The following is a 72,089-nucleotide window of genomic DNA, read 5'->3' on the forward strand; positions in this document are numbered from 1 at the left end:
TAAAAAGATTGTGTTCAAACAGTTGTAGGTAGCCCATATATATTCCCCAGTTTTACTTAAAATTGAATGAATGATTCTTGCAGTAAAGAGAATATTTCCATGACAAACTAAAATAAAAGTGATACTCATATTACCATGTAGAAAATGTAATTTCATTTGTTCCTTTGCAAAATTTTGAAGCTGTGAATTAAATAACACAAATTAAAAGCCTGCCATTTGTAATTTATCCAGGTTCCATTCAGCTATGAAGTCCCTTATCTATGCAACAGTAACTTCCAACTTGAGAAAAATGTGGCAGTTTCAAATGATTATATTATAGCTAATTATGATAGCACTTTAAAAAATAGACTTTTCATTCATTTACCTTGGATTACTTTTGCTATTCAAATTTTATTAGTTTCTTGGGACGATATTATCACATGAAATTATATTATTTGAGTTGTCATTTACATAATTGTTATTAGTGATAATTGCTTATTATAGAATGAATTAATTTTGAAAACGAATGCATGAGCAATGTGTATTATGTTGTATTTTCTAACTTCTTGTATTGGTAAATATATATTAAGCATATTACCCAATTATAATTCCAATCATTAAAGAAACTATCCTTGTTTTTCTAGTGGGACAAGAGTCTTGTCATTTGTGTTGAGAATTCAGATGTTTAAAGAATGAATGTAAATGAATTTCTATTTGTTTTACAAATAAAGCAGTAGCACATTTTCTCATTGCGTTTCCTTAGCACATTGCTTCTTGATACAGAACACTCGAAATAAACTCTTATTTTCTATAATTATTTGAATTATTTATGATCCCCAAGCCCTCTAACTGATGTTGGATTAGAAATGTAGAGGAATTATCCAGAGAACGGGAACAGTCAATGGAGCAAAGATAATGTAGTTTATTAATATTTATAGTCTTGATACTCTTCTCTTCTATAAAAATATTTAACCTATAACTGGGTTATTTCTGGATTCCATGTTAAACAAAATATATTTGGTCAATATTGAATGACAATTTCCAAGGCATAAATAACTCAAAATCCAACCATGAGATAATTCTGCCAGAACATCAGACTCAGAGTGCAACCAGAGAGTCAGAATCGCATACAAATGAATGTCACCACAGCCAAGTCAAACTCAGATCTTACAGACTTAGGAAGACTGACGCATCTATGGTCTGAGTTCATGGTGATTTTAAGAATACTGGCCAAGACTCCTAAGGCTGCAGGTGATCAACTTGAGTGCATAGTCAATAAAAAATGCACAGTTTGGTTGGCAGGATCTTGGAGAAAAGGCTCTTCTGTGACGAAATCTGATAAAAACACAGGATGTGGGAAACGGTGTATGAAAAGTCAACTCTATTCAAACTGGGATCAACTTAGACCTAAAACAGCCACTGGGGCCAGTTGCCACCATATACCTCTTAGGGACTCTCAATATTTGGACCCATAGATAATTGGGTTTGCTTTAGAAAGAAGGCCAGCAGAGTTGGAAGGGAAGAGGATTGTGGATAAAGAGACAGATCAAAATGATTTCCAGGTGATCCACCGGTTATAGACTGAATTATGCCCTTTCACCAAATTCATCTACTGAAGCTCTATCCCCCTGCACCTTAGAATGGGACTGTATTTGGAGATAGGACCTTTAAAGAGGTAATTAAGTTAAAATGAGTCAATTAGGGTGGGCTCTAATCTAGAATAACCAGTATTCTTATAAGGAGAGGAAATTTGGATACATGGGGAGATGCCAGGGACGTGCAACAGAGGAAAGACCACGAAGAACACAGTGAGAAGGCACCATCTACAAGCCAGGGAGAGAGGCCCCAGGAGAAATCAAATCTGCTGACAGCTTGATCTTGGACTTCCAGCATCCAGAAATATGAGAAAATAAATTTCCACTGTTTAAGCCTTCCAGTGTATGGTATTGTGTTATGGCAGCCCTAACAGATTAATATACCATCTGAGTAGTTTTAAACTTTTATGTAACTTATTTGACTGATCTTGTTTTATAGAATATGGTGTAATGTTATAGCAGAGTTTTTTTCTCTTATTTCATAAAGCTAGGTTCAATATCTACTGTTCCAGAAATTAGAGATTTAAACCTCTGTTTTTTACTCTATTGGAGTGAATATTTTATTAGATCATTTCTTATGTTTCTGGAGTAATACATGTCTATAGGTAAGAGAGAGAACGTTTCCCATATTAAGTGTATTATGTGATGACGGTGGAACTATGGTGTTGGAAGCATTTAGTGGACCTCCTCAACATATGCCCTAGGCCTCAGTGGAAGTGCTCTCTGGGATGTCAAACAAATTACAGACATTTGTCCAAAGCCAAGATCAGGGGATTTGGCTATCGCTTTAATTATTTATATATCTGTGTATTTGGTTTTAGCCCTGTTGGCTATGAAAATCTTAGAAATGGAGTTGAGAGAGCCCAGTCTCCTGATCTGTGGGAGGATGGAGCCAAAAACAAGCAACCCCATAAAAGGAAAGAAAAAGAATATTCAGAGTAATATGAGAAAGTCTACCCACACGTCAACAGAAGAAAATTACTATTCACATAATGGGACCCGACTATCAAACTAAAGAAAACAATGATTAAGGATCAAATAGTGTCTATCTCAGCAATATAGAACCAGGTAGGAAATCCAATAAAAAATCAACCAGATTTTACACTGTCAGAAAAACTAATTAACACTGGAAGTGATACCAATATGACCTAATATAAAATTATACTAAACCTCACCTAGATCTAGATATAATTTCGAGTTCACGCCTCTGTTCTAACTCTAGTTTTTGTTTCCTTTTGTTTGTTTTTACTTTTTTGCTTTTTTAAAATTTTCTACAGTACTTCAAAGGAAACCAACTAATTCTGACACTTGTACCCAGCTGAAGGGTTCAGACATGCTTGAAAAATGAAACAATGGTCCACCAAAGTTTGTAAATGATATGAATTCTGCATTTTAAAACAAATTTTAATACAAGTTGGACTGCAGTCTGAGATCACATTGTGAATGCACTAAAGGGCAATGCTGGAATTGCTATTACATAGCCTTCGATAAAAAAGTGACAAAAGAAATAAATGAAATCTAACTACACTTCAGTAGTTGTTCCAACTTCATGTTGATCCATCCTTGATTTTCTAAATACTCACCTTGAGTCTGTGCTCTTATCACGATCTGTGCTGCTATGTAGAATGTTGGAACCTAATTATGTGGGTCCTTGCTGATGTCATCCTGAGGTCTTCAGATGTTTACCCATTGAAATGGGAGAGTTTTTCAGAGGGCAATGACGTAAATAGATACATATTTTGAAAAGACAGCTGGAAACTGTGGAGAATGCATTGAAGTAGAGAAATGTAAGCAAACCATTTCATTCTCTTTCAAAAAAAAAAACTTATAAAGAACCAATAGATTCATTATCCTAAACATTTGTTAAGTATTGAAATACATCACAAAAGTGGTCTTCCTTACAGAGAGCTTTGGTATTTAATGATAGTTCAGTGGCTTTTGTTAAGAAAGAATAAAGATAAACTTTTGCTAACAAACCGACACAATTTTCTATTGTGCTGTTGGCATGATGCCTTGTAACAAGGGACTAGAGTAAGCTAGTGATGCTGCACATAGACTATATGCAAAACTTCACTCATATTTTAAATAAATCAGAAGTAATTTTCCATCATAATTTGAATCTTAATGAGAAGACACAATTTTATTCATGAAATTTCCTTTAATGATGGTTATTACCTATGCAAACGATCAAGGATAGATGCATAGCATTTGCGATGTACTGCACTTTTACAGATTGGCCTCTCATTGGAATTTTGTTCTTTTCTCAAATCCAGAAAGATAGTTCGTGTGAAGAGAGCTATTGTTCCTTGATAATTACTCAGCTGTTCTCTGTATAGTATTGCCTCCGTGCCATGTGGTTTAGCAATTTTTAAAATTCCTTTAAATAGGAACAGCAAATGAACACAGGTGGGAAACTTCTAAATATAAAATCTGTTGATTTGTACCTCAGAAGTGCACAGCACATTAATATTTCCATTTATTAAGTAACACAGATGAAAATAAACACATTATTTTAAAGCTTTGTTCCAATAAGAAAATAATAAATTATTTTGTCCTTTTAGAGCCACGAGACAACTATCACCCTATAGCAACACTAAGTAATGCAAGAGTCAATGTGTTTCTCTCTCTTGCGTTGTCACCCAATAAATCCAATACCTGAGAGGGGAGGTGAGAAGTGAGGAGGCCATGTGGTGCAGACAGTGGGGCTGAAACCAGACTGGGAAAAGGAAAACTATCCCCTAATAATTTGCATGGAAAAGTTGTTGTCAGAAATAATAGCTTTTGGCTTTTCATCCCCGTTATGGACTGAATGTTTGTGTCCCTCCAAAATTCGTATATATTGAAATGCAATCCCCAGTGTGATGGTGTATAGAGGGGAGGCCTCTGGGAGGTGATTAGGTCCTGAGGGTGGAGCCCTCACGAATGGGATTAGTGCCTTTACGAAAAGAGGCCGGGGAGCTAGTTCTCCCTCTTTCTGCCATGTAAGGATAAAACAAGAAGTCGACAGTCTACGCCCCGGAAGAGGGCCCGCACCAGAACCCAATCACACTGGCCCCCTGATCTCAGACCCCGAGCCTCCAGAAATGTGAGAAATAAGATTCTGTTGTTTATAAGCCACCTAGTTTATGGTAGGCAGCCTAAACTAAGACACCACCTATAAAACTAGTTTGTGGTTTTTTATGATGCTGTCAAAGGAAAAGCAGAGCTAGGCAGTCGTTAAAGCAGGAAAAACAGATTTTATTCAGGACTATTGCAACAAGGGAAAAGAGAACTCAGGGTAGAATTAGGCAAACAGGGACTGTTAGCCAGCAGCAAGGTGGGGTCAGGATGGAAAATCACTACGAGGAAACATCAGGGTAAGGGGGATTCTGGCTAAACCAACGTAACAAGAGTCTTGCTGAAGACAGGCCAGGCTGATGGATCAGACAGCACCTGGGGGATGGTGGAGGATGAGGACCCCAGTTAGATATCGAGGGTAGGGGTTCTTGCTAAACTGACTTAGCTTGGTTCTCTCTAAAACTGGATTCTACAAGGATGTGCACAGATGGCCCTAGGAGAAGGGTCAGGCGTCTGACTAAAGTTTGGTTAAGCAAAGAATCTTCCCTTTGAACAATATAAGTCCATTTAAACCCCACCCTCAATATCTGATCACCCTGGATATCTGATCCAGATCCTCTTCCTTCACCACACCTCAGGGGCGGTCTGATCACCCGGCCTGTCTCAGCGAGAATCCTCTTAGGCCGGTTTCAGAATCACCCTCACTCCTGATGTTGCCTTTTAGTGTTTTTCCACCCACTGAGCCCCACCCTGCTGCTTGGCCATAAATTCCCACTTGCCCATGCTGTGTTCGGAGTTAAGCCCAATCTCTTCACCATTGCACAACACCACTGCCATGGACCCTGTACCTATTATGAGAGTCCTGAAAAAAGTCTTCTTTACTGTGCATTAACAAGCATGATTGAATAATTTTTTCTTTAACAATAGTAAGATAATTTGTCCAAGAAACTTGTTTCAGATGGGAAGAAGGGCCTTCTTTTTCAACTCGCTTACAAATTTGTGGAACAATTAAGACACAACAACCTCCACATGGGGCAGAGTAAGGATGTGGAGGTTATAAGCACTTTCAATTTTGGTTCATAACCATTTAAAAACTAAATAAATATGAATGTGATTTACAAAGAGGAAACTATAGTCTATTAAGTACTTTCTGTATGTTAGAGTAACTAGATACACAATGACTGTTCTCATGCTAATTTGCAGTTTTTAATGGTTTCTTCTCCTCATAGTTTTAAAAGAGTTTGGAATGATCAGCTCTGGGTCTTTGAGCCCAAACTCTTTGTGAAGGAGATGTTCATCAGCAGCCTTCTTGTGACTGCTGAGGCTGAGCATGTGGAAATTTATATACTAAGGATCCAAGAAAAAAGCTTAGCAGCTGAACAAAACTTATGCCTAAGGAAACTCACCCAAGCACTAAGAAAATAAATGGCAGCAGACTGTATCATATACCACAGAAGAGAGAACTGTATTATATTTAGATTTTCAAATTTTACTCCACTAGAATAAAAAAAAAAGGATGGTTCCTAGGTCGCCAGCAGGTACCAGTTGGTCCTCATGATCATTAGCCATGGGAAGGGAGGTTGACCTCCAGTACTAAAACAGAGGTGACCCTGTGTGAAATGCAAATGCCAGCTGGATGGCTTCTGAACCCAGACGTCACTGGGAATGGACGGAAGCCATCATCTCGCACTGACCACGGACCACTGCAGCTTTATCCCCTATCTGGAGAGGTAGAGGTCTTCCTAAGGAGACACCTCATCATGTAGGAAAAGATCAAACAAATCTCCATGGGGTACAGGTTTGATTTGAAGAGTTGGCAGAGTCTTGTCTTTACTCTGATTTCTGTTGGATAGCAGGTCCTCAACCCTAGAAAGTTCCACAGCTTTTTATGGACCCTACCCCTAACCCATCAGGCCAGTCCAACCTACCCGTTCTCCATGCACCCATCAGTTTAGGAAGGCAAACCACACACGCACTCACTCACACAGAGGCACCGGTGATCATGGCAGCTTCCCTGCAACTTTCCTCATTGGCCCCTGACTTCTCCTTATTTTCACCTAGGGTAATGGAAATAGCATAGGCTTTGGTGTCAAGTAGAGCTTGGCTCAAATCCAGCTACAGTATTTCTTAGCCATGCAACCTACGATAAGTTGCCCTCGGAGTTCATTTCTTTCATCTGTAACATTGGTGATAATCTAGGACCGTGTTAGCTCCATATGCAAAGGACCTAGCATTGCACCTAGTACATAGACACTGGTACCACAGTGCTTGGCTTCTACCTTCCAGCTCTGTGATTCCTGCCTTAATTATCTGTCACTGGCCCCAGGATTTGGTTGTTCGGATATACTCTTTCCTATATTTAAAATTCAGCATCCTTGGGTGAATTTTGATTACATACAAGTCTCTTCTGTACCTAAAATTTTAGTTTTTCCCAATGAACCCTAGGTCACCATGGTTTCTCTGTTTACATTTGTTTGGTCAGTACTCTTTGCTATAACCCCGAGGAACCAAACTCCTACCCCAGCCACCTAGCTAGTAAAAAGTGTCCTTGACAAAAACAATAAAGTTCAAAAGTAAACTTAAGTAATGCAAAAATCACCCACAATAGTAATCTTTAATTAAAATGTTAAATCTCTGAATGCATTTAACAGTACTTCTCTCAGCTCCATGCAACTTCTGGGAACTACAAACAAAACCAACCAAATTTCATTTGTTTTGAAGATACCTTTTACCTAAGACTGTTGTATTCACTATCTTTCTCCCTGTAGTTTTACTCTCACTATATGGGATTAACTTTACACTTTATAACACTCACTGTGTTATCCCTCTTGGATACTTTGCCAAAAGTTCAGGTAGTCTGCTAGCATTGGGAGAGTAGTGTTTTAGTTAGGATTTCTGTGGAACAGTTATCTGAGATTCAAATAAAAACTCAGAGAAATTTTGCATTTATTAACACAATTAAGTATAATATACCAAAAACTATACTGTTGAACATGATCTTAAAACTGTAACACCCACTTATAATTTGATACCCTTTTCACTAATACTTAATTGTTCTGATTTTTCACTCCAACTCTGTATTTCTGTAAAGAAGTTACTAGACATTTTTTAAATACGTAGCTCCTCCTGAGAGAGAAAAGACAAATAAAAGCATACATTAATGAAAAGAAGCATACTATCTTTAGTCAAGCTAAATTGTTTGCCGTCCCCTGGCGTACCAGTCTAGCACGGGAATGGCCAAAATGCAAGATAAGAAAGCCCATCTCTCCACAGGTAAGCACCCACACCTGATGTCCCAGGACTCTAACCCCGGGCAGGTGCCTTTGGGCCTCTGACTCTTTGCTGCCTCCCCTGCACTACCTACCCCCCATTCCAGCTGTACTTTGGGCAAGAAACTGCTGTATGGGGTGCTAATGGGATGGAGCTTCCTCGTGCTCCACTCTCCTCCCCATCTCCCCCAACACAGATTCACTCCACTCATCCTTCACAAGATGTCCCTTCTATTGGGGGACCCAGTGACATGTGCAACTTGCAACGTGCAAAGTGCAGTTCTGTTGCTTTCTCCCTGCCCAAGTTTAATCCAAGACCAACATTTTCTTTCTGGTGCTAAATATACTGTTTACATGACAGATTTTTATTTAGTACCTGGGCTTGGGGACCACTAGAGCCTTCCTTGGGGAATAAAATGGATAAGTGAAAGCAGAAAATGCATGTTTCACCAGTTTGTGCTTTCACAGCTCATGATGCCAAACATGGAAATGAAACTGCCTATGTTAAAATATGTAAGGCCATTAAACAGGAGCTGTCATAAAAGCCTGATTTCTACAGAAGTGTAGACATAGCTAAAAGTGAACCCGCCATTGTTCCCTATCTTGCCTACTGCTGTAACTGCTTAAGTGTCACAGAGCCTTGACAGGGGCAAGATTTGTGACTTCCCCAATAGCTTCTACAGATAACATCACTATTGTAAAACCTAGGACTGGCCTTTGAAATGTCTTCCAGGCTCTGCACTGGAGGGACTGACAGACATCTACCAGGCCAGTGGCCACACATGGGAACTGATCCAACAAGTCCTGCCATCCCCTTCCCAGGAACGCAAAAAGACAATTTCTACCATTAAGACAATTTCTGCTTCCCAACCCTGTGAGTTCATCCCCAGCCAATCAGCTGACCCAAATTCCCTAGCCGTTTATTAGCCAAACCAACTTGAAAAATCTTAAGCCCAACATTCTCCCATCTCCTCCCTTGGAGCCTTGTGATATTAACTCTTTCTCTGCTGCAGCTCCTGCCGACTCAGTATATTGCCTCTGGGCAGAGGGCAAGGAATCCAGTGGGGCAGTAACAGAAACTATGTTGAACTACAAAGTCCTTAGAAGCTAGGACCTCGCCACAGAGGAAAAGAAAGAAAGTAGACCACCTACCGGGTATCTCCGAGTGAAAAGTAGGCTGGCAGGGGTAAGAAGGGAAGGGGTTTTCTCTTTTTTAGTCTTTGCTGAGAGAGTTCATTGAGGGGCCGGGTGGGGGGTGGAGGGAAATACTCACATCCTAACTCCCAAAGGGCTGTGGGAACTGAGTGTGATAACATCGCACGAGATTCTACTCCCACAAACCAGCAGGCACTTGTCCGCTAACCCAGAATCTCCAACCCTGTGGCTGCTGAAAGTGATCCCCTAACAAAAACCAAGGAACGGAGTCAGGGCAGGTCTGGCACCGCGTGTCCATTGCGCCCCAGGCCCCTGGGGAGGCGGGGGCGGGGTCCTCCCATACCAGAAAACGGTTTCCGGCCACTCTGCCTTCTCGCTTCCTCCCCGGCGCCTCCGCGAAGACCCGCCTGCCGGCCCCGCCTCATATCTGCTGCCGCCGTCCCCGTGCTCAGGGTTTCCGGTTTGTTTGGTAAAGAAACGCAGGAGTCCGGCTGCACTTTCTGCCATTAAGACGCAGGAGAGTGCCAAGGGCTCCCTGCGGCCCTGAGCTCGGGCACCATCTACCGCCCATCAGACGCCGCGGCCGCCTCCTCTCATCCCGCACCTGTCCCCCGTCGTCCTAAACCCTGCTGCAACACAGGGTGCTTTCCGTGAAGCTGCAAAATTATCCTGTGCTTTCATCACGGGGGAACATTTTAACAACAAACACCCATTAAATTACATCTTCCTTCGAGTTATTTGAAGATTTAGGGGCTTCATGTTGAAGAATGCTGTATTGTTATCCACACATTTTTCTTGCTGTTAAAATCACAATTAAGGTAAAATACTCAGTCATAAGATATTCCAGGCTATATTTTCATCTTCCACAAGAGTCATGCTGTTGCTGTGAAATCCTCACCTATGCTTTTATGTGTATTGATTTTGAAATGTTCCTGTTGACCATTAGCATTCACAGAAATGTGGAAGACTTCCATTTTTCACCAAGTGAGTGCCTCGTCCATGCACTGAAAGATTCGATTAGCCTCGTATGATTCGTTCCTTTCACAGGCCTGCTGAGTATCACCCAGTTTCTAGGGGAGGTTGTAAATTGATATTTTGATTACATGCTCTTGTACTTTTCCAGCCCTGTGCAGTTTGGGCTGCAGCTTGGCTTGGTAATGCTGTCGTTCTTTCCATAAAATCAGCATTTGCTCTTTGCTGGCCTAAAAAGTAGCAGCAACCTTTTGCACTTAGTATTCAATACATATTAGCTAATGGTGCTAAGGCCTATAACTGGGCAGGCTGTCTGGGTTTCTTTTTATAAATGACGATGTTTCACTTTTATATTTAGACATTACAGAAGAGCACATGGAATGATGTTAAATATTTGAGTAAACCATTACCCTACTTTTTAAAGTCTAAGGAAGTTTTCTCAGATTCTAGTAATATGAGTCCATATACTTTTGCGTTTAGTCGTTAAAAAAAAGAAAAGACAAAAAAGAATGGAGTGGCAGAGAACACTGTTACTAGGTAATGGAGATAAAAGGGGATAATTGAGGAAGTACTCGGAAGAGCTTTGTCTAATAAGGTTAGAATAATTTAGGAGTCATACATATTAAAAATGAATTTCCTTTAAAAGAAAAAATAACAGGAACGGCAACAACAAAATAATTGGAGTTGAAATTTCCCATCTACCTACACAGCCTTTCCCCTTGTGGCCATATGTCTGCTTCCTGCCTGTCAGGACATGCTGAGTTCACACCGCCCCAGCCCAGGCCCCCCGGGAGCAGCTGAAGAAATACCTCCCCTCACAGCCAGGCCTTCCAGTGCAGTCCTCTGTGGACCTCCATTCCTTCCTGCCCCTCCTGGCAGCTTACAAACTAGGCTTTTTAAAAGCCTAACACCAATACAATGAAATTGATATCAATCACATTTATAGGTGAGAAAACAAATTCAGAAAGGTTGTAAATTGCCCAAGAATATGCAGCTTTTCACACCCTGCCTTATAGGACTGGAATATTCTCCCATGATACCCGATGCTGTGGGCAGTGGGTAAGACCGAGGCTGGACTCAGACCTGGGTTAGAATCCTGAATCCACGGATTGCAGAGATATGCCTTTAGGCAAGTTACGAATCTCCTTAAAGAAAAGTTCCCTTCACTGTAAAATGGAGATAGTATCCTCTTTGCACTACTCCTTCCCTCTAGGTACAACTAAATACTTTGGGAATTATTCCACATACAACAATAAAAGGACTCTGAAAGTTAGAAAGACAAAAGGCAGCCTGACTAGGAAGGTCAACAACTTGGTGAGTTCCCTAGGTTTTCTTTTGCTCCATCATATACCCTCCAAACTGGGTTTGAGATAGTCCTGCAGCCCAGAACCACCAACAGTCATAGAAGAATGAAGGAAGGAATGAAGGAGGGAGGAGGGGAGGAAGGGAAAGGAAGGAGGGAAGGAAAAAGAGAAGAAAGAGCTGCTTTCTCTGACCAAATGGCTGGGAAAGGAGAAGCCCAGCTAGGAATAGCTCATGCAGAGCCCCAACCTCCACCTCACAACTGGGGCCCCTGTGCGCTGTCTGGTCCACCAGCAATGCAACGGTAAAGCCCAGGACGATCCCAGTCCCCATCTATAAGCAGACAGGACAAGGTAGGTGGTCCCATCCACCCACAGCAGCAGCCAAAGAAACCCAGTGGCCCCCTGCTCTCCACCCAGTGGCACAGAGAGATGCAGACCTAGCAACTTCAGCCCCAATCCCAGAAGGTCACCTGATGCCAGCAGGCAGCCCAGGGAAGTGCCTTGTTCTCCTGCAACAGAGGTCGAGCAGGAGCCCTGGCAGCACCTGCTGCACAAGGAAGACGGAACAGCACTGTAAGGACTCTGAAGACTAAACTGCCACTGGGATACAAAAGTAGGCCAGACTTACTTGCTAAATCCCGAAAACGGGAAATTACTGCCAAAACAAGTTATAACTAGAGTACTTGCCTAACATAATAACCAAAACATTCAAGATAAAATTAAAAATCACTCACCATATGGAGAACCAGGAAAACCACAGTTTGAATGAGAAAAGGCAACCAAGGCAAGCCAGTCCCAGCATGAGTCAGACACTTGATTCTAAAACAGCCGTCATAAACTCTCAATAATTAACTTCAAATTCTCTTAAAAGAAATTTAAAAATATAAATTTTTAACAATAAAATGGAAGTTATAAAAAAGAACCAAATGGAAATTATAGAGCTGAAAAATAACAATAGCCAAAAACTTTAAAAGCTCATTGAAAGTCCTACTGATAGAATGGAGATCACAGGAAACTGGAAGACAAATCAGTAGAATTTATTCAGTCTGGACAGAAGATGGATTGTACACTGAAATTTTAAAAAGTGAATAGAGTTTCAGGGATCTGTGGGGCAAACACAAACTATCTAGCTTTTTTATCATCAGAGTTCCAAAAGAAAAGAAGACAAGATGTGGTAATCAAAAAGGGTTTCAAGAAATAATGGCTGAAAACTTCCCAAATTTGGTGAAAGATACAAACCTACAAATTCAAGAAGCTGATCAAATCCAAAGTAAGATATGCCCAAAGAAACTCACCCCAACGCCCATCATTATCAAATTTCTGAAAACTAAAGATAGAAAAAAAATCTTCAGAACAGTGAGAGAGAAATGACACATCACTAATAAAAGGACATCAATTAGAATGCTAACACGTTTTTTTCCTTGGAGGAAACCAAAAGGAGGTGGTATAACATTTTTCAAGTGCTGAAAGGAAAGAATTCTGCCTGCAGTGAAACAGTCCTTCAGAAAAGAAAGAACAACAGAATGGATAAAAATAGAAGTAATAGACTATGTAATAGTCTATGTAATAGACTATCCTTCAGTTCATGAGTTTCCTTGATAGTATTTTAAGTAGAAGCAATAATTATAATAGAATATGATGTGCTGTTCAATGTAAATAAAGAAATCTGAAGACAATATTTGAAAAGCTGCATGGTCAAGGGACATAAATGGAAATACAGTTTCTATACAATACTAGAAATAGTTAAATTCAACACCAGTAGGCTTGATAAGTTACACATGTCTATGGTAATATCTACAATAATGACTAAGATAACTGTACAATGAAATGTAATAAAAACCTTATAAATAAATCAAAATTGAACTCTAAAAATTGTTCAAGTAACCCACAGGAAGATGAAAAAAAAGAAACAGAAAAAACAGAGAACCCACACAGAAAACATATAAATGCAGGAGAAAAATGCAGATTCGACCCCTAGTAACTATTAAAATAATTATGGTCTATTTACACCAATTAAAAGACAGAGCATGGCAGAGTGACTTTTAAAATATGACCCAATTATGCTGTCTCCAAAAAACTCACTTCAAACATAACATAGGTAGGTTAAAAGTAAAAGGATGTAAAAACATATAAACATTAATTTTTTTTAAAAAAAGCAGAAGTGGCTATATCACTATCAGTGAAAGTAGATTTCAGAGCAAAGACATTTACTAGGACAAAGATGATCATTACATAATGATGAAAGGATCAGTCCACCAGGAAGGCACAGCAATTTTAAATGTGTATACACAAAACAACAGACATTCAAATTATATGAAACAAAAGTGATACAGCTGAAAAGAGAAATAGACAAATCCATAGTTAGCAAATTTGGGGACTACAGCACTCTACTCTAGGCAACCAATAGAACTACATGATACAAGACAAAAAGTCAGGAAGGATACAGAAGGATTTAATAACACCATTAACTAAGGACATCTAATTGACATTTATTGAACATGCTACTCAACAACTATAGAATATGCATTCTTTTCAAAAGCCCATGAAACATTCACCAAGAAAGACAATATCCTGGGACATGAAACAAAAACGAACCAATTTTTTAAAATGGAAACCATACAGAGTATGTTCTCTGGCCATATTATAGAATCAAACTAGAAATCAATAAGAGAAGGGCAAATGAAAAATATCCAAACACTTGGAAAATAACACCCTTTAAACACTCCATGAGTCAACGAGAAAATCTCAAAGGAGATAAAAAATTACATAGAACTGAATGGAAATGAAATCACAACATATCAAAATTTGTGGGATGAAGTAAAACAGTGATGAGATGGGAATTTATGCCATTAAATATTTACATTACATGAGATGAAAGATCTCAAATCAATAGTCAAAGTTCTTACTTTAAAAAATAGAAAAAGAAGAGTAAAATATACCCAAACCAAGCAAAGAAAAGGAAACAATAAAAAGCAGAAATCAATGAAATTTAAAATGGGAAAACAATATGAAAATTAATAAATCAAAAAGCTGGTTCTTCTAAAAACACAATAACATTGATATACCTCTTGCAAGATTGACAAAAACAAAAAGAGAAAACTTAAATCACTAATAACAGAACAAAACTAGAGCTATAAAAGCATATCCTGCAGCTATTAAGAAGATAATAAAGAAGTGCTGTGAGTAACTTTGCACTTTTCAACTTGACAACTAGAAGAAATGGAGCAATTCTTCAAAAACCACAAACAACCAAAATTCAGTCAAAATGAAGGAGATAACCTGGTGTACCACTCAGGCATAAAAATAAATGAAATAATGTCTTTTGCAGTAATTCAGGTGGAATTGGATACCATTATCCTAAGTGAAGTATCTTAAGAATGGAAAAACAAATACCACATGTACCCTCTAGTAATTTGGAACGAATCAATGGGCATACATGGGCACAGAGAGAGGTAAAAGTCACTGGAAATCAAGAATTGGTGAGGTGGGAGAGGGGAAGGGCTAAAAACCTACCTAACAGGTACAGTGAGCACTATTCACACTAATAGCCCTGACTTGAGCATTATAAAAGCTATCCATGTAACAAAAACATTTGTACCCCTTTAATATTTTGAAATTAAAAAAATATATAACCTGAAGGGCCTTATAACTATTAAAGAAATTAAATTTGTAAATGATAACTTCAGAAAAAGAAATCTTAAAGCTCAGGTAATTACAATGGAGATTTTTAGTAATTATTCAAAGAAGAATTAACACTAATTTCACACAATATTTTCCAGAAATAGAAGAGAATGGAACACTTACCTAATTTTTATAAAGCCAGTATTGATGATTCCCAAATCAGGCAAAGACAGCAGAAAGAAAGAAGGGGATGGGGGTATCTTATAAACTTAGAAGCAATAATTGTCAAAAAATTTTAGCAAGTTGAATCCAAAAGTGTATAAAAAGAATAATATACTACAACCAGGAAGGATTTATTTCAAGTATGTAATATTCAATAATCAATCAATGTCATTCAATAATCAATCAATGTCATATCAACATGCTAAGGAAGAAAAATAATATGATTATATCAATTGACACACTGAAAATATTAGGTGAAACTCAACACTTGTTCATGATAAAAACTCTCAGAAAAATAGGAACTAGGAATAGAAAATAGAGGGTAAATTCCTCAACCTCATAAAAAACATCTACAAAAACCTATAGATAATATGTTAACAGTGAAAAATTGAATGCTTTTTCTCTGAAACTTGTAAAAGGCAAGGATGTCTTCTCTTACACTCTTGTTGAAGCAGTATTGGAAGTTTTAGCCACTGCACTAAGGCAAGGAAAAAAAAGACATATAAATTGGGAAAAAAAGAAATAAAACTGTCTTTGTAAATGACATAACTGCCTACACAGAAAAATCCCAAATAATCTAAACATGACTCCTAAAATTAATAAATAATCTCAGTAATATGGAATACATGATCAACACACAAAAATTAATTCCATTTCTATAAAATGACAATGAACAAGTGGAAAAAAAATCAAAAATACAATGACATTTACAATTGCTTTAAAAGAAATGAAATGCTTAAGTATAAATTTAACAAGACATATACAGGATCTGTATGCTGAGAATTATAAAATGCTGATGGAAGAAATCAAAGAAGAGCTAAACATTTGGAAAGACATGCCATATTCTTGGATTGGAAGACTCAACATTGTAAAGATGTCGAATCTCTGCAATTCCTATCAAAATATCAATAAGCTGTTTTGTAGACATAGAAAGACTTTTTTTAAAATCTATATAAAAAGGGAAAGGACCTAGGACAGATGGAGCAATTTTTAAAAAGCAGAATAAAGTGGGAGGAATCACTCTTCCCACTGTTAAGACTCACTGTACAGCAATTAAGACAGTGTGGTATTGGTGAGTGGTTAGATACATAGGTCAATGGAAAGACCACAGAACCCAGGAACAGACCAACACAAATATGCCCAATTAACAATGGAAGTATAGTCTTTACAATACATGTGGTAGAGCAGTAGGACATCCATAATCATAACAAAACAAAATTGACAAAAATCTCACACTTTATACAAAAAAAAACTTAAAATAGATCATGGACTTAAATGTAAAATAAAACTATAAAACTTCTAGAAAAGAACATAGGAGAAAGTCTTTAGGTACTAAGACTAGGGAAAGAATTCTTTAGCTTGACACCAAAAGCATAATCCATTAAAGGAAAATGTGGTGAATTGGATCTCGCCAAAATTAAAAACTTTTGCTCCCTGAAAGACCCTTTTAAGAGGATGAAAAGACAAATTACAGATGGGGAGAAAATACTTGCAATCGAGTATCAAAGGACTAGTATCTAAAAGATATAAAGAATTCTCAAAGCCCAAAGTTAGAAAAACGAACAATCCAATAAGAAAATGGGCATTCCTCATTAATCTCAATGTTTAGAGAAAGAAAGAAAGAAAGAAAGAAAGCAGGGAGGAAGGAAAGGGAGGGAGGGAGGAAAGAGAGAGAGGGAAAGAAAGAGAGGGAAAGATGGAGGAAGGAAGGAAGAGAAGAAAAGAGAGAGAGGAGGGAGGGAGGGAGGGAGGGAGGGAAAAAAAGAAAATGGGCAAAAGACATGCATAGACATTTCACCAAAGAGAATATACAGAAGGTAAATAAAGACATGAAAACATGTTCAACGTCATTAGCCATTAGTAAAGTGTGAATTAAAACCACATTGAGATATCACTACTTACTTATCAGAACTGCTAAGACAAACAAAAAAACTTTAATACCAAAGGCTGACAAAGATGTGGAGAAACTGGATCACTTCAGCACTTTTTACCCAGTCTCTCCCAGTGGCGGCATCTTGCATAACTATAGTAGGCTATCGAAACCAAGAAATAGACATGGGTACAATCCATAGAGTTTTTCAATTATTTAAATTTTATTTTATTTATTTTGGTTAGGACACAAGATATACCTTCTTAACAAATTTTTAAGTGTACAAGATAGTATTGTCTCTAGATATAATGTTGGACAGAAGACCTCTAGAGCTTATTCATCTTTTATTCCATTTGTTTTTTATTTGTATATATTAAATATTTATGGGGTACAAGTATACTTTTGCTAAGTTGATACATTGCATTATTGTGAAGTCAGGGCCTTCAGTGCATCCATCCCTGGCACAAAACACACTGTACCCACCAAGCAACTTCCCATCATTCACCCCCCACCCTTCCCCCTTTCAAGTTTCCATTGTCCATCATTCCACACCATAGAGTTTTTTCAAACTTCACCAGTTACACATGTGCACATTTGTGTTTGTGTGTGTGTGTGTGTGTGTGTGTGTGTTTGTAGCTCTATGCAATTTGATCACGTGTGTAGCTTCAGGTAACCCCCACCACAAACAAGATGCACAACTGTGCCATCACTACAAGACCCTATCACTCTACCCCTTATGGCCAGACCTGTCCCCTTCACGCCATTCTTAACCACTGGCAACCACTAATGTGTTCTCTATCTCTATCGTTGTGTTATTTTATGAATGTTTTATAAATGGAATCATGCAGTATGTATCCAATTCTGATTATTTCTTTTTCTCCAGTATAATTTTGTGAGGTTCATCCAAGTTGTTGCATCAGTCGATAGTTTGCTCCTTTTTATGGCTAAATAGTATTCTGTAGTATAAATATACCTCAGTTTATTCATTGGAGGGCAGCTGGGTAATTTCCATTTTGGCACTATTATGAATAAATCTGCTATGGATATTACTGCATACATTTATGCATGAAAATAAGTTTTCATTTCTCTGGGATATATACTAGGTTGTAGAAGTTCATTTTTTAGTTTTAAAGGAACTGCTGAATTATTTTTCAGAGTGACTGCAATCACAGAGACTTCAGTTTTAATATCTGCTCTGCAATATACTTGCTGAATAACTCTGAGTAAGTGAATTAAATTTTCTGAGCCTTCATCTTCTCATCTGTAGTGTGTCAATAATAATGCTACCTATCAAAGAGTTGAGTGAGGATTAAATAAAATAGTGCTTGTGAAGCTTTGATTACAATGTCAGGCACAGAAGTAAGCACTCATTTTGACCATCAATTAACAGGGAGGAAAAGGCCCTGGCCAACATTTCATCAATTTCTTTATCCTGTGAGGATATTTCATCCTTTTTCTTCTTAACCCTAGAAAACAGAGAAAAAAAGCATGTGAGGTCTCACTTCAGGTAATCTAGTTTTGAATTATAGGTTGAAAATAGAAGTTGACTTTCAAAGGGAATTTTTTTTTCTGTTACAGCAAAATATGATCCTTTTTAATCTGGTTTGTTGTTTTGGTATTCCATCAGTCACATTTCCTTCCTTTCTTCCCTCTCTCACCTCTCTCCTGGAAAGTTTTGCTCTCACCAAGTCATTTACCTGAGAACTTCGTGATTTTTACAGCCATTCATATGGGGCATTTTCGACACTTAAAGAGATATTTATGGTACATCTTAGCCTCTCTGGTCTATTCCAATATAAAATTTCATTATTTTATTTTAACTGTGCATTAAAGCCTCTTTGCCTACGTGAAGACAAGAATTAAATCTCAATATCATAGGATGAGTCCCTTGCTCCCTCAATTTTAGTCAGAGACACTAACAGCATTTTCTTGTCAGTCCCTACTGCAGCAATCTGTTTTTCCCTTCAAAGTGTTTGATTTGTTTGCCTACCTAGAGCAGCAGATCTTGTGATTGTGCAGCATCCAAACTGTCATGAGAGATGCTCCATTAAAACAACCCACTCAGGACAAATCCTCTAGTCAAACAAGGATCAATAATATCCAAAAGAAAGCAGCTTCTTTTAAAGAGAAAATGTTCTACATCCTGTTAATGGAAAAAACCCCAAACTCTGAAAAATAATTTAAAGAGGTTTATTCTGAGCTGAATATGGGTGACCATGGTCCAGGAAGCCATGCCCAAGAAGTCTTGAGCAAGTGGTTCTGAGGTTAAATGTATAACATCAAACTGTTGGGTTTTATATATTTTAGGGAGATAGGAATTGCAGGTAAAATCATAAATCAATACATGGAAGGTGTACATTGGTTTGGTTCTAAAAGGTGGGACGTCTCAAAATAGAAGCTTACAGATTATAGGTGAGTTCAAAGATTCTTTGATTTATAATTGATTAAAGAAATCAAGCTTTCTCTAAAGGCCTGGAGTATTTTAAGTTAAGATGGGGAATTCTGTTCATTAGAGACAAGCCACAATATACCCACTCAAGTGATCTGTTAAACAAATTGATGGCCTACGTGTAATTCAACCTTTGCCCTGCATGGCGTTAGGCCCTATTAATAATTTAGTATCTTATTGTCCCAAAGAGTGTTCTGTCAGTCTTATGATCTCTGTTTTAACATTAATTCTGGTTAATTGTTGTATCTAAACTTCAAAAGGGAGAAGGTATAAAGAGGTGTGTCTGACCTCCCTTCCTTTCATGGCCAGGAACTCAATTTTAAGGCTTTTCTGGGGTCCCTTTGGCCAAGGGGGGTCCATTCAGTCATCAGAAGCTTAGGATTTTATTTTAGTTCACAATCCAATAGTATATATGAAAATAGTACACACGAAAATAAATTAAGAAACAAATAAATTAAACATATATAATTTGTGAACAAAAAATGTTTTTACCATCAAAATTACATATAAAATAATATTTGTAATTTTTGGAAGTTGTTTACATCCATCCCACATATGGGTTTTCATTCCAAATTTGGGGGTAGGACATACACTACACTGGCCTTCTAGGCCAGATACTGCCTCTGCCACGGTCAAATGGAGAACTAAATGCTATGGTGTGGGGACTGAGAAGCTGCCAGCAGAATGGTTGGCTCCAGAACTGTACTGCTAAACCAGAATGAACAAAAATCAGATGCCCCATACCAGCCTCATGTCACCCACGAAACTTGTTCAAGGCCACCAGGATGTCTGGTACTATGCAGAATGATACAAACACCTCCAGGACCATTACTGCCAGCAATAAAACAGGTTGCAGCGAAGACACCTGCAACTGCACTCAGCCTCTCCATGCTCAATGGGGCCATGTGATTGTTGAACACCTGGAGCTCTGGCTGCAAGGGAGTGAGAAAGATGTAAGTGCAAGTGCAAGAAGACACTCAGAGAGAAAGATATACCATCTAAGGCCAACCCCTGTGTCCTCCACACTTACCAATATGCCCCCTGTGGAACTAGCCAGGACCTATCCCATAAGCAGTGTCCCTAATTCTTGATGGAATGAACACAGGACAATTGAATGAGGCCCTCCCAGTGTTTTCCCCAAAGGAGGCAGACGTGGAATTTCATGGGACATTGTACCATTTGAAATACTTTGATAATCCTTTTTTTGTTTCTGTTTCTAAATTATTTAAGACTAAGTTCTTTTAGTCAACAAAACTAATTCATAAATGCTTATTTGTCTGTTCATATAACAAAGGAACAGTGGCAGTGGCTTAAACCTGGAACAGAGGGTGGCCCAGTGATGACAGAAAGGGGAGTGGATGGTTTGCTCCCACGCATGAAACGGTGGCCTTCTGATCAGTTTGATTGCTTTCTGTTTGTGTTTCTGCCTCCCTTTGAATGTGCACATCCAGTATTAACTTTATCTGGCACTTCCCAGGGGGCAGATCACACAGGGAGCCCATATCCATCAAGGCTTCCCTCTGGTAAGAAACTAGATTGCTCTTTTGTTGAAAAGCTCAGTGCTGTAGGACTGAATCAATCATGCCAGACAAATGGTATCTCCTCTTGCTCACAAAGTTCTTCCGGGAAAGCAATTTCACAACCTCCATTGATAATCTGTTCTATTCTTAACCTCCTGCTGCCAGACAGATGCCCTGGTTATGGCCAGCTAAATAGATTTGTCATCAGGTGGTAAAATGGAAACTTTCTTGTTAATCCTAAATACGATAAATTCACTGGCTTTGAAAATCCTGAACCTCAGAAGAAAGTCTAACAAACTAATTTCTCTCTAGGTAAAATATTACTTTAACACTTAACTATACTAATTGATGGCTTGATATCTAAATTCAAACTTGAGATATAAACAAGCCAAAAACTACCTACCATCAGCCTTTATCTTTTTTATGTAAGATAATTGATAACACTGCTTAAATTTAACTTTCTCCTTGCATGGCTGGTAACAAGGACTTCAAAAGCTATGAGAATTAAATGAGAATGTGTGTTAAAAGCACTCTGGCATAACAATGTGAATGTACTTAACACCACTGAACTGTACACTTAAAGTGGTTAAAATGCTAAATTTTATGTTATGTATATTTTACCACAATTTTTTTTTACAAAAGTTGAATTAAGGAAGCTGAAAAAACACACTTTGACAGGTTGACAGGTAGGTGTCACATCATGGGTGACAGTCAAAATACTTAGCATCATCTGGCTCGAGCACCCACTCAGAGACTCTATGCCAGTCTTAGTGCTGTGACTCTGCCCCCTCACCCATGCCAGTCACGACCCTTGTCATGACAAACTAGCAAAATGTACACTGTTAATATTACTGTGACCTCATTAGTACCGTAGGCTGGAGGGGCCTAAGGAAATTCTGATTCATACTCAGGCCGTTAAAACCCACACATCCTACTGTTTGCCCTTAGTGTTGGAAATGCCCTCTCTTGTCCTCTTCACTTTTGTAAACATTACACATCCTCCCAAACCCAGCCCAAACTCCACCTCCTCCTGGAAGTCTTCCCTGATGTCCAGAGACAGCATAGATGTCTCCTATTCCTAACCTCCCATAGCAGTAGGAGGGCAGGTACAATTTAGCATTTCTCTAGCTAGTACATTTTAGCATTTGATTAGCGGTTGCTCATTCGCATATAAATGGCCTCACATTAGCAGAGAAAGGGCAGGGATCATACCATATGTTGTCCTCACTGTGTCCACCTGAAACTGAATACAGAGGAAGTGCTTAAAATAACACTATCTAAATTGGATTGATAAACAATAGCCTCAAAATGTCAATGCCATCATTGTCCTGAAAAATAACAATGCTATTATAGACACAAATCTGTACTAATTTTCTGAAAAAATTAGTCTCCAATACTATGAAAGCCACTTGCAGGATATCTAGTTTCTTTCTTGCCTTAGCAGAACAGCAAGGGCAAGCCACCAACTTATTACAAATAACAAAAAGCACAAAGATAGCTATAAAACGCCTTCTGTCACATGATTCATAAATCTTTAAAAGACCTCTATGGTTCAGGGAATGCCATGAAAGATGTGTTAAAACGTACTCTGTCAATTGTGCCTAGAATTTATTCAAAGGAAATTAAGTTCAATTGCTTAAAAATTCTGTGATCACTCTACAAACAAATTAGCAACATATTTTAATAATTTCTAATAATTAAATGCTAAATAAAGTAAATAGCAAGTCCTTTTACTAGTATTAGCACATACAGTTCTTGAGTTTGCTAAATAAAAGAAGCTATAGGTAGTATGAGAGTAATTCAATGAACAGTAGTGATAATTTACATTAATAGCTGAAAGATGCTATCTAGTAGTCATCATGGGCTAATTTAACACATTAACTGCCATGTGAGTTGTATTTAACTCACACTAGTTTTGAGCCCAGGGACTAGTGAAGCATATATAATTCACACATCTCTTTACTTGGGAGCCGCGTGGTGCGCAGGCAACTCATGCTGCCATGTTGTAGCATATATGTTACGTGTTGGGTGGCCCCCTGGGCAAAACCCTCCCTCCAGTTGGTTTGTGAAAATCTTACTTGTTGATGTTCTTATTGTTACAATTAATATTGACAATTTAATTGCATATAACTCACGCACAGAAAACAATAAAAAATAACAGATTTTTCATTAAACTGGAATGGATCATTTTGTTTTTGAAGTTTTTATTCTATTTTCATAATAAAATACTGTGGCCCCAAGGAAAATGATTTTTTTCCTAGGATAGCAGTCAATATGTTAATTTTGTCCCTTGCTTTCAAAGTTGTGCATTTTTCTTTGTGCTGTTCTATAAAGCCATTTTGTTTATTATGTCTATTTTAGATTTTTGTTATTGATCTTTCTTATCTTTTCTAACTGCATTTATTTACTGTGCATTCTGTGACTGTTTCTCAAGTTCGTCCTCTATACCACTAACTTGATTTTCTGCAATATTATCTATTTCCCATTTGCAACAGAAACTTAATTGCGGCTGCTGCATTCTTGTTTGTTGGAATACAGAGAGGAAGAGACCTTTGAAAGAAATTCATTCGGAATCCCTAATATTGTTTTTCTTGGTTTTGTTTTGTTTTATTTAGTTTTGTTGTTTTTTTTCGAGACCAGCATCTCGCTTTGTCACCCTGGGTAGAGCACAGTGGTGTCATCATAGCTCACTATAACCTCAAACTCCTGAGCTCGGGAGACGGGTTCTGATGATTTGCCTGATAGCTCCTATTGTTAGGGAGTTTGGCAAGAGTGTGGTTTTTCTTGTAGCAGTAGAAATTTATAAATTTGCCATGCCAACTGGGCCCTGAACCCTCAAATCATAGGTAATTTTTGTTTCTTTAACCCTTGGGTCTATCTTAGTTGATAAAAGGGTATCTATTTTGGTCTCTCAGATCACATGTTTTATCTGTTAATTTTTCAGTTATGTTAACAAAACCTCATTTTTTAACATAACCACAATATCGCTAACATATCAAGAAACAGAAGTGACAATTATTTCTTAATATCATCAAATGCCCATTATTCCAATACCTAATTATCTCACAAATATCATTTTTTAATAATTTGCTTAAGTTAGGATCTAAATAATATCTATACATTGCAACTGGTTATGATACTTAAGTCTCTTTTATCTAAAATTTCTCTTTTTTTCTTGCTATTTATTCATTAGAGAAACCAGGCTATGGGGCTTGTAGATTTTTCAATAGCCTGGATTTTGCTGATTGCATCCCCAAGGTATAGTTTAACAAGTTCTTCTCTCTTATTTCCTGTAAATTGGAAGTTGGACCTAGAGGCTTTATCAAATTCAGTTGTTGTTTTTTTGTTTTCTGAGAACAGGCAGTAAGTAGTGGAGTGTTCTTCCACCAGGAGGCACATAATGTTTCATTGTCTCTCTTTTTGTGAAATTAGCAGCTGTTGGACGGTCATTACCTAGATCTGTTAATACATTAAACACTGCAAAATTGTGTTATTTTAATCCTATCTTTTCTCCTTAATTTCTTAGCTGGACTACTTCTATGATTCTTCATTGTAAAGCCAGCTTTGGGAGTTCTAAAAAACCTTCTGTTTACTTAAACGAATACAATTATCTCATGATGGAATTTTTAAAGTCTAATTTGAACTCCAAGAGATGAGATTGAAATGCAAAGCTGATCATCAACACTCCCCTTCCTGGGAGCCTTAACACCAAAGCCTAGCCTTAGTAGAACAGAAAAGCTGCAAGAAGGAAACAAAATAACAAAAGATTGAGTAGGGGAAAACACATTAGGTGAAATTCCAAAACTTTATCCTATACATTTATATTAAATTAGAGAGGCTGCAATTTTATTTATGCCTTATAAGTTCCCTGGTATCCTGGTAAGGAGATGCTTCCTGGAGAATTTGAAAAGCTCGATGTCTATGTAGTAGTGCTGGCTCGGTTATACCGAAGCGTCAGGAATACTCATTTACTAACGGGGAAACATGTACATAGGCCGGTAACCATTGTCACTTTCTGTCCCTTTTGCTGGGTCTGACTGGAAGTACAGAATTGGGCTGAGCCCGTCAGCAGCTCTGACAGGGTGTGGGAGTCAACTGGGGCTCCCACAGGGCCCTGCCAGAACATCTTCCTGCCCCGGGTTAGCATCCCACCATCAGAGAAGACAAATCCCCTGCATTTAGCTTAAGTCAGCAGGAGGTTCCTGAGGGAAGAGCTGGACAGACTAATTGCTGGCAGCTGGAGGGCCCTCGCAGCTGCTGCAGCCACTGTTAACTTTTGCTTTCCCAACAGCCCTAGGAAAAACGGAGGCGCTTACCGAAGGGACACCAGGAGACAGACACGTTCTGGAAAAAAGCTAACTGCTGCGTGTGCATTGGGTTTGAATATGTTAGATTCAACTCCGCCCCCTAGAGACTGGCCAGAGCCCAGGGCTACCTGCACCAGGAGCTTCCCCAGGAAGAAGCTGGTCACCGTGGTTTAGGCAGCAAGCATTAGGACACAAGATCTGACCACTGATGCTTTTTCCAACATGTGAAAAAGTACATGAATAAATTATGTTTATTTATTCAAATCATCACCTTCAATAATAAGAGAATTAAGAAAAGGGAACCGTGACAGAAATACAGGAGGCAGTGAGAAGCGCATTTGAGCAACACTCACACACAGAGCACCCCCTTCCCACTGCGCTGTGAGCGGATCATCCATCAGCTCCTGATCGCCAAGCCCTGTCTTTGTGTGTTCAGGTCTCTCTTTTCAAATATTTGCAGGCCTACCTAGAGAATAAATCAACCAGCAAGCATCTTGCCCACAGGCATGGTCTTATCTTTAGTAATTCTTCCTGCCACAGGCTTCTGACAGCTTCCCTGGGCTCTGCTGGTCCTGGCGAAAGCAAGTGAAGCCTCCAGCCCGCGACGGTTCCAGGGCCCCTGTCATCAGGTTGTGGACAGTCACTCAGGGCTTGCACATCCTTCACGTACACCTTATTTCAAGAAAATTCTTAAGAATTCTGTCCCCTTATTGCACTTGGAGAATAAAATGTACTGATGTGTATAAAATGCTTTGCCCAAACTCAGAAAATCATGGCATTGCTGTGACTTTAGCTGGAAGGGTATGGCTCACCTAGTCGGCCCCCTTATTTTGGGGGAGAACTCTGAGGCCTGGTGGTAACTGCCATTTTTTACCTGGACGGTGAAGGCTGCAAGACTCAAGACCGGTCTCCTGTAAATCAAGATTCACAGGTAGTTGAGTGGTGCTCAGTACTAACACTGAAACACATGCCAGTTACTTCTTCTCTTATATTGTCTATGTTCTCAGTCTTCATTCTGCAGAATTCGATTTTTTAAAAGTGTGGGTTCTGCAGTCAGATTGCCTCGCTTCTGACACTGGTTTTACCATTTAATAGTTCTGAGACACTGGATAAGTTACTCAGCATTCTTAAGCCTTTGCTTCCCCATCTGTCAATTAGAAATAATAGTAATTCCTACCACAAAGGTTTGTCAGGAGAAAGCAAAATAGTGCTGTAAAGTACTAAACACATAAGAAGGCCTGACCCGTGAGAACGGCGAGTAGGATTATCATCTACCATCTCCACAAGGGATGATTTAAGATCTTATGTCTGCTTTCTGCACAAACAGAAACCGTGGTTTTGCTTAAGAAATCTGTGGGAGCAGGCTGTTCCCCGGATGATTCTCCCCTGCCCGGGGACACCCGCGTGTCAGACCTCTCTTGGACACAGCAGGGGCCGTCTTCACTAATCTGAAGCCTCTATCTGTGGAAAAATTTCCCTACAAGATCTTGGGACACTATTTCCAGATTATTCTCTCTACATTATAGCTCCCACAAATCCCTGCCACTATCGTGATCTATACTTACACGGGAGCCCGTATCAGGCTGGGGCACCCATGTGGGAACTGCTGGGTAGATGCTCATTAGTTTTCTTGCTGTTCTACAAGTGCTCTGGCAGCCCAGCCGCAGGGGAGGTAAGAGCTGGGAGAGAGCCCAGGGGGCAGCTGCCTGGAGCGGAGCAGAAGAGTGAGTGCCTGCCTTTTCCAAGCCTCGCTTCCTGGAAACTAGGGTTTCCTTGCAAAGCTAGGGGAGACTTGGAAAGGTAACATGGGTGTAGAGATACGTGAGGCATCCCTCGAGTCAACAGAGAAGCTCCAGCTCAGCAGGACCGAGGCTAGGTTGAACATGCAGTCTCTAAACTTTTTTTTTTTCTGACAAAAGTCACATTTTGAGCCTTTAGGATTTTATTTTCTCCTCCCCAGACCTTTTTCTAACTAGGGCAGAATGTCCTTGCCCTATTTGCTATTCAACTGTATGTGTCTGTATGTGGAGTTTTTTGTCATGTCCTGGTAAGTGGTGACATACTAACCAGGTCCTTAACCTGACCTCGCGGCCTTCCCCCCACACGCTTGCTTTCCTTGCTCTTGTGATTAAAATACTGCAGACCATGTCACATGCTTTCGCTTATTTGTCTCTCTCACCTGTCTCTCCGTAGTTCCTCCAAGTGTGCTAAATTAACATCTTCTGGTTCCGTCAGGCAAATGCAACGTCTTTCTTCTCTTCCTGACCCACAGATTGCCCTGATGGTGGCATTTCCCTCGCCACACCCTAAGGAACGCCCTGCCTCCTCACGGGTTGCTTGACCCTGAAGCGCCTGCCAAGCTGAGCCAGGGGTCGCAGCTTACGACTGCGCTTCTCTGCACCCTCTGAGGCTCTGCCTGACGAGGCGCCCCCACCCCAGACCTGCAGGCTCCCCTCTGATTGGTCCCTGCAGGGCCCTTTACTCTTCTGTCCCAATCGAACCACTGTGGGACATGTCAGTATACACCGGTAAGCATATTGAAATGGAGAGCTTGTGGTCATTTATCATTGTCTTTAATTTTCGGTACAATAATTTTTTAGTCTAACTGAAAACATTTTCATGTTTAAATAAAATATCGTGAGTCCTGTCTGGGGGGGAGGGGGCTCCCTACTCAGTTCAGCCCACAGCTGCTTGCCTGTGCTCTTACTAAAACGAGGTTCTGTTTCCACACCCCTGATACGAACGCACTGACAAATCCTTAGACACTGTCCCACTGGACCGAGCGGAAGGAACCAGATGAATGGCCTAGGCTGAACCCCCCTTATCTAAAAGGAAAACTTCAGAGCCGGGATAAAGGCTGAGAAGGGATCAGCCATTTGCTGTGCTTTCTGGAGGTTTGGGCAGACGGCAGAGTCGCCAAAGTGTGGCTGCACTTCCAACCACAAACAGAATCGGGGGTGGGGGATGGAGGCTATGGAGGAAGCCGCACACTTGGATCACAGGCAGATTCAAAGTTAAAACCCACGAAGGGAAACACGTGTTTTCTCTTCCACGGGTGCCTAGATGAGGCCGAAACAGTGTTTCAGCCCAGCAGAGTCAAACCTTAAGTATAAACGGGCAAAAATCCAGTAAGTCGCAACAACCATCGCAGCCCCTGAACAATCTCAAGAGACTTTCAGAAACTTGCCCAGATGATTTGAAAAGACATTATAAAATGTTCTAAAATAACTGTTATGCACAGCAACCAAAATATGGAGGGGAGGGGTGTTTTCAGTGAAGGAAGAGGAAAAAAGAGGCAAAGTTTCTCAGAATTAGAGAAAAGTTTTCAAAAGTACTCAAAGTTCTCAATAGTGCTCTTGAAAATCAGGCCAGATAAGATACCTCTTTAACTTTAATTGTATTTTTTCAGGGATTCTTTGGCTTCCTAGTGTTATTTTTTAAGTGCCCTTAAAACTATGACTAACCATGACCTCCGTCATAATCCTGTAGATTGTAATGACAAATGTTGTATTCTTGGTAATGTTCAGGAAATGTGAAAAGATCTTATGTAAAAGTTTCACTCAATTTTACCAAAATTTTAATGTGTGATTCAAACACCACTTCAAATATGATCCTATTTCTAAATGGCTCAATTTAGAAGCTATGTTTTTTCAAGTTGAGGAGTCAACGACCCAGTCCAGGGAAGGATGCTCTGTGCAGGCCTGGGGACACGTGCAGGCTGAGGACAGGAGCAGGGCTCTCTCCTCTGCCCCACCAGGCCCATCATGAGGTGGGGATGGCTCCAGACATGTGCTAAATTGCTTGTTGAACCCCAAATTCATCCAAGCATTTCACAATGCGCTATGCTTGTTACAAATGGTCTCTCTTGCATATCTCCAATGCTTAGATTTCAAAATGTGATTCTGTCTGCTTTAGTGCTCCTATCAGATCCTATATTCCTTGATGGCTGAGACCTTATGAATCATTTTGTCCCCCTCCAACATTTGGCTGGAACCCAGGGAAAGCTCAGTGAAATTAGTGAGTGATAAAGGAACACATAAACATCTTCTCTTCCAAAGTCTTGCCCCAGGTTCTTTCTCACCCATCATTTCCTCCCTCATACCTTAGCTCCATTGCTGTGGGGTATCGCATCAGATCAGTTGCAGCCACCCAAGAGCCTGAGGGAACTGGGCAGGTTCATGCCACTGGCTGTGGGCTGCTGCCAGAGGGGCCAGGCGGAAGGCAAGGATGGGGCGGGATGGCCACAAGGAGGGTTATAGAGGAGGGGATGTGGGGAGCGGGTGAGAAGAGGAGATGGGGGAGGTGTTGGGAGTAGTTCAGAGCAGGCTCTGGCACCACCCACCTGGATTCACGTCCCAAGCCTGCCGCTCACCGGGCAGGATGGCGACCCCCTCTGCTTCAGTCTCCTTGAGCCCAGAGTGAAGACAAGACAGTGCAGTCCGTCCAGAGTTCTATAAGGATTAAAAGACCCAACGTGGGCAAGTAACTTTGATAGAGTTTCTGGCACATGCTAAGTACTCATGCTTCTTGATATTACTGGGCAAGGGGAATTAGAGTTCCAAGGGCATAGAAGCATCCAGGAAAACGTGAGCTTGACATTTATCTACACATTTCTAGCTCTCATTTTATCAAGAGTTGGTCCTGGTTCCCAAATAAAACTGTCTGCCAATTGGCGGTGTAGACAGGATGCAGGGAAAGGGATAGGGAGTTAAATGAACCTGAGGTCCAGTCCTGTCTTCTCTGCTGACTGGCTCTGAGGCCTTGACTGAGCCCCACAAAGCCTCTCCGAGCCCAGATTCTTCATCCAGCGAAGGCTGGGAATAGCAGAGAAGCAAAGTGAAGGCACCGATTACCACCCGGACAGCTAAACGTCCAACAAAGTCAGCTCCATCCCCACCTGTCCCCATATATGTTGAATAAAGAATCTCTGCAAAGATTTGGAGCTTAATGAACAAATGCCTCCTATTTATTTCTTTAATGCAGCCATGCAAGCAAATTGGAAATAATCGAAATGCTGAAAGAGTGCACTGCTTGTGTTGAGAGCACACCAAAGGCCATAGCCCATCCCATCAGGGCCAGGGCACTCGTCTGATGACATGGTAGAGCGCTGGGAGAAAGCCCTGGTGCTCTGGGAGCCTGGCCCAGCGCAGGAGGCGCTACTTGGCTCAAGGCTCTTCAAGCGCCACCAAAAGCATGGAGCTTTGCACACAAGCATGTGCTCATTCGTTTGTTTCTGCCTTTCAATATGAGCTGTGGGAACACTAATCTTTGCTGTGTTTGGTTTTATGTTGCTTCTTTTTTTTCCCCAGATCACACTCAGGGAACACATTTGTGACTGCATGTCATTGTTACTATTTCTGATAATGATATTTGGAGATTCTCCATGTAAAAGAAAATTCTATTCCTGAGAATGTCATTGAAAAGACGAGCTGCCAACAAAGTGATTAAAAGGCAAGTAAACACTCAGGTTTCTCTTCAGATCGCATAAATCTTTTGCCTTTTAAAAGGCAGGTAAATAATTGACTGAAAGCTACAGTCCAATTGCTTATGAATACTTTGAACTGCAGATGATGTGTCTAAAGCTCTGACTCTCCTAAGAGTTCAAAGGAAACTCCAGAAAGGCATGGAATACACAAACGCTCCTGTGTGTGACCAGCACACACGGGCACTGCCAAGCATGGGTATACTGCCTGGCTGGCAACGCTGGCCATTCCTGGCAGAACGCCATGAAGTAAAGAGACTGGCATGAATGAACACATGGATTTCTCCAGAACACAGGTCACTTGTGTCAACTTGGACTTGGAACAGTGGTTTTTCTAACATATGGTAATTGGGTTTGTTTTGAAATAAAACCAGTACAAAAACAATGTGTCTTTATTTTTTCTCTTCCCAAAGTTTAAACATAGTTATGAGCCTTAGATTAGAGATACTTGTGATATGCTAGACTATTATTACCTGTCAGCAAGTAGTGGAGGAAAAGGAATTGAATTTAGAGTTAGGACTTGCTAGCTAGCAGAACACAGCAACTGGAGAAAACAGCAAAAGAATGAGTGGGATATTTTGGAATTTTTTCCTCCTATTTGAAAAAAAAGAAAAAGGAAGGAAAGAAGGGATGAAGGAAGTCAGGAAGGAAGGGAGGAGGAAAAGGAGGGAGGGAAAGAGGAAGGGAAATCTCAGTTCCTCCTAAAAAGAATCAAAGAGAAACTGGACTTCATGAAGAGTTACGGAAAATTACCACCATAACGGAGAAAGGTAGAAGATATAAGGGAATGATTTGTGTGACTGAGAAATGGCGTATGTAGACTTGCTCAGAACATCAAATATTTAAGAGAAATAAACATGAAGAAAACATTCAAGATACCATGAAATTCCCAAGAGGAGAAAGCACACACTTGTCTGTGGTTGAGTGAGCACACTTAGCCCTAGTGTGACAATGCGTGCCTTCCTTGAGGTGTATTATGTTATGTAAACAAAAAAATAGTGGATAAAAAATAAGTTGTTGACAATTTTTTGTTAAAGGAAAAGTATCATCCCAATAATTACTACAAAAAAATCTCTGGAAACATATTTGTTTTTCTAGCTACTGTGCCCAAAGTTGCTGCTTCTACTTCATCAAGAACCACAGACAATATGTTCCACCTCCTCCTCTGACACGGTTACTACTCACTAACTAGCACTCAGCATTGTGACAGAACCCCGGGGAGGGGGAGGGCGGTATAAATGAAGTTGACAGTCAGTAACATGAACCATTCTATTTGGCAGGCACTGTACAGTTTCCATAGAATCCTCTCAACACCCCTACAAAGTAGGTATGATATCTAGTTCTCAAATGCGGAAGCTGAGTCTCAGAGAGGTTACGTATTGGACCCTGTGCCAGTTTGTGTAGATGCTAAACAGCCTACACATTTTCCCCTCTGTCACACTGCCATTATCTAGCTGGAGAAATAAAACTAAGCCATGAAGCAATTAATAAACCATAGACGGCAACACTACGTTGGAATAAACAAATGAACGTATGGGGCATTCGGAGGAAGAATACAGAGGTATAGAAGAGATAAAAGAGCAACTGAGTCTTGGCAGAAGACAAAAGCTTTTCAGAAGCGTCTGCCTTGATGTGGCTCTTTTACTGGGGAAGAGGGGTGTGGATGGGTGGGGTTGAGAGAGAGCAATGTGGCTGCTCAGAGGACCGTGCCAAGCAAAGGCACTGGGGCAGTGGCTGGCACGGTGAGCAGATAGGCATTCCCGGAAGGTCTGCAAGGGGTCATAGGGTATGTGAGCACCTGATTAAGTTCACTGCAAAACTTATCATCCACATAGAAAGTTCTGAGGATGAAAGGGAGCACTAACTGGACAAAACTCTATGGTTCCAAGTACAAAGTGCAACGGCCCAGGACAAAGGGGGCTATGCGGCGGCCCTACACTTGATCCATGCACCAGGAAGCCCAATAAATGTAAGTAAATTAAACTCGCCTCTGAACCTGTTGTCATCATAAGCAAAATTTTATGTATATCTTTGTGTATTTTTCTAAGGAGAAGATTCATGTGTTTTCATGACATTTTCAAAGAGGTCTGTTGTCCCTTCTCCATCTGCCTCCAAGAACAAAAAAAAGGTTGAAAACTACCTGACCAGATTGAAGAAGCACGTTCAAAGAGGTTGTGGCCAGATAATATTTCATCTTAGAAGATTAGGCTTGATGCAATAGGAGATGGGGAGCCTTTCAAAAATCTGAAGTAGCATGATAAGACCAAGAGAATAATCTGTTTCCATGAGTGGGGTGCTGGCTCCCACATGCTGAGAGACATCCGCTCAAAATTGCCAATTGCTCGCCCCATTGGGACCTCAAACTCCACATGTGGAACAGTGCACTCAGGAGCGATCCCCAAGCCTACTTCTTCCTCATCTTCCCCTACAGTGCAGAACAGAACCTCCATCCACTCAACTGCTCAAGGTGGAAACCTGGGAGCCTTTCTTCACTCCCTCTTTATCACAACAGCCACCTGCAGGCAAGCCCCGGTCTGCAACCTACTGCCTACTACTGTCTCTCTCATCACGCCCCGTGTCTCCAACCTAACTGCCAGTACACTGGAGCATCACTGCCACCTGAAACCCTGTAACGGCCACCTAATGAGACCTCCACCAGCCCCTCCTACCTCCTCCATCCCAGGCTCCACACCACACCTAAAATGTTCTCTTTAAAAACCCAAATATAATTTTGTTATTCTCTGGTTGAAAATCTTTTCACTAATTCCCTCTGACCCTAAAAAAAAAACCAGAAGTCCTAAATCAATAAGCAGCTGAGAAGTTCCTGAATAACCTAGTCCCTTCCTCAGTGATGACATCCTTGTCCTCCCAGCCCCGTCCCCTAAAGACACTTTTCCTGCCTGTAGCACCCATCACACATGTGATCACCCATTCATACCTGTCTTTCCTGCTGGCCTAAAGCTGGCAGGGAAGAACCCTTAGGAAGCCCCGCGATCTCATGCCCTCACCAAGTGCCTGCATGCAGCAGCTGCTCTAGAAATCTTTTTTCAATGAATGAACAAACTACACATGACCATCGGTCTTGTACACACACACTCCTGCACACCCCTGTAATATGAACTCTAAGCAGAGTCTCTAAAAGCAGGTTGAACTTTGGTAATTAGAGAGAGAGAGAGGGAGAGAGAGAGAGAGGCCCCAGCAAAAGGTAGACTGGCTAAGATATTTCCTTGGATCCCTGCTCAGACCACTGCTCCGGGCTAGCCAGCCACTCTCTGTACCACATGCCCTGTTGGGGGGCCTTACCCCAAAAGCATTTATATCAACTGTGGGAATTTACACCTGGTCTATGCAAAAACTTTGCTCAAAAAAGACGACTCTGGAGTTCAATAATTATTTCTGGAATGAATGAATGGAAAGCCAGCCGCCCTTGCCAAAATTGTGAGGTTTGAATGTTGCCTTCTCCTTTCACCATTTCCCCCTCTGCAGTGTGACCCGTGTCCACTCCTGTGGGCCACCCAGAGTGCCCCTCAGCTGTCTCATCTCTGAGGAAAAGACTGCAAATGAAATCAGCCTAAAGGTATAAAGGACTGCAAAGGCACAATGTGTACCAACCTAAGAATCATGGCACAGAAATAGGAAAGACAATTTTAAGCCAAATGAGTGCACTGTAAATCCAAAATTCCCAGCAGTCACTGCTGACACCATGTGAAATAGAGAGTCCTTAATACCTCTCAACACACAGCAAATGCGCAATCGCTTTCTCTGCTCGTTTGTGAAACCTGCTCCTCAGGCTAAATTGCCTTGTTTGCTGCCTCTGTTTCCTGCTATTCAACAGCTCAACTAATTGGCCAACAGCTGAGGTCAAGGTGCCTCCTTTATACTGTCCCCTTTGACTTGCCCTCGGACATCTCACCCTCTCTTGCCATCATTCTGCACCATACTCCAATAAAGCACTTTTATTTTTTTACCCATAAGCGGCATGCCCTTACCCTCTACAATGCTCACCGCGTTGTGAGTTTACCCCCCCCAAACCCCTAATCTCTGGAGATCAACTCTTCTATGAAAAAGAACACCCAGGAATCACTTAATAAATACTTGTGGAGTTAAAGTGTTTACAAATGAATAGACCTCAAAATTGGCCATGATTTCTTCTTATTGAATGCTAACTTTGACCCATTAAATTATTCAAAATTATAGCATTTCCACTATTTCAAAACCATGAAAAGAGTTTGACAATTTTACCACATCCTGGATTCATTCCTAATGAAAACTGGGCCCTCTCTGCAAGCAGTCCCACTGCTCTCATGATAGCCTTTCTTTCCCTGTTCTACGCCCATGGCCATGACTAGGCAATGGACTAGGAAAGCCACTGCCTCTTGTTGACAGGGAAAAAAAATCCTAGTATGGTTGCTTTTCAGTGGAGTAAATCGTTTTGTAATTTTATTCATCCTTTTGGATGAATTTTGGGGAACTGCTTGGATTTTGAGTAGTAGAATAGGGCTCAATCATGGAACACCTGGAATAGCAAGCTGGGGAGTTCTTCCGCATGCAATAGCACGATATGAAAATTCCTGGAGCTTGTAAATTATTCAAGAAATATTAATGAGGACCCCTGGAGCAGTTTTCTGTGTTAGGAATACAGCCAAGAACCAGAAAATAACATTCCCTGCCGTTGTGGGACTTCCAGCCAAGTGGTCAAACTTGTGAAAGATTCAGGTCTCTAGGATGGATTGGAGGTTCGAAAGGTTTCAGTTTGGGAAACAAGGAAGAGGCATTTCTCCAGTGCAGACTATGGGCTGCATGGACATATGAAATGAATGAAAGGGTGGCCAGGATGACTCCGAGGTGTCAAATCTGAGGATCTGGATAGCTGTTATTAATAGTATTAAGAGAAAGATGGAATTTTGAAAGAATTTGGAGAGAAAATTGATGACTTTGATTTTGGATATATTCAGCTTGAGGAAACATTATAAAGGCCAGTTGGAGATGTCCAAATGGCAAAGAAGATACTAGACCTAAAGCTTGGGGAAGAAAGGTTTGAGAGCCCAATGAACAAAGACACAGCAGACATTGTATTAATTGAAGTATCTGAGATTGACCAGAAAGAAGGTAGAAAACAGACTAGGGACACTAAACTAGTCCTTGTATCCAAAGTTGAACAAAAAATTCTACATTGGTTGCATTCTATCATCCATGTTTACACCCACAGCTGTGGTGCCTGTGAAATATTATGATAAGGGCAGAGAGGAAATCTATAATTCAGTGCATTCTGTCCTCCTTAAATGAATAAAAATCAGATGAATCTACACCCTAGAAGGGAAGAGGTTGGCCTGCATTTCTGCCTGGGTCAGCTATTCGCCAGAGTCCTTGATGGTCTGGAATCTCTCAGGCAGCAGGTCCCAAGCTCCCTGTGCCTTTAATTAATAGGAGAGATCACAATGTTCCAGGCCTATGTTGTTTGCGAAAGAGATGAAGTTAGACAGTTGCTGAATGTATTCCAAGGAAGGAACTCATGACAGCAGACGCCTGATCCAGACATCCAATTACTACTGCAAATCCCAAGGAAAGGGTAGTTTTGCTGGCGTGGAGTGGGCACTTATCAGGGGCGTGGAAACTCAGAAACTACTGCTGCCCCCGAAACACTATCGGAAACAAGGAAGCAGCTCAGGACCTACAAGTTGGTCGGCGTTTAGGAACCAAATATATTCCAAATGAGATCCTGAAAGAGTATGCTGTGCAAAGATCAACTCCTAACCAATTGAAATGCTGTGTTGTTCTTGGGGCAAGCCAGGGAAGACTCAAATAATTTGGGAAGAAGGCTGCGCAGAGATACCTATAGAGGAACTCTCTCAGTTTTTAAATTGTTCTATGAAGACTAGTCACATATTTATGTTCAGTTGTACTACTCAGAGATCACACACATAGGCTTTCAATATAAAAGAAATATGATAAGTAGGACATTTATCTAAAGCAATATAATTTGAGGAGGAGGGTAGAAACTAGGAATACAGTGAATTTGCATAAATCAAACACCCTCATAGTGTTAACTGCCAGTGGATTCGGTAAAAGCCTCAGAAATACACAAGTAGGACACAATATGTTTAATGCATCACTGAAGTCATCTATACAAGGCTGTCACCAAATGTTAATGGCTGTTTCAGTCTCTACAAGGACATGATGGTGCCATTCTAATCCAGGCTACATAAGGACTATTGTTCAGTTTTGAGTGCCCCACTGGAAGCTGTTCAAAACAACAAAAAAACAACCATGATAGCAAATAAACCAAAAGCTATGGGACAAGAGGAATTATTGAGGAAGCTTACATGTTTACCTTGGGAAAAATAAGATTTAAGAGGAGTATGTTACCGCCAGCATAGATTTTAGAGGGTTGGACTTATTCTGAAGAACTATAGAGGAAAAAAATAAGAACTAATTTGTTCATTTAACAAATATTTCTCGAGGCTCTGCTATGCACTAGATGTTTGGTATAGTGAATAAAAACAGATGTGTCCTTGTCCTCTTGAAGTTTACAGTCCAGCACAGGAGAGGGTAACTTACCAAATACCCACGAGCACAAGTGAAAAGGTCTACAAAGAGGTGCAGGCCATAGGGAAGCGCGTAACAGAGGCCTTGACGGAGCCAGGTGGAAGAGGCTCACTTCCTCACAGAAGTGATTCAGGAAGATACGGATGTGGGCTTCACACAAAGAAAATCATTTAAAGAATCATTCACAATGGGCTGCCTCTGGAAGAAGTGAGCCTGTCAACCCTGGATATACTCAAATGGGGTCTGAATGTCTGGTGGCTGGTTGATTTCTAGAGGAAGTCACCCACTAGGAAGGGTTATACCACTTAAGCTGAGAACCCAACCAACACTGAGAGTCCAGGAATCTACAATCGGTTACACTAAGCAATCCCCATGAAAGCTTTGCTAGTGGGCTTTTAAGATATCTAATTGAACAGTGCTTTGTAGTCACGAAACTACAAGACCAAGCGACCCAAGACATTTACATACACGTATATGTACAAATGTACACACACAGAGACATAGATTTATATATATCTATATCTGAGCATATACAGATACTCGTGTTTTAATTACAATAAGCAATTATCCCCATTATTTTATCAAAGCGATGCCATCACCCCTGCCATTCCCTCCACCTCTGCTTTTCCTTGCTTTCCCTCCCCTTTTCAGACTAACCAGAAATACATTTTGGTAGCATGAAGAGATAGAGCAAGGATTAAATACGAGACTTAACGATGTGCATTTGCTTTATATTTTTATCTTAGTACATAGGTTATGATACTTTAGAACAGGGGTCCACCAACAATGGCCTTTGGGCCCGTCTTTTATAAATAAAGAACATGGACACACTCATTCATTTACATGCCGTCCATGGCAATTGCAACGGAGAACTTACGGCCTACAAAGCCTAAAAGTATATACTATCGAGTCATAACAGAAAACAAGGAAGCTCTCATAGCCCCCTAGGGTTGTGTCACAGGCACCTGCTAAACATAAATAGATTAATTGAGTATCAAAAAGGGTAATATCCACAATGAATTAAAACATTAAATGTAATTAAATTAAGCCAACACATTAATAATTATACTTTAAAAAATGCACCATTTATTTTTGGGATATAGGTAGGAACCACTCATTATTTTGAAAACTGGTAAATCAAGGGAAAAAACATTTTTTCTGCCTTTTCTATGCAATCCATACTTCAAGGTAACTCAAAAATTGACAAAAGGAAGTTTCTCTTTATACAAATGTTTCCAGCTAATGAATAATAAACGAAAAATTAGAATTTTACTCTTTTGCAATTTCTAAGAAACCAATAGATCTAGACAATACTCATCAATTTCTGGTAGCCTGACAAGAAAAGAGAGAGCCCAGATGTGTGGCTCCTGATGAGAGGAAACACCACCACCACCTAGGAGAGAGCCTTATTTTAAAAAAACATCAAACCTGAATCCACTCAAGCCTCTGGATCTAACTACCAATTTACAGAAGATACAGGGGCCAAGGTACATGTTTCCTAGCACCATGGGCATGAAATTCACAAACATATAGACCTCGGAGAAACTCTGCAGGATGAATGACCCAGTAATCTCAATTAAAAAAAAACTGTAAGTAGAGATGAAGGGGAAGCTACAGATTACCGAAATAAAGAGATATATCACCAACCTCGATGTATGAAACTTATTTCAATTCTGTTCAAACATATACACTATAAAAAACAATGTCCACTGGAGAAATGTGAATAGTAAGTAGATGTTTGATGATATAAATGAATTATTATTGTTAGATAATGGTATTGCTTTTTGTAAAAAGTTCTCATCTTTTAAAATACATACTAAAATATGTAGCAATGAAACAATGTGATCATTTTGCTTCAGAATAGTCTTTGGCATGGGGCAGTGGGCAGAGGGATAGATGAAAAAGGCAAAGCCCATATTGACAGCTGTGGAAACTAAACGCTGGCATACTGGAATCATTGTTTTACTGCCTTTACTTTTGTATATCATGAAAAACATTCAAAATAAAAAGCAATTTTATTTTGTTTTCATCTAGATCACACAGAAGTGTAGTGATTAGAATTGCAATTTGGGGCAGGCATACAGGTACAGCATTTTACCAATGGAAAAAAGTGTAGAAGTGAACTCTCTGGCTTGAGAAAGAAATAACTGAGGATCTGTTCTGCAGAACACGTGGTATAGGATAAAAAGCAAGTCTAAGTTTCATTCTCCTTTTCTGCTAGAGACAGCAGGACTCTTGCAACTCCATCCTGAGCTCTCTTCTCCTCAATTGTTCAACTTGGGGGACTTTGGAGGTAGAATCCCAAGGAGGGGAGACTGACATAGATCAACAGACTTGTTCCAAGTCAGTTCAGAGGAAAAGGAAGGGTGCTAGGGAAGGTATAAATCATGTTTTTTTAAAGCCAAAATTGTGCCTCAATTTTTAGAAATCTATAATCCCATCCCCACTAATTTATTAATGAGTAAATGAAGGCTTTTATCTTTTTCTGTCCTATGTCACATAGCGAAGTAGTAATAGAGGAACTCGGCACTAACTCGCTCAGCCCACATTTAGTCGTCACCTACTAGGTGCCAGGTGCTATGCTAGGAATGGGAAACACCGACTGAATGGAAATAATGAACCGGTCTGTGTAGACCCCTCTCTCTGAGTGTGCGGGAGTCCCTGGCCATGGATGCCCGAGCACAGGGGCACATGGCCCAGCACTTAGGCATCCTCAGATTTCATTCAGTAGCCGACTGCTCCTTTCATGCCCCTTTGAGGCATATGGTGGAGGCTTCCTTTCAGGAGGACCAGACATTGCTTCCCTGTCATCCCTGAGAGCTTCTGGTTATCGCCAACATCCATCTGGACTCAAGAGAAGGGTTAGGGGCTGGCAGTCTGTCACTTCCTTTGTACCTCATATGAGAGGCTGCCTCCTATTCCCCAGAGGAACATCCTTTGCCACCTTGGGACCTCCAATACTACTGCTCCCAAGTTTGCCTATGGCTCTTAGAAAAGTAAAATTAAATTCCTGATTTTTTTTCTGTAGTTCTACAACCATAGAGTAAGCGCTACGTGTGCAGTCGTCAGCAGTGCCACTTCTGATCTCCTAAACACAAGTAACGGATTGTTCTCCTCCCGGCGGAATGGGGATGCCATGTTTCCCAGTGCTCCTCAGAGAAGCACACAACAAAGCCCCATCTCCAGGCTGTCCCTTGAGGGGGTGTTTGTGTTTTTCCATCAAGGTGTCCCCAAGGCAGAACAAGAAGCTTGACATACTACAAGTGTTTGAAAAACCTTTGTGGAATGTATTGAACGAATGAGTAATGAATCTGTGAGCCCAATAAATCAGCAATAAGCTCAATTTACAGCCAGCCCCTTTGGTAGGTACAGATAGGCCATTAAATATGAAATGTCTGCTTTCGAATCAAAAATGTAGTTTATTATATCTCTAACAAGAAGCAGTATAATTAAACAAGCATGCACCTGAACTATTGACACAGTTTTGCCATCTTAACAGTAGTTGGTTTATGCCAGCAGCCAAGAAATCTGGAGAGCAAGTGGCAATGAAATTGCAAAAGGTATTTTCCACAGCTTGTAGAGAATTAAATATTTTCCTTGCAAGAAGTGGTCCAAAGCCTGGAAGAAGTGGTAGTCAGTTGGTGAAGGGCTGGTGAATATGGTAATGACAGAGTTTCCAAGTCCAACTTCTGTAGTTTGAGCAGCATTGTTTTTTGTGACATGTGATCTTGCATGAGGATTGTTCTGTCTCCATTGACCAAGCTCAACTGCTTAATCACAAGCATCCTCATCGTTTCATCCAACTGGTTGCAGTAGACATCCGCCGTAATTGATTGACCAGGTTTCAGGAAGCTGTAGTGGATAATGCCAATGCTGGACCACCAAACAGACACCATTAGCTTTTTTGATGAATATTCAGACTTGAACTGTGTTTCCACATTTCATCTTTATCCAATCATTGTGCCAAACACATGTGATTGTCAAAAAGAATCCATTTTTCATCACACGTAACAATATCATGTAGAAATGTTTGCCTTTATGTCGCCACAGCAGAGAAAGGCAAGCTTGAAGACAATTTCTCTTCTGATGCTCATTTAATTCATGAGATACCCACCTATCCAGCTTCTTTACCTTGCTGATTTGTTTCCAGTGGTCCAATATTGTTGGAATAGTAACATCAAACCTTGCTGCTAATTCACACGTAGGTTGAGATGGATTCGCTTCCACTACAGCTTTCAGCTCATCATTATCCACCTTGGTCTCAGGTCACCCACGTGGATCACTTTCAAGATTAAAGTCACCAGAATGGAACTTCTCAAAGCATCAATGTTCTGTGCGCTCATTAGCCACATCCTTCCCAAGCACTTCACTGATATTTCGAGCTACCTGCACTGCATTCGTTCCACAACAGAACTCGTATTCAAAAGTAACATGAATTTTTGACTTTTCCATGGTTTCATGAAAATTGCTCTAAAAAAATGTTGAAAGATAATGACAAGCCAAAAGTGCATTTGAAAGACTGAGGATGCACCTTCACAATAAAAGTAAATCGGAAGTGTCAAAGTGAAATGTCAGAGATAGCAACAGTCAAACTTAGTACTCAAAGAAACCGGACATTTCATGCTTAATAACCTATTACACAAATACTCTTGGTGCTGTCACAGTTATTCCTGAGTCTACAGCCAAGCACTACTGCACTGTTATCATTTGGAGTAATATGCAAAATTCAACTGCATTGAATAACGTACCATTTTAACTGGTGTCAGTTATGCTTTATGGTACATATCAAAATGCCATGAATTTAAGTGGGAAAAAAATGTTTGAAATTCCTTAAGTGCCTCTCGAAATTGAGTCTTGTTTTCCTGAAAAACTAGGAAGAAAACAAATTTAACCAGGTGCAGCCCAAATGTTGGCTGTTTCTAGAATAAGGCAAAAGCCTCTCTAAATGGAGAATAAAGTAACTTGGGGTGGCAATCCACCCTTTAACTAGAAAACAGGTTAAAATGTAGAAATATGAGAATGCTGAGATCTAACATTTTCTTTGAATTTTTTTTTAGTATTTCACTAGTTAGGTTTTAAAAAAGAGGATTTCTCTATTTATTTTCATTTGAAAAATGCCTATAGTTTATAGAGGATGGTCAGATTTTTCTCTCCTAAAGCAATTGCTTTAGCTGCAGGGTATAAGCAGGTCATGGAGTATAAAAGGACAGCAAAAATCAGAGAATCTCAACAGCCAGTTATCAAACTCCAAGTACTGTTTTCTTTTCAATAAGGTTGACTCCTGGAAACATTCGTAAGTGTCTTTTTTTTTTTTTTCCTTTTAAGATATTAGCTATCCTAAAATCAGAGACACATTTAGACGTATGACTCACTGTTCAGGTGGACATGGAACCACTTCACAGAAACATAATTGACATATTTCTAATTATAAAATTGGGAACTTAAAATAATTAAATGCACCTAATAAAACCGAATATGAAACTCCAAACAAATCCTTCTAAAGTTATGAGAAAATAGACTTTTAATTTTTTTTTTTGCCTAATTTCAAATCTATTAACAACCAAAACAAAGTTTGAGTGCAATAGACTTTATATCAATGTAATCTCACCAAAGTTTTGTATTTTCTACTCAAGATTGTTTATGTAAACTAACTTGGGAATGAAACTATAATTTAGATTGTTGAAATAAATTAACTTATCTGATTAAATGTATTTCTTTGCCCCCTCCAAGAAGGAACTCAAGCTTTTGTTTGTAATCCCGAAGTAATAACTTTTAATTTTAAAAGCCTCTCATTGTTATTTAAAACCCAAATGGTGTAAATCTGATGCTTCTGAAAAAGAAATTACTTGGGTCAGGATTTTCTCGACATTTATGAATTAAAAACACTAGTAAAATAGTCTCTAAAGACTCAAAAGAATTCAATCTGTTTGGGAAAATATGTTTGTCAGGCATGAGCTTTTAGTTTTCCACTTAACTTTGTTTTGCTGATTTACAATAAAAGAGTTGTTTCTGTCATAATTAAAAGATTTTAAGCAGCTGCATGACTGTTCTTTCAGTGCCCTAAGGGGTTTGTTTTTCTATAAATATGTAAACTTATCATAGGAAATAAATGGACTTTATGTGCATCCAAGGTCTATTAGCTCATTAGAGGTAGGAATTTAGCAAATACAGCCAATAAAGAAAATAAACAAATGGGCTCCCTGGTGCCCTGTATGCCTCAGTAGCTCCAAGGGCTTTCTCCAAGGGATTGTTCTCACCAGAGAGAAAGGATAAATTGCTCATCCTTCAGGGCGTGGTAATTTCTTCACAATGAAGCACTTTGCTCCCTGTTCACTTGTGAGAGGAACAGAGAAAAGCCTGCTTAAGGTCTCCAAGAACCCCCAGGAAGTCTGAGGTAATTAAGAGCCTCCCTTTGGAACTGGGAAGGAAGCAGGCCCTCCATAACTCACCTGATGAGCATGCACGAATCAGTGAGCCCCAAACCCGGTGCTGGCCTGTCTCCCATGGTCTCTCCTCTCAGGGCTCCCTCCCAGCTGCCTCTCTGCAGCAGCGCGTGGCCGCCTGATTCTCACCAGCTCCACCCTCAACTTCACTGGCCTCCTGCTGCCTCCCACCCTCCCTCACGCTGTCCTAAACATCCCCCAATGCCCAGCAAGCACATGTGCACACATCCGCTCCCAGGAAACGTCCCTGCCTTCTCCTATGGAGGCACCTCATTAGTGCCCCAGGAAGGCCTTACATGAGCCAATAGGTCACACTCAGACCTCAACAGCCAGTGTGGCCCAGGAGAAAAAGCCCAGAAGTGGAAACCTAGTGGAATTGCCCAAAAGAAGAAATCTGAGTGTGATGTCCCACTCTGTTGCTAATTATTGGGTTCACACCCTGTGGACAAATCATTTATGTCCTCTGGGTTTCAAGTTCTTCATTGTTAAGTGAAGCATGTGTAGTAAATGATCTCCAAGGCGCTTCCAGTTCAAATATGATCTTCATTCATATGGGGTATCGCAGGCTGATGAGGGCAGATCATGCTCCCCACTCTCAGTCCTGGGGAATTTTTATGTCACAACAGCCTTAAAGCCTTGATACCAAAGCTTTCATCCATGAAAATATAAAGGAATATAAGTGGGGGCTTTGAAGCACCCCACAGATCATACTCACCCTGCCATGTCCTTCTCCCAGGTATGAAGTTTCCTTTGGTCCAAACAAAGGATGTGCCTGGGACCTCTGTACTGATTATTGAGTCAATTCAGAAAGTTATTTTTAATGATGGTTAACTCCATGCATTTTTTTTTTCAATAAAAGATATATTAGAAAGCTGTAAAAATCCTTGGGAAGAATTCTGAGGCTGTGACTACCAAGTAGAGGGGAATAAGAATAATTTTTTAATGGAAATTTTGTCAAGATGCCACACTGCATTATTTTAATGCACACGAATTATTCAGGTAGGAAGCTAATGCACTTAGGAATTCTCTAGAATACTAATACATTGGAAACTTTCAGTGGTGAAAATATAATAGACTATATTCATACAATAAAATGTATTTTCAAATGCCTATTTTCTTTGGCATTTGTGAAGCAGAAATGACTGCTATTACCTGAGCTCACTTTATATATTCTACAAACTGCGTAAAATCTGTCCATAACTTTTGAATGATTGGAATTGGATATAGAAACACTCATTAAAAAAAAAAAGAAATCATATACTCAACAGGATCCAATTGTTGGGAGGAACAATGAATATTTAAATTGCCAAGGAATTGTTTATATTTTCTTCTCGATAGGCTCATGATTGTAGGTACTTATCCCACTTTCCTTGAGAGTTTCCTGGGGACAGAAATCGAGTTCTGTTTCACTTGTATCCCTTCATGATAAGGGGTTCCCCGAGATCGTTAGGAACCATAGGCAGACAACCTTGCCTGACAACTAGAGGTTCAACTACACTCTGATGAGGTCATGCAGGACATCTAATTAGAGGTCACAGAGGTTGCAATGCAGAACTGAAGGCATGCATGTGCTGAGAAGCCGTCCCTTTTCCAAATGTCACATGGGCAATTACAGGAAGATCTTCAAGTCTTCTCAGGGACTTAAAGGACAAGAAAGAGAAAATTCTCGTGGACCGTTTGCATGGGGTGCTCTGATGAGACATCTTCTCACAGCCGCTCTCAGCCTTCCTGGGCCAGACGGAGAGGGAGGAAGTGGAACAGAATGAGCTGTGGTCTCCAGGCCCTCTTTCGCCTAGAACTGGATTGTTCTTGGAGTTGCCCAGGAGAAGGAGACTTAAATTCAACACAAGGGTTAAGTCTGACAAGGTATGAGGGTAACCAGAATCCCGAAAACACATCTGCTGTCATACTGACCCGTTCCCCCAGAATGTTTTGCACGGATTCCCTCTTTATTTCTCACGTAGGAAGTACACACGTGCACTGTTTATCCACAGCACAACCGCCACCGCCCCAGCAGCACAGAAAAAGCCCCATCCAGTTACCCAGAGCTGCGCTTTCGTGGGAATTCTCTGGGCGGGCATGTGCTCGCTACCTTTCCCTTCTGTTTCCTGCTCCTGGTGCAAACCTCTACTCCTCAGCCCCAGCAGCGCGAGGGCGCGTCTTCTCTTGTCCGGTCTAAACGGGCAGAGTCATGGGACAGTTTGCTTCTCTTTGAGTGTTAAAAGATCAGTCTGTGTTCCTCCGTGTCCCGATCGGTCAGATCCTCACCACACAGCCCAGACACCCTGCCAGCTCCTAACCACTTTCGTAGGTCAAGCTGTGAGCTCCTCCCTAGGGCAGTAACCTCCTGACCATCCACAAGTTTGTCTTTCCAACAGCTATAAGGACAGCCCTCCCTTTCTCTGCTCAAAAGCTTCCTTGAGGCTCCCGGATGTGGCTGTGCACCCCACCCCTCTCTGCCAAGGGGAGGAGAGAACTGGCCTCATGAGGTTGCCCCAATGGCGGTGCGCTCCCTGGTGTCTGGCCAGCAGGGGTGGTCTCTTCCTCTGCACGGCTGACATCCTCTCTGGCCAGATAACCTCAAGAAAACTCACAGCTTTTCTTGCAACTCAAAAGCGAAGTTTCAGAGTTAATGAAGCCTCTATAATCTCCTGCTATTTCTGAGGCTGCAAGTACAAACATGGAACACCTTGTCCAGGGCTCTGTCCTGTGAGATTGCTGGGACTAACCTGGCGTTTATTTCCCAGGGCTTGCTTAGCATCCACCAGCACAAATCTTACACCAGAGTCTTCTGGTGGGGGGGAATTCAAGTTGAGCTGCAAAGCTTCTCCTAGAAGAATGTGAGAGTCTGTAGGAAGGAAATGTTCTTTTTTAAAAAATACCCCAGCCTTAGATTTCAGTCAAATTCGAGATAATTGGCACCTTACTGAAATGGAGGGGAGCTGGAATTAGAGCTTATAAATATTTCTTTCCACTCTCTCCAAATAACATTTTACCTTTCAGAAGAAAGGAATAAAATTCAAGAGACAGAGTTTTATTTCCAGTTTGGTCACTGCATGCAGTTTTCAAGGTGCAGCCACTTTGTGTTTCAAGTCTCAACCTCTCCCTCGATCTATCCAAATACTAACAATAGAAGCAAACACTAACGTAACAGTAACTATGTCTAAACTTGAATCTTCCCAGCAACTCTAAGAAATACTATTCTCATTCTACAGATGGGACAAGTGAGACAGGTTAAGTAACATACCCAAGATCACACAGCTAAGGAATGCGAGCTGGGATTTGAACCCAGTGTCCAATGCCAGAGTCTATGATCTTACCCACTTCTCAAAGCATTGCTGAGACCCGAGTGCTTCGTATTCCAAACTGAAAGGTGTGAGGATTTGCTTGGAGATCAGAAACAAGTGGTTAAAAAAAAAAAAAAAAAAAAGCCAAGAGGAACAGGTACCTCTGCCCCACCTGCAAAATCCATTACTGGGCTGTATTTTGTGACCCAGGTGTCAGCTGGTCCTCCGTGACTTCTCAAGATCTCAACATCTTGCCTTGAAAACCTAAATTCCTGAGCATGTGATATTCGAAGCAGTAGCCAAGATTTCCACAAATTTCTATGTGCTTCTAGCATCGTGGGGTATTTTGCCTTTTGGTCTCTTGTTTCTACAATGGCACAAAATAAAATCTATTCTCAATGTATTTGTGCACGAAGAAAGCTATAGGAAGCAGGAACTGTTCCTGAAATGCCATCTGGTCACCCCAACTCTGGCACCTGCCTGCCTCCCCCTAACCTCAGCCCCTTTCCACTTCCCTCCTGCAGCTCTTTCTCCTCCTCAATCTTCCGGCCCGACCACCCACCACTGCCACACCGAACTCCTCCTTCGTGTCTTATTCCTGGCAAGGTACTCCTGCTGCTTGGCCTGCTCTCGGAAGTCTCACCCTCTAAGCCAAGCAGTGGATCAAACACAGAAATTCTGGTGCCAGCTGTCCGGGCAATAACGTTCGTTCTCCCTCATTGCAATTTCATAAGAATGCAAGTGTGATAAAAGAGAGAGGACGTGCTCGTATAGAACAGACAGAGACTTAAGATGCCAGGGAGTGATGAGCTCTGATACGGCTCATTACTGGTCTTTGCTCCCCGGCACGTGAAGCCAAGAATGAAGCCCCTTGGATGCTCCAGGTTGTATGTCATCAGGGTAATGAAAATTAAAACAACAACGAGGTGTGTCCTACTATACACCTGTCAAAAGACAGATGACAACAAACTCGAAGATCTTAATTGGCTTTATTTGTGATTCTAGAATCTGGCAACACTGCCTTCCATAAAATAAAAGGAGTGTTCCAATGAGCGCAGCACGCAGGTTGGCTTTGTAGGCAGAAAACGGGTGAAGAAAGCGGAAACAGAAAATAAAAAGAGAGTGAGTCATTTCAAAGTTTCTTTTCCTGTAAAGGCCAAAGCAGAGGGGACTTCCTTATCATGCTGGCTAAAACTGTCCCGGGTAGGGATTTGCCTAGCATTCCTCCCTCTCTCTTGATTTTTCAGAAGGTCAGAGCAAGATCATGGATTTGACCTGGAGACGGGAACTTCAGCGTAAGTAACTCCGTTTCAGTCTGGTCCGTTGGGCCTAGTGCAGGAGCTCAGTCCAAACCAACGGCCTCCGATAAGTTTTCCTTCACAAACACACTTGTTAGAATGGTCAACATCCAGAGCACTGACAACACCAAATGCTGGTGAGGATGCGCAGCAACAGCAACCCTCGTTCAGTGCTGGTGGGAATGCAAAACGGTGCAGTCACTTCAGAAGATGATTTGGCAGTTTCTTAGGGAACAAAGCTACTCTGACCATACACCCAGCAGTCTTGCTCCTTGGTGTTTACCCACATGAGTTGAAAACTATGTCCACACAGAAACTTGCACATGGATGTCGACAGCAGCTTTATTTATAATCGCAAAACTTACAGGGAACCAAAATGTCCTTCAAGGTGAATGGATAAACTGTGCTGCAGTCAGACAATGGAATACTACTTATTAAATAGCACTAAAAGAAATAAGGGCATCAAGCCATGAAAAGACGTGAAGGAAACTTAAATGCGTATTACTAGGTGAAAGAAGCCAATTACTAGGTGAAAGAAGCCATAATATATGGCTCCAACTCTGTGACGTTCTGAAAAGGCGGACAATAAAAGAGATATCATGGGACAATGAAAAGCCCAGTGCTTGCCATGGGCTGGGCAAGGGGAGGGTGAGTCGGAGGAGCAGAGGGCTGCTAGAGCAGTGAAACTGCTCTGCACGATCCTACAACAGTGGGTGCTTGTCATTACACATTTGTCCAAACTCGGAGAACACAACACCAAGGGAGAGCCGTAAAGTCGACCGTGGACTTTGGGTGACGATGTGTCAAGGCAGGCCTGCTGGTTGCAACAGACGGAGCCCTCTGGTGGAACGCGGATAATGGGATGTTGATAATGGGGACAACCGTGCCTTTGTAGGGGCAGACGGTCTATGGGAAATCCCTGTACCTGCCTCTCAATTTTGTCCTGAGCCTAAAACCTCTAAAAAATTTAACTCCTTTAGTTAAAAAAAATACTATGTGAAGGTTTTAAGCAGGGGCATGATATGATCCAAGTTACACTTTAGGTAGATCAATTTAACTTTGGGGAGGAGAATGGACAGAAGGAGCGGAAGAAGGGACATGAATCTGTCGCAGAGTAAGAAGTAGTCGCTGCTCGGCAAATGAAGACGGAGGGGAGACCAGGAGCTCGCCTCAGGGGCCAGACCAAGAGCACTAGCCGGTGCACTGGACACAGCGCCCCTCCCACACCACACACACCAGACAAAAATTGTCCTTCATTCTCTTTGTCATTCACTTCTTACCTCCCCTTCTAGACTGCTCCCGTCCCATCTCCTTCGCGAATCTTCCTGAATAATTCCAGCCCACGATGACCTCCGGTACAGACCCTCGTCCCTCAACCACAGTGGCACATAATCATTTCACGATTCTCTTGCTCCCAATCTGCTTCTTTCTGACTTTCTTGTCTCGACATTTGCCACATAAATGCAGCGGTTATGTGTGTGGCTTTGGGCCCCCAACATGGCCCCCTCATTAGCTGTGCATGATTTGGGGCAAGTCATTTGACCTTTCTCTGCCTCACTTTCCCCAGTTGTTAAATGAAGATAATAATGGTAAATCCTTATAGGACTGCTGCGAGGAGTTAATATTTGGAAAGTACCAAGAATCTCACTTGGCTCTTAGCAAGTGCTCTGAAAATGTCCGCGTTGATTCACATTACACGTTAACAGACCGCTATTTGCCCAGCTATGAAGTTTCCCCAGCTGAGGCCATGAATCTCTTCCCTCATGTAAGTTTGGCTATTCTGTCAATTATCTACATGTCTGTATATGGGTGCTGTTGAGGAGATAAACCACTCAGGTAGAACAAGATATTTTTCTGGCTTTTTTCTCCCATCCCTAGGAGAGAAACTTTAAAGCCTTGGAATTTCCCAAGAGATAGAAGTGTCTTTGCTATTCACCTTAGTTTATGCTCAGGATAAGAGTGACTCAGGATAGGGGCAAGACCCACTGTGTGATTAGAGGTTTGGGACTTTGAGCTACATGGTATCAGCCTGTTCTCCAGGGACTGGAAGAAGGCTGGAGACTGAGTTCAATCTCGTGGTCAGTGATTCAATTGATCACTACATAATGAAACCCCAATAAAAACTCCAGACACCAAAGTGTAGGTGAGCTTCTCCGATTAACAGTACTCTGTGCATATTGCTACACATGGAGGTGCCAGGAGGATATGCCTTGACTCCACAGAGAGAGGGCGCTGGATCCCATCTGAGACCCTTCCAGACCTCATCCTGCACATCTCTTTTTTTTAAGCTGGATTTTTGCTATAATAAAATTGCAATTGTAAGTACAGCACTTTCCTGAATTCTGAGTCACTCTAGCAAAAGGGAATAGTGGAAAACCCTGATTTATAGCCAGCTGGTCAGAAATGCAGGTGGGTATGGGAACCCCTGAAGTTGAGACTGGCATCTGAGGTGAGGGCAGTTTTATGGGGGACCATGTCCTTCACCTGTGGGGTTTCTAAGAATTGCATTGCAACCACAAAACTGTCATGGGTCATGCCTAAGTTCAAGTGAACTTGTTGGATAACAACAGAAAATTAATTCTGGCCTTGCCTGTGGTCTGGAGCATGTTTCTTTGTTATTCCATCTCAAAGATGACCTTTCTTCCTTCCTAGCACCTGCAACTGTTTATTACACTTGCTAATTGAAGCCCATCTTCCTCACTAGCCAAGCAACCCTATGTCTGCTTTGCTTTCCATTTCACTCCCAGAACTTCCCAGTGCCTAAAACTCAGTGTATTTGCCTAATTAGTTACTGAACAAAATTAACTGGACTAAGCCCTACCCCTAACCCAATACACTTACATTCAGATTAAAAGATTCATAGCTAGTATCTACCAGTGATTCACTTAACAGTGAGAAAAGCAATTCACATTAATAATTGTGAGGACAATTATTTTTCTAGGCTGGTCTAGGCATCAGAAATGCGAAGATAGTGAGAGCCCTTAAGAAACTCACTGCTTTTATGGAAACTGCAGAACAAGGAAATGTCGCATATGCTGGTATCAAACAACAATCTGGGGGGGTTCTTTCAGTAAGTTACAATCCTGGGGTGCCCAGAAAGTGTGTTCACCCTTGGGCACCCTATTGCTTTGTGCACAACTTTACCATGTACAGAGAGGGGATGCTTTGACTGTAGCTGGTGTCATGAGGTTTAACTACTTCAGAAGAAAAGAGGCATAAAACAAGACCAAAGAGGTTAAGAACAACAACAACAAAAAAGATGTAGTAAACAGAAATGGAAAACTGAAGTATGAAGCTAGTAGGAAAGCAGGCACTGGAACATTCTCATGAAAAGTCTATCACTTGCCAAGCTTTGTGCTAAGCACTGGGCTACAAAGACAAAAGGCCACGGTCCCTGCTCTCAGAGAGCTTACAGTCTAGAGAAGAGCCCAGCAAATAAAGAAACCATTACAAATGTATTGGACTATAGTCTGAATGGATGTGCACACCAAATGCAGTGAGAGGAGAGGTAATAGGAGCCCTGAGGCCAGTCCGAGGTCAAAAGAAGATATTGCAAAGGAGGCAGCACTGGAGTTGCAACATGAATTATGTCTGAGAGTTTTCCAGGGGCCAGGTGAGGGGAAGGTATTCTGCCTGCAGAAAGAACCACACATTCAAAAGCGTGAAGGCCTCAGACAGCATGCTTGTCTAAATGTGGGTAATTGCATGCTATTTAAATAAAAAGTGAGAGAGAGACTAAAAAAGGGAAGAGAGAGAGATTGTGTTAGGCCATAGACAAGGTTTGGCAGCTACTGAGAATCTAGATCAGAAAATACCGAATATGCAATGTAATGCAGTTTACAAATTCCAAAACAATTTTTTAAAATGAGTAAATAGATGAACCAGAAAATGAACTGGAGAATTTTGATGATGGGAGAGCCAGGACCACATTCAGAAGATGGGGCATTACAAAGACCATTCTGACGGCAACATGTATTCATAGAGAGAAGTGAAGCAGCCAGACAGCAAGAAAGTGGGGTGATCCTGCAGCACAGCTCTGTCAAGGGGCATTAGAGATTGAGGAGGGATAGACACAAGAAGTGTTGAGGATCTTGCATGGACAGACTTGCTGATAGTTGACAAGCAGAAGGAAGTCCATGAGCTCTCGGAGGTTTCTGACTTGGATTGCTAAATGGATCATGGAGCCACCATTTGAGAGGGAAACACAAAAAGGCAGTTGGTGAGTCTGGTGTGGGGAAGCCACATAGAGAAGTTTAATAAGCGGCTGGAGCTCGGAGGAAAGGGATTGCAGGAAATGAAGCCTAAGAGTTTTTCTTTGAATTTTTTGTCCAAATTGCCTTGCTCTCTTGATATGCAACTTCTGTCTATGCATATTTGATGAATAACTATATGAAACCACCTGCTATTAGCAGACTTAAGCAATATGTTGACAGGTAGAAAAGGAGCCACAAAAATGAAAAGAAGAAACAGGGGGGAAATTATAATTGTAAGTAGTAGAAGAGAAGCAGCCTTATGATATGTAGGTAGGTAAGTAGAAGAGGAATAAATTGCATGACATTGATCAATGCATTAGACTAGCAAAAATAACTAGTTACTAGTAATATTACTCATAAAGGAAACCAACAAATAGGAAGGAAAGATAAAGAAAAGAGATAAAGAAATGGCAACTCCTAAGAAGGAGCAAAACTTCAGAATTTAGATAATATCCTTCCTGTAAAAACACAAAGACCACATGCAAAAAAAATGAAGTTGGACACTTGCCTTATACTGTATACAAAAATTAATTCGAAATGAATCAAAAACCACTGGATTTGGCATTGGTATGGCACCAAAAGCAAAATAAAAAATAGATAAGTTAGACTTCAAAATTAAAAACCTTTGTGCATCAAAGAACTCAATCAACAGAGTGAAAGGCACCCATGGAAGGGGAGGAAATATTTGTAGATCACATATCTGATAAGAGATTGATATCCAGAATATACAAAGAACTTGTATAACTCAACAAAAATAAAACAAACAACACAATTTAAAAATAAGCAAAGGACTTGAATAGACATTTCTCCTAAGAAGATGTACAAATGACCAATGAGTACATGAAAAGATGCTCAACATCACTAATCACTAGGAAATACAAATCAAGCCACATTGAGATATTTCACACCCATTAGGATGACCATTACCCAAAACTTAAAAATTAAATTTAAAATACAGAAAATAACAAGTATTGGCAAGAATGTGGAGAAATTGGAACCCTTGTGCCTTACTAGTGGGAACATAAAATCAATGGTGCAGCCACTGTGGAAAATGGTATGGCACTTCCTCAGAAAATTAAATATAGAATTACCATGCAATGTAACAATTCCATTTCTGGGTAGATACCCAAAATAATTGAAATTATTAGGGTTGTCATAACAACCAACCACAGACTGGGTGGCCTGAACAACAGAAATGTATTTTCTCACAATTCTGGAGGCTGGAAGTCCTAGATCAAGGTGCCAGCAGGGTTGATTTCTCCCGCAGCCTGTCTCTGTGGCTTGTGCATAGCTGTCTTCTCTCTGTGTCTTCACACGGTCTTCCCTCTGTTCATCTTAACCTCTTTTTATAAGGACACCAGTTGTTAGGGCCCACCCATACAATCCCGTTTTAAATTAATTACCTTTTTCAAGACCCTGTCTCCAAATATAATCACATTCTGATGTACTCGGGGGGTAGGATTTCAACATATGAGTTGGGGGGGTGCGGATAATTCAGTCTATAACATCCATGTTTAACGCAGTATTATCCACAATACCCAACACGTGGGAATAATCCAAATGTCCATTGACAGATGAATAGATAAACAAAACATGGTATATGCATACAATGAAATATTATTCCACTTTCAGAAGGAAGGAAATTTTGACACGTTAAAACACAGATGAATCTGAAGACATTACACTAAGTGAATAATTCAGTCACGACAGGACAAATATAGTAGGATTCCACCGTCTGTATGAGATTGCTGGAGAAGTCAGATTCATAGAGACAAAAAGTAGGACGGTGGTTCCCAGGGACTGGGGAGAGCACACGGTGTAGAGTTAGTGTTTAATGGGTGCAGAGTTTCAGGTGAGGAAGATGATAAAGTTCAGATGAATGGTGATGATGGTCACACAACAATGCGAATGTTGTGAATGTCTTAATATCACAGAGCTATGCACTTTAAAATGGGTAGAATAGTAAGTTTTATATTGCGTATTTTGACCACAATTTTTTTAAAAAGAAAAACATACAGAAAAATTAAGTTAATTGCTATATTTTTGTTTATAGCCCAATTCAGGGGAGTCTTTTTGCTATTTGGCTCTCCAAGAAATGCTAAAGCATAATTTGATCAATGGGGAGTCTAATTTTAACAACAAACTCCATTACCAAAATAGAGCATTGCAAGAGCTACTGACCACCTCACTTGCAAGAGGGTTTTTTTGGTTTGTGCTCATGTGCATGCTCCTTCGTCCCGTCAGACTTCACTGACAAAGCTCAAGTTCAAAGATGAAATTGTTGAGAATTTCAAGACAGTGACAGCAGAGCCTTAAACCCAGCACGGGCCATTCTGAGCATGGGCCCCGTGTGACTGTGCACGTTGAACACCAGCTTGCACATGTTGGTGAAATCCTTAAGTGGCTGTCTAGGAAGCCTCGAGGTGGGCGACAAGGCAGCTCTCAATGGCTTATCACTGCAGCGCGGCTGCTTTCACCAAAGCATCCACTGAGTGATGGTCAGAACATTATCGGCTCTGGTACTCTAGTGCTGCCACATTGAGATACTATTGACATGCTCCTCAGTGGCACTTCCATCCAAAAGTAAGCATATTGATTTAAAAAATCAAATACACAAATATAATGCATAAATAATACTTGAGCAGGAGTCAGCAGGAAAGAATCAGGGAACACTACCGAATCATCGAACAAGGGCAGCACATCTCACTGATGAAATCTCAGATACGGAATTATGTTTCAAATGTTATCTGATGAGCTACTCAAAAGACGTACTGAATTAATGAAGGGTAATTGAAATGCATGCTTCTCTTCTGCTTACAGCTCTACTCATTTTAAAGTCATGCATGTCCAGAGTAAAGAGAAAATTCTAGCAAAATTGCTTTTACATTTCTTTTTTCCCCTTCATTATAATTCGAGAATCCTTAAAAATAATATAAACAGGCTGTAACTTCATGATGCAACAAAAGCATCATAAATAAGGAAGACACATTGATTTTAGTTGAAATGAAAGGAGCAGCAGATACAGCATAACACTTAAGAAAGAAAAATCCCAGCTTTTTCAAGGCACAGAGAAAGAACACATTGGCAATATTTCAAATCCCAACATTTCAATTCACATCTTGATGGGATTTACTATCTACTTGGATTAGAGTATTGACATTTTCAGCCTCTAATGAAATAATGAATGTTCATCATGATCGATTGTTATTAAAACATAAGAAGTTGATGGAGAAGATTACAGTGGGCAGATCAGGTTGACAACCCAGGATCTTACTGGTCAATCTTAATATTGCCCAAAAAGACCATTTGTGCCTCCTCATAGAAATACACATCACCACCTAGGAAGTATTAATGCAAAACATTGCAACTGAATCTAATCAGGCATCTAGATCTAACCACAACTTAGAAAAACATGGTAACTGTGTATTAGCATGATTGTACACACATCATGCTAATCATTGAAGTCCAGAATGTGGTGACTGCTACGTGATGACCAACCCGGTTTCTTTCATAAATAAATTGCAAGGAACCAGAAATGTCAGAATGTGGACACCTATAGATGATAGAGATTTAAGCTACAAATCAACCAAATGTAATGAACTTAGTTTGGATTCCTGAAAAGAAAGTGTCTGTGACAATTTGGACATTGACTGGATGATCTGGTAATATTTAAAACTCATTATTAATACTTTAGGTGAGATAATGGCTGCATACTTATGGGGTGTTTTGTTTTTTTGGAGGTTTTTGTTTGTTTGTTTTTTAGTTTTGAGACAGAGTCTCGCTCTGTCACTTGGGCCAGAGTGCAGTGGCATCATCATAGCTCACCGCAACCTCAAACTCCTGGGAATAAGCCATCCTCCTACCTCACCGTCCTGAGTAGCTGGGACTACAGGTGCATACCACTACGCCCAGCTAATTTTTCTGTTTATTGTAGAGATGGGGTCTCACTCTTGCTCAGGATGGTCTCAAACTTCTGGCCTCAAGCCATCCTCCCACCTCAGCTTCCCAGAGTCCTAGGAGTACAGACATGAGCCACCACGCCTGGCCGAATTTATGTTTTTAGAAAAAAAAAAGAATTAACTTGTAGAGATAAATACAGAAACATTTACATATGCAACTGTTAATAATTATATGACGTCTGGAATTCAAAATCATCCTGTGGCGGGGGAGGAGGAACATGCATCAAACGAGACTGGTCATGAGTGGATAATAGTTGAAGTCAGGGGATGGGTATATGTGGGGGTCATTTTATTATTATATTATTATACCTTACACTATTCTCTCTACCTTTGCATATGTTTGAGATTGTACATAATAAAAAGTTTAAAACATAAAATTTTGAAAACAGTATTCAAGCAATGGTTTCACCCCATTGTTAGGGTGCTGTTAGGGGAGGAGGACGCCTCAGCAAGGAGGCGGGTGAAGGGCGGAGTTTCCCCCAGCCTGCAAAGGTTGACTAAACAAGATTAAACAAACGACTCCATGGGATTAAACAACAGGAAAAGGAGTGGTTCAACACGACAGGAAGTTGTGACTTTCCCCTGCACAAAGCACATGCACTCGTAGGAGAGGGGTGACCCAGCGTAACCTCATGACGTGACTACATTGTGGTTTCACCACCCCCCGCCACCGGTGGGTTTTCAGAGCGGATTATGGAAAACCATGATGCAGGGAACGGTTTCCCCCTCTAGAAGCTTCAATTCACCCGTCCATAATAGAAAGAGCAAACCTTGTATTCAACAAGGTTGTCTCCACTCACAGGGACCAACCTTTCCCTTCTCCGGGGTGTACTCTCACTTTGCAAATAAAGGCTGCTAGTGTGATTTGTGGGTTTGTGGCTTGCTGGTTGCTCTGTCTACTGTTCCTCCAGCTGTGATTCTTCGGTTTGGAGGTTAAGAACCAGTCATCGCCCTAACACCATGAGCTGTTATAGTCTTTATTCATATTTCATTCCTCTTCACGGTGTCTTTAGGGACACCAGGTGTGCACGTTACTCACCTTACGGATGTTGCCTCACAGGAGCTGCTGCTCTGTGCCCACGACTTACTTCCCTCACCCCCACATCCCCCACACCCTTTCTTCTGCTTCCTGCCTAGGAACAGAGAATTCAACACAAAGGAAACACATTTACCCACTGATTGGATTCTCCAGTGAACTTAGTCTGTCAGCGGTTAGTCTTCATCCATCCTTATCTTCCTCTCGAACATTGAGATCGATGCCAAGTATGCAACACTCCTTGGTATAAGTAGATGAAACCATGTCATTATCATTTTCATCCATCTTTTTTGACTTCCTTAACCAAAGTCCCTCCTCTGTGATCTCACAAAACTCTTCAAACTTCTGCTAGCATGCTCACGCAGTCTAGTGCAAGATCGCTTTACGTACACCCATTCCTACCTGCTCATTCCTCCACTGGAAAGTGAGATTGTGAAGGTGGCAAGTGTTGCCCACTTATCCCTCTATTTCCAGTTTGACACACGCTAAGAATTCAGTAATTCTTTTTTTTGGTAAAGGAATTGAGGGAGGTAAGGGAAAGAAGGAAATGAGGGAGAAAGGAAATAGTTAAATAAATACATTTAGAGGTTGTGAAGATAAATAGTTTAAATGTTTGACCGTTATATCTTACCAGTCTTGTTTGACTGGTAAATCTCTAGGGTTCATACTTTAAATCTGAATCATGCTTTACTACTTATAACATGTTTCCACAAATTCTCCAATTGTATAAGAAGACAAGAGCTATAAAAATCCACAAATACGTTATCTAATGAAAGTGTTAGAGATTAGTGCCCCAGTTTCCTTGTCACACTGCCTTTGCAGACCTAGGTGTGATAGAAAGCAGGTACTGCACCTGGGCATCTCTGCAAAGGGCTTTGTGTGAGGTTCCTTTGATCACAGCCCAAACTGTTCTTACACAAAGACTCTACAAGTTGCTTAATGATTGAATGACATAAAATGGAAGTGAAATTATGCCCATGTGAGATCAGTAACTTGATTTTTATTTTCTTGGACACACAAGCTACAGAAACAAGTTGTTTATGTTCCTGCCCGGGACCTGTCATTGAGCTCTTCTTTCTCTTCTCAATTCTTCTGGACCCTACACAGGTATGCACTCTTCCTAGAATACTTCAGGTAATTAAGCCCCACTGTGATGAAGCTGGTTCTCGCTTTACTATTTGGGAATTAGACCAACTCTCTCCAGAGGAAAGTGACCTGAACACAATATACACACTCACAATCGAATTACCAAGGGAAAAAACCACTGGATAAAAACACTACCGATGTGTATAACATATTCTGTTTGTCTTTCAGGTTTCAGCTCAAAATTCACTAAATCACAGTTTTCCCTGATCCCCAAACCAGATCAGGATCCACATATTGTTCCTTCAAAACACCTATAATCAGGTCTCATAATTCTAATGTATATATATATATATTTGGGAGCTTCTCTGATGTCTTATGGCACAGAGTAGGTGGTCTGCAAACAGGTGATGAACAAATAGTACCGAGTAAACATCTCTCAGAGCCTGCATAAGCACTATGTTAAGGAAAAAGATTAAGATTTCACCCCAATTTGGAAAATAAAATTCGTTAATTAAAAAGACATTTTTTGAGTACCAAATTAGGTAAAAATTGCAAAGAATTAAAATTCCTACCAAAGTAAAATAGAGCAAATAGCATGCAACTTCAAAATTAATCAAAATGGACATTACTTAAAGAGGAATTGGTTTGAAAGTCTCTAGGTCTTAGTTTATTTTATTTCTATGTGTTCAAAAATAGTGAAACGCATAATTTCTAGGACATAGTAACCAAATACATTTTATTTAATCATCACTCCACATGCCTTCCACCTGTCGGGAAGAGATCATCTTTATCAGGTCCTGTCTGTTTTAAGTCAACATCAGTCTATTCATCAAGTTGACAATCTTAAATGGAAGTCAGTGTTCTATTTGGTTTTCTGCCACCATAATGTGCCTGCAGCCACAACCACCTTCAAATTGCTTTTTCCTGGGGAAGATTGCAATATGATAAGCTCACAGCGGAAGAGCCTGAATAAATCAACTGGCATAGAGAATAAAAGTGAAAAATGTACTAAAAGACGATGTCAGATCTAATTTATTTTTAATTTTATTCTTGCAGTACACATATCTTTTTTATGGTGAGATATTATCTCCAAATCATCCATTCAGGAGGAGACTTTCAAATTAATTTAATTTCCATATCATGTGCAAGCAAACACAATAAGCAAACAAACAAAACAATCTCTCAATGACCAAGCTGTGTTTTTTCTTTCTTAGTGGATACCTGGAGGCTGCATTAACTTCTGTGGGAACTGATGCACTGTCACAGAAAGTGCATTGGTTTTCAATACAAATTTATACCAGAGTGGCTAGAAGAAATTGTTCTGGGGCCTACCAAAAACCAGGGATGTCTATTGTCTTAGTCCATTCTCTGCTGCTATGAAAGAATACCACAGACTGGGTAATTTATAAAGTAAAGAAATATATTTGGCTCACAGTTCTAGAGGCTACGAAGTCCAGGATTGAGGCGCTGCCTCTGGTGAGGGCCTTCTAGCAGCATCATAACATGATGGAAGGCCTCACATGGTGAGAGACCCCACAAGATACAGCATGCAAGCCAGACAGAGGGTGGGGACTGGAACTGCATCCTTTTTTTAATCAGGAACCCACTCCCATAACAACAGCATTAGTCCAGTCATGAGGGTTCTGCCCTCAGCAAGCAATGGCAAGTAAGTGCACACAACATGGCTTAAAACATCGTTCACTTCATGTGGACTCAGAGGCAGGCAGTGACAGAGTTGGTCAGGCACACCAGCCATGCCAACAAGGACTCTGTGCTATTTACCCTTTCTCACGATCCTTAGCACGTGAGCTTTTGCTCTTGGGCTTCTTTCCTTATAGACATCATGTGCTCACGCAACAGTTGTTCAAAGGGGGGAAAGAAAGAAGGCAAAAGGGGCTTTCTTTTTGCCCCACTCTCTTCTGCAAAAGAGAGAAATATTTCCAAGAACTCCCAACAGAGTTCCATTTCAGCTTATTGGCCAGAACTGGGTCACATGCAGAACCCTGGGCCAATCATTGGCTAAAGAAATGCGGTTAATGTGATTAGCCTGGATCAATGACAATTCAAACCCTGAGGCCTCACACTGCCAAAGCAAAAGGAGAATTTACTGTTTGCTAGATGCTGAATGAAGGCCTTCAATGAACCACAAATTACGTATTCATCCCTCAAAGACACCTATAATTCCATTTTTAGCAAGGGACATGCAGTGAAGTAGAACAAGATCAAAGCATAAAAGATTGGTAAATTATTAGCCCTGAATAGTTGAAGTTTTAATAAAAGGTTAAAAGAGTTTTATTCTTACTTTTAAGATAATTCTAGGTGTGTGATATTTACCATAAAGACTTCATTACTGAATATTAGAGATTTATCATTTTCCTTTCATATAATGACCTTTACCATTTACTAAATGACATTTGTTAAATTAAATCTAAAATCCTCCAAGAAGAAACATGAAATTGTAGAGAAGCGTCTAAATGTTAACGTTGCCAGCCCATGTATAACCTTTACGTTGTCTGTGCAGAGGCTATTTCATCATTGAACGTGTCCAGCTCACTGCCACTGAGGACCAGCAGCACCTGTTTTCTATGCTGTCATCACCATTATTCAGATGCCATGTAAGAATTTTTCAACCACCTACTTATCAGTTTACCCGACTATATCATCGCCCTACTTAATATTTATCATTTTGTCCACCAAGGTACCAAGTCTTCACTTAAACACAGCTAGACCATTTCCCTGGTGTACCAGTCCACAGTTATATCTGAAAACTTTATTCTGGAAAGATTTTTCCTGAGAAAATACACTGACTCCAGCTCTCAGCACTTAGGTTCTCACTACCTGTTCCTTTGAGAATCGCGCCCTACCCTTGCCGTGGCTAAGTCGGGCGGGCCGCTCTGGAAGAGGAGCACATCTGTCCTTTCTTGCTTCTCTGGAGCAGTCACGCTCCCTACAGCTTCTCAAATATCACATGGACTGTGGTACAGTGAGGCATCCCTGTCTGTTTGGCTCTATCTTGAGACAAAATGCTTCTGGAAAAGGAGCCCAGATCCTTCGTGTCCGTATTTGTTTTACTCTGAAATATCCTTCAACTTGCCACAAAGCAATGGAAGCCAAGTGAAGGCTGTGTTTCCTCCTTCTGATACCTCAGCTTATGCTGCCTGCCCAGGGAAGGAAACTTTACCCTTACTGTACATTTCCTTCATCCAAACATGACGTTGAAAGGAACGAATATTTATTGTCTTTTATTCAGAAAATGAAACACCTCTGACAAATTTATAATGACCATCGATTCTGGGTGATGGGACATGGAGTCTGATATACCATTCTCCACTGTCCGGGGCTTTTACAGATTCTCAACAGAAACAGGGACTTTAGAATCTTTTAAGTTTTTCCAGTAGAGAACAAGTAATTTTGAATTCCCACTATTCATTCAGTAAATACTTAAGCACTTGCTATGCATTAGGTGTTGAGCTAGACACTCAGGAAATGCCGTATCTAGAGTGTTGGTGATGGCTGGGAACCGTCTCAGTGTTTTCTGCATTTCTCTGACAAGGGAGTGGAGGCACAGAGAGCTTATTTAACTTGCTCGGTGTCCCACAGATAATAACTGGAGGTGCCAAAAACCTATATTACCTCCCAGTTTGTTTAGGTTTTATTTTTCTAACACTACTGTTAAGAATTGTGTCACTTTGTTCAACAAAAATACAAAATGGGGAAAGGAGAGCCACTTCAATAAATGGTGCTGGGAAAACTGGATATCCGCATGCAAACGAATGAAACCGGACCCTTATCGTACACTAACTAAAAATGGATGAAAAACTTAAACAAAAGACCAGAAACTATAAAACTACTAGAAGAAAACATAGGCGGAAAGCTCTATGACACTGGTCTGAGCAATGATTTTTAGATATGACCCCAAAAGCAGACAACAAAAGCAAAAATAGACAAACAGGATCACATCAAACTAAAAGGATTCTACACAGCAAAGGAAACAGTTATGAAACAATGAAACAATTATGAAATAATGAAAACACAACCTATGTAATGGGAGAAATATTGGCAAACCGTGTATCAGATAAGGGGTTAATACCCAAAATATATAAGGAATACAAACAACTCAATAACAGGAAAACAAATAACACTACGAAAAAATGGGCAAAGGATCTGAATAGACATTTCTCAAAAGAAGACATACAAATGGCCAAGGAGTGTATAAGAAATGCTTAAAATCACTAATCATCAGAGAAATGTAAATTAAAAGCACAATGAGATATCACCTCACACCTATTAGAATGGCTGTTACCAAAAAGATGAAAGAACAAGTATTGGCAAGGATGTGAATAATAGGGAACCCCTGTACACAGTTGGTAGGAATATAAATAAGTATAACCATTATGGAAACAGAATGGAGATTCCTAAAAAAATTAAAAATAGAACTACCATATGAGCCATCGATTCTATTATTGAGCATATATCCAGAGAAACTGAAATCAGTATGTCAAAGAGATATCTGCACGCCCATGCTCACTGCAGCAGTATTCAGAGTAGCTAAAATAAATAATCAACCCACGTGTCCATCCACGGATGAATGGAGAAGGAAAACGTGGTGTATATATGCAATGGAATACTATTCAGCCTTAAAAGGGGGGGAATTCTGTCATTTGTGACAGCAAGGATTAACCTAGAAGACATTATATCAAGTAAAATAAGCCAGGCACAGAAACACAAATATTGCATGATCTCGCTTATATGTAAAATCTAAAAAAGTCAAACTCAAAAAAGGAGAGAATAGAAAGTTGGTTACCAGGGGCTGGGGGCGGGGTCAGGGGGAAGGATGTGGGGGAGATTAGGAAGATGTTGGTCAGAGAATGCAAAATTTCAATTAGACGGGAGAAACAAATTCAAGAGATCTATTATACAACATGGTGACTATAGTTAATAGCAAGGTATTGTACTTTTGAAAAAAATTTAGAATAAAAATATGTGAAAATTTTTAAAAAGAGAAAAAGAATTGCACCACTTGGTTATACCTTGTCTGGCTCGTGCGGCTCTCTCCTGCAGTTAGCACTCGTCCTTCTCATTCCTGAGCCCCTGGTACACTCTGTCTGTACAGTGGCTCCTTCAGGCGTTAGACACTTCCCAGGTGCCATCTTCAACAGGATCGTTCATAACTCTGATGGTGACATTTCGTTTTCAGTGTGTTTCAACTGTCTCCAGAAGTGTAACTCCGAGGCACAACCACCCCCACATGCAGCAAGGCAAAAAGCCCGGGAGAAACGGGAACAAATCCCCGTCAGGAGGAGATGGCGTGGAATTCGCCTCAGCCCCAGAGCCACTTCCTCTCGGCTCGTCCCTCAGTCGCCCCCCCTGTTTTTGCCCCTGGCTTTGCTCTGGACACGCTGGAAAACTCTGCCATCCCGTAAACCCAGCCACCTTTCCCTCTTCTGCTCTGCAACTTTGGCTCTGACATGTTGTGAAGTTCCTGTCCCCTGCTCGAGTTCCTCATCCCACCTCACTTTCTGTGCTCAGAACTGTCTCGCCTCCTCTGTGTGTTACTTTTAATACATTATTTTAAATAATAATTTTAAATAATATATTTCAAAACAGCTAAAACAGAAGATTTTAAATGTTCTCACTACAAAGAAATGAGAAATATTTGAGGTGGTGAACTCTCTAAAACTTACATTCTTGAATTCTTCAACCCTCGTCTAACGAAGCCCAGAGTTCCCATCCTGGGCAGCGTGAGACTTGAAGATGATTTAATGAGGGTGGCCGAAAATCAAAACCACAGTGAGATATCACTTATCTCCAGTGACACTGGCCTTTATCAAAAAGTCCCAAAACAATAAATGTTGACGCGGATGCGGAGAGACAGGAACACTCATGCACTGCTGGTGGGACTGCAAACTAATGCAACCTCTGTGGAAAGCAATATGGAGACACCTTAAAGAGATACAAGTAGAGCTTCCATTTGATCCAGCAATCCCATTACTGGGCATCTACCCAAAAGAACAAAAGACACTCTATGAAAAACACACCTGCACCCGAATGTTTATAGCAGCACAATTCACAATTGCAAAGATGTGGAAACAACCCAAGTGTCCGTCAATACATGAGTGGATTAATTAAATGTGGTATATGTATACCATGGAGTACTATTCAGCTTTAAGAAACAATGGTGATATAGCACCTCTTGTATTCTCCTGGAAAGAGCTGGAACCCATTCTACTAAGTGAAGTATCCCAAGAATGGAAAAACAAGCACCACAGGTACTCACCATCAAATTGGTATTAACTGATCAACACATAAGTGCACATATAAGAATAACATCTATTGGATGTCAGGCAGGTGGGAGGGGGGAGGGGGAGGAGGGGACAGGTATATGCAAACACAAAGAGTGCAATGTGCACCATCCAGGGGATGGACACGCCTGAAGCTCGGACTTGGGGGGGAGGGGGGCCAAGGGCAACATACATAACCTAAACATCTGCACCCCCATAATATGCTGAAATTAAAAAAAAATTAAAAAAACGAGGGCGACCGAGAGGCAGCTCAGCTGAGCTGTTCAAAGCAGAGGCTGGAGCCAGACTCCCCGCATGAAATGCTGCTTCTATCAAGTACTAGCTGTGCAACTTTGGGTAAGTCATTAAGCCCCTCTGTGCCTTGGTTTCTGTTTCATATAAAATTGGATTAAATATAGAATCTACTCATACAGATGTTATAAGGATGAAATGAGTTAATACTTATAGAGTGCTTAGAACCATGCCTGGCACACAGAAAGTACTATTTAGTAGTATTTGACAAACACTAAGTAGGCAATTTTTAAAAGAAAAAAAAGACAGATGGCTTTGACTTGTTACAGAACCAAAAGAATCTGAGTTATTAATGCCAGCTTTGGGGATTGCTAAAATGTTACTTTGCCTTAGGTGTAGAAGGAAGAATTTGACCACCTTAACATAACGTCGGGCTGTGAGGAGAAGGAAATGTAGTCGTGGTTGGGCAGAGTGAAGGCAAGATTGGAGGAACAGAGCCCTGCTGGTCTCGTGGGGACTCAAGGCAGCCATGGAAGGAAAAACTGATGCAGAGTTGCCAGAAACCAAACCCGAATGCAAGAAACAAAAGGAGGTATAGATGGATCAACTCTGAGGATGGCATTCCTCCAGGAAGAAGTCATGTGACCGATGAGTCTTCCCGAATGGTTCACACGATCATTCTTCTTTAGTTTACAATTTGTATAAAATCAATCACGCTTTATTTTTTACTCATACTAAATGCAGCTTGATAATGGGTCATGCTGGCACTTACTGAGTGCTAACCTACACCTGGCGCTATAGGGTGCATTATCTCAATTAAACTCAGCAATACTGCAAGTGGGATACAGCGGCCTGCATTTTGCACAAGAAGCACCCGTGGCTGAGACAGGTCGTAGCCTCTCGCAAAGGCACAGAGCTAGTCACAGCAGAGGTGAAATTCCCAGTCAAAGCCATCTGCCCCCAGAGTACTCTCAACCGCTCCACCAGACCCCGTCTCTTCAGTCTTACGGGGCAGATGCCTCCAGGTGGGAGGAACCATAGCGTAGGAGACAGGTGGGTGTGTCTCTCGCTCCTGTCTTGCCGAGAACCAGCTGCACTATTTGTGTTTGAATCAGAGCGAGAAAATCCTGAGGCCGGGCCTGTCATATTCAAGACAGAGATCTTGCAACTCTGGTGAGGACGAGCAAGAATTTTAACTTTTATCATACTTTGTTTAGTGTCTAATTTTATCATATTTTGCCAAGTATGAAGAACCTGTAACCTGGAGACTGTAAGTTTTACTTATAAGGGAAAAATAAAGAATTGGCTCAGTCAGAAGTGAGAAATCTATAAGAATCAAAATCTCATTTCCTCATGGCTACACAGAAAATATTTTTTTAGAGTCAATCAAGATGAAAATTAAAGACAAGAATCCACAGAAAACAGTCTTCAACTGTCGCCTGTGTCCACCAGGGAGCTCCGCTAGGGGGCAGCACCGGGCGCTCTCCGCGCTCCCTCTCCAGCTCCCGCGGCCAGCGCTGTCCCAGGCAGTGTTAGGGACTGACTGCTGCTCATAGGGAGGCATTAGTGTCTCCTTGGCCCACACATAAACCCCTGTTCTCCCATCTGGCTTTGATAAGTCCTAAAGCTGGTATTTTGATCTCTGCCTCTCAGGCTCTAATATGTCTCTTAATTGGATCTGACCCAGGAAAAGAAAGAGGAGGCTGTCAACAACAACTAACACAGAAGTCGTGCTAAATTATGCCTGGAACTTGGTCTATTGCAGCATGTCTATTGATTTAGATGTATGTCAACAAAATGAATTTTATTGGCCATTTTAAATACAGAAGGGAATGTGAAATGTGTCAATTTCTGATTCCCTGAATAGTCCCAAGGAATATTCTGGAACTGCATTTATACTGCTGTCCATCAACATAAGTAGTCATTTGGTCACTCAGCACTAATGAGGGTCCAGGTCTCTGCGCTGGTTTTTGTTTCTGCGAATTTTAGAAGTTCCTGTGCCCTTTCTTTTCCAAGTAACGTGTTGGCATTCTACTGATGGCTCATTATCCTTTCAGCCGTCCTCCTTGAGAGGAATGATGCCGCTGTAGTTTTTCTAATGACCATTTAAATGATAAGATCTTTTAGAATTAATTGACCTTTTTTATTACTTTCTTGATTTAAGAGCAAGTATTTGAATTTACTTTGAGAAGACATCATCACAGACACCGAAGGCTTGCGTACCTCCTGGGCTGATCAAAATGGCAAAGCAAAGTCTCCCTGTACAAATCTCACCTGCTCTGGGATGGTTATGATGATAAACTCTTCTGGGGATTTTCATTCTGCCTAATTAGCAACTCATATTTATTTGACAGACACTGGGTCCAGCTACTCTCAAACGTCCTTCCTACTAAGCACAAATTAGTTGAAAGGGGTGACTTTATCCAGACCACATGCGTAAAGCAAAGTAGAACTGAGCTGCCAAGAAGCATCTAGAAAAAGATTTCTTGGGTTATGCTGTAAGTTTTTTAAAAAAAGAAACCAATTTGTTTAATAGCTGACAAAAATCTTCAAAAAGACAACTAGGAAGCACAAATGTTACCAGCAGAAGTGACAAACCACACAACCCTAAGCTACTTATGATAGTAAGTCACTACTAAAATAGATTTTTTAACTACTTTGGGAGATTCTTTGATATGAATAAAATTCTGTCATACTAAACTTTCCTGCTGGCTACACAGCTCTTGCTGCTATCTATATGCTGAGCATTGCCTATTCGGGCCAATTTTGCAAGGTTTTTTTTTTGTTTTTTTTTTTTTTTTAAGCAGAGAGTTCATAGCAATTCCTGTCCTGGAGAAACTAGAAGGATCTTGAATGCGGAAAGAAGAGATACAAATATGAAATACTCAGAGAACATTTTAAAGTAATACACATACAAACTCAATGTATACACAATGTTTGTAAGACATGTATGTCTCCCTTACCAGACTTAAATAAATCAAATAAACATAAGCACAAAAGTATTCTTGCAGAGTTTATTTTTTTCCTTCTTTCAATGACAATTATTTGTCTTTTGTTACAGTTAGCATTAGTTCAATGACACGTAATTCCTTAGATAACTATATAAATTTTTATAAAAATAAGTAGCCAGTTATTCCATCAGCAAAAAGAAAAGGAAAAGGAGGGGAAAAAAATTTTTAAAAGTCTAAGTGACTTTAAAGAATTTAATACCTTTTTGAGTTTGACTGAATTCAATCACATAGTCCCTGTGCAGAAATAATTCTAAAGAAGTAATCCAAGCAATGGATTTCCCAGCTGATTCAATTTAGTTAATAACTGGCATTGTTGTGAATCAATCAGTCAAATACCAATTAATTCATAAGGCGGCTGGAAAGAAAGCTTAGGGCAAAATGTATGTTCTACCTTGGGAAGTTATTTATATTATCAATGTTTGTATTAGACTCATTCGTGTTTCCTGTTGTTTGTTAATCTCTGGCCTTGATTGGTTTCTTCTTTTAAATCTCCTAACCTCGTCACTTGCACAAGTCAATCTCCAGTGAAGATAACCCGTGTCTTCTGAGCGCTGGCAGTGGGACAGCTACCGCTCTACCGCATTTCCAGTCTTACGAGAAACAAGACCTATCGCTCATCAGAAGTGCAACCAGAGAGCAGATTCTCCACAAAGTTCTCATTTGAGTACCCTATGGAACATGATGAATAATGTCTTTAACAATATTTTTATAGCCATAAACCCAAATTTCATAGTTGTTCCTTGTAGGGTCTGTCAGTTCAAGCTTTACATCTCAAGTGCACTACAAGAAAAACAAACACACTAAAAGACAAAAACAAGGCAGTCCAGGCTCTCTGTAACTGACCAGAGTCATGTACCCTTCTATTCTCTCATTTCATAAGTCTTACCATCTATATTCCATATATGTATTTCTGAAAAGTGTTTCTCTAGTAGTGGAGTTAGCCATTTGCTGGTGCTCAGCTCCAAATTCACCCTTTTCCCTGCTTTGTGAAAATGGTCCTGGGCCATTTGGATATTTTCATTTGGCCAGCTGGTAGGATGTTAAGCTTTGCCAGTGAGGGCCACTGGGGAGACACTGCAGGAGTGTTTGTCTTCCTGTTTCGGGCAGGCTCCTCCACGGTAGGCAGCTTCCCCATGCCCAGCTGCTTCAGGGCATGGTGGCCGGGGGAGCGGGCAGCCTCCCTCAGTGCCTCCAATGGAGACACACCCCCACAAACAGCTCTCCCCATTGCCTGAGAGAGAAGACTTCCAGTGAGTTTCAGAGGGTGGATTTCCTACAAGTGCTACCAGTGCAGCACCACAGTGACCTGTCCGCCATCAGTGAACCAGGGCTGTGCCTCCCCAGTGGGGTCTGGCTCTTAGCCCTCTCTGGGCGTCCATCTCAGCCCCAGGGGTGGTGGCTGCTCCTTACATCTGCTACTGCTGTTTTCTTTAGCGTCCTCTACTTCTTATTACCCAACTCTCGTTAGCCAACTCAATCCCTGCTACAGTTAGTAATTCTTTACATTAAACGTTCCCTGTCCAAATTTCTGGGTGGTTTCTCTCTCCTACTGGTACCAAACTGATACTTGGAGTAACTATTAATAATAATGATTAATACTAAAATCAGAGCATACCAACACCCCTTGAAATTAACCAAAGTTAAGCAAAGGCCAAAGCTCGCCTGTTATCTTTTTATTATCATCCCTATTACTATTTTTATTTTGATACCAAAATAAATCTAAAGTTTTTGAATATTTTAATGGCATGTCAAATATTAGTTATGAATAATAGTTGAGTAATACAAAAAACAGTTAAGAATTTTTATATTTGGAGATGAGGGGCCTCATTTTTTTCCCTAGTGGTGCTGTGGTTTAAGGTCAGGGCTTGCTCCCTAGGAGTTAGAATAGCTGTACAATAAGAGTCCCTGATGGTCGTGAGGGGCCACCAGGGCAGGGGCTGTACAAATATTACCTTATTTGATTCTGTTAAAAAAAAATCTTCAAGGCACAGATTGTTGGTGCCCATTCTACAGACAAGGTAACCGAGCCTCAAAGCAGTTAGGCTCAGATTCATGTAATCCATAAATGGCAAAGCATAGACTCAAAGCCAGATTCTCCGAGACTCCAGAGAAATTTTTTCATAACACAATGCAAGGAATCATGGCAGCTTCTGCTGAAAGTCTGAGGCCAGGCCTTGGCTGCCTCGGCACAATAGTGGCTGCACCGCAATTGCAGCATGGCCCCCTCTCTTTATTTTTCTCATTTATCAATTTAGTCTCATTCCCTGAATATATATGCAAAATAATAGAATCCCATGTTTGCGCATATCTTGGATAACTCTAATCTCTTTTTGTGTTGGGCAAGTGGCAACTTATAATTAAAAATAATTCTTCACACTTTTTCCTTTTCACATATACATTTCCTGTACTAACATACTGCCTTGTGATCCCTCGTTAATGCTCAAAAATAAATTTTATGGTTCATCTATACCTCCATGTGGAAACAAACATCTCCTTTGGTTACCTATAAATAAAACATTCCCATTAGAAAAAAACGAAGAATAGTCTCCCAGTTGCTAAAATGTTTCATATACTTTATCATCTCTTACTGAGAAGATGAGTATTGAAACCTTGGTTGTTTACAAATTGCAAAATCTATAAAAATCAAAGAACGGTAGCCATAACTTGAATTTAAAGTAAAAATCCTGCATCAACGGGCTTGAATCTGACTTCATTCTTTATAACTGTTAAATGCTTACTAACTTGTGTGATAGCACTGTCGCTTAAAACAACGCAGAACACACAGTTATGACAAAACGCCAGCTGAAAATGGAGAAAAGTTCAAGGGTTTACATTATCTTTAATCGATAACTTTCTCCTAACAAAGAGAACAATCACAAAACATAGGATGGTTCAAAGACTATAAAAATCTTTACACAGAGGAGAGAAAAGAAACAAGACAAACACCTACTTGGCAAGGCCATCTCATCGAAACACTCTAAGATGTATAAAAACAGAAATCCATTCAAACAACATCCTCCCAAAGACTCAGTGGGGAGGAGGCAGGCACCTGCTGATTTCATCCGCCCTCCTCCTCAGAGCCTGTTCAATATCACAGAAACTTCTTCCTTGTTTTGAACTTGGAAATCACATTGTGCATTGCCTTACAGGGGAGGACTGTAGTTTTTAAAATTCGAGCTTCAAAATGCTAGGCTAATGGTTTGGCCAACTGAACTGACGACCAAAATGGGGCCTCATCCCAGCTTCCTGCCTACTGCTAACACTCCGTCCGAAATAATTCTTCCAAGGAAAGCCGAGACAGAAGCCACAAATAGCCCCTTTTTAAAATGTGTATGATGTCTTCTGCTCACTTGCTTTTTAAGACTCTCAGCCATCCACCTGGTACTGCAAAGCATGGAAAACCTTGCCACGCTCTATTTTTAATACAGAACATACCTTACATTCTCTTACATAATAATTACAACAATAGTCATTTAAAGTCAGCCAAATGTTCTAGTTGTTTGAGGAGCATTTTATTCAATGATAATTTTTCATCATTTTAGAGACCAAACTATAATGACTACAAAGTATAAAATAGTTTAATTCAAGCTTCTGCTAAGATGTAGACATTTAAAAATGCTTTCAAAACCTAATATCTAAAGTCTATTCAGAAAATCATAGTGATACGTTTGAGCACCTTTTTGATTAAGAGCAGCTTGTCTCCTCAAATTGGATTTTACATTATCAGTGCCCTACATGACAAAAGAAAATTTTTTACAGATAATATTAGGACAGAATCAAGTTCACAAAATAATTGAATGATGTGTGAGCTCAGGTTGCTATGATTTATTACCGA

Source organism: Propithecus coquereli, unplaced genomic scaffold (assembly GCF_000956105.1).
Source record: "Propithecus coquereli isolate 6110/MARCELLA unplaced genomic scaffold, Pcoq_1.0 Scaffold71, whole genome shotgun sequence".
NCBI classification, from domain to species: domain Eukaryota; kingdom Metazoa; phylum Chordata; class Mammalia; order Primates; family Indriidae; genus Propithecus; species Propithecus coquereli.